Source organism: Quercus lobata, chromosome 6, assembly GCF_001633185.2.
Source record: "Quercus lobata isolate SW786 chromosome 6, ValleyOak3.0 Primary Assembly, whole genome shotgun sequence".
Classification (NCBI taxonomy): domain Eukaryota; kingdom Viridiplantae; phylum Streptophyta; class Magnoliopsida; order Fagales; family Fagaceae; genus Quercus; species Quercus lobata.
In genome coordinates this window covers 28294864-28366952 of record NC_044909.1, presented here as the reverse complement: position 1 = coordinate 28366952, position 72089 = coordinate 28294864, and the positions used below count along the sequence as shown (strand labels likewise).

At 36.1% G+C, this 72089-nt stretch overlaps 2 protein-coding genes across 2 annotated transcripts; both read left to right on the top strand.

The window, feature by feature from the left end:
* Window positions 1–20810: 20810 nt before the first annotated feature.
* LOC115950073 (zinc finger MYM-type protein 1-like) lies at window positions 20811–23157 on the top strand. Its single transcript, XM_031067321.1, has one exon. It carries the CDS (start codon window positions 20811–20813, stop codon window positions 23136–23138), a length of 2328 nt encoding a protein of 775 aa, XP_030923181.1. The 3' UTR covers window positions 23139–23157.
* Window positions 23158–38807: 15650 nt separating this feature from the next.
* LOC115949670 (15-cis-phytoene desaturase, chloroplastic/chromoplastic) lies at window positions 38808–62769 on the top strand. Its single transcript, XM_031066959.1, has 15 exons — window positions 38808–39007; window positions 39453–39765; window positions 39850–39982; window positions 40866–40954; window positions 44339–44396; window positions 44941–45096; window positions 45903–46051; window positions 47059–47178; window positions 55575–55788; window positions 55875–55977; window positions 59853–59900; window positions 60635–60680; window positions 61019–61206; window positions 61476–61638; window positions 62366–62769. The coding sequence occupies exons 2-15, from the start codon at window positions 39556–39558 to the stop codon at window positions 62423–62425; spliced, it is 1737 nt and encodes a 578-aa protein (XP_030922819.1). The 5' UTR covers window positions 38808–39007; window positions 39453–39555; the 3' UTR covers window positions 62426–62769.
* The last annotated feature ends 9320 nt before the right edge of the window (window positions 62770–72089 follow it).

Here is a 72089-nt window from a genome sequence, read left to right as displayed (position 1 = left end):
ACCTTTAAAATTTATGTATAATTTTATAAAAATTTGGGTTTTAAATTATTAGAAGTGAGCCTTTTTCCCTAAGGGGAAATTTTTTTTGGGTGGGGCCTTAGGCCTAGGCATAACTTGCCTAGGCCTTGGGCTGGCCCTGCATATGTGCCTATCTCATGCACCTATATGTGCCTATCTCATGCACCTATGTGAGATGATGAGACAAGCACAAGAAATACCTTCTTGTTGTGAAATTTTAAAATACTCGCAAGTACATGAACTGTACTGAAGTATAGTTTGACAAGAACGAAGTCGAACCCACAAGAATTTATATGAACATAGAAAAATTAATCAAACCATAACCAAATTACTCCTAATCTAATTTAATAAAAATAGATTGTTTTGAAATTAAAATAAACTAAGCAAATAATTAAAAGAAGCAAAAGATATAATATAAAAGCAATAAAGAGATTAAACAATCAAGAGAAAGGAATTAAGGTTTTGGAATCTGCTTTATTAATTCATATAAGCATATATTTATGATTATTAATTTTTCTTAATCATTACATGATAATCTAGAAATCAATCTTGCTATCATGGAAAATACTATCATTAAAACTTATGTTTAAAAATCTAAAGCATGCTCCTCTTCACTTCTTAAGTATAAAATCAAATTATCAATTGTATCCGTTGACAAAAAAAATCGCAAGAGATATCCAATTTTATAATCAAGCAATAATAAACCAAAGCATTCAATTAATTAATACAAATCCTAAATCATGAGAAAAACATGATTGAACTCATATCTAAAATTCTATCTTAGTTAATTGATATGAAGTAAGAACAATTTAAATCATTAAAGAATAACTATTGTGGGAAAAATTAAATCACATAAATACTATTGATAATCTTTAGCAAGGTTTCATCCTTAAACTCTAATTATAAATTAACTACTCATGGTAATTGAAATAAGACACAAAAAATAAAACACTAAGAGCATCTCCAACAGAAGATGTGTAGTTATTAAAAAAAGAATAAATAATGAATAAAGAAATAATATTTAAATGAGATAGAGAATGAGATAGAGAATCTGTTGGAAAGTGTATTTAAAAAAGTGGGTAGCTAAAAGGTAAAAGTCACTATTCATTTTCTAAACAGTACAAAAATTTGTCTAATCAGCTCAAGATGCTCTAAAATGTTCCAAATACAAGCTCCTTGTTTGTATCTTGATGAAGTAATTGCAAGGCGCACAACAAATGTTCTAGCAAGAGTTTAAGACCACAAGCGGACAAGCCACCTGTACATCACTCTTATCTTATTCTTTATTCTTTTCTTTTTCCTTTTACTTCATGCCTCTTCATGTTGGCTTAGCAAATGACATAGTCCCACTTTGCATGTAAAGCCATTATTACCAACAACAAAAAGATAATATATAACAAAAATAGCATAAAAATAAAGTTAAATATGTAGATATGAGAGTGCCTAATTGTATATATTTCACGCAAATCACTTCCCGTCCTGTGACTCTTACTTTTACTCTTAGATGAATTGAATCATAAATTCAGGTTTTATAATGCCTAATCTAACTTATCTTACATTTTTTTATGAACTGTCTTTGGGCCTTTTTAGGGCTCTTGCCAAGGGAGGCGGCCGGTGCCATGCATAGCTTCATGGTATTGGAAGATATGATGATTGATGCAAACAGGCATAGCAAGGAGTCTACTATCCAACCGTAAAAGAACATTTTCCCAACTATTGAGAATATACTTTACCAAGAAAATATCCAACGGAAATTCAAATTCATTTCCAAACCCAACCCAGAAACCATCCTTCTCACCTACCCATTTCACACAAGCCCCTTCATTTCCCACCGTTCTTGAGTCTCATGGTGCAAAGAACCCAAATGTTGAAACTTTTCCAAAGTATTCAAATGCAATTTCCTGGGCATGACCAAACAACTTGGTTTGTGCATTCAGGCTGCATTTGTTTTAGTGTAAAGTATTTTCCAGTTGTAAAATATTTTTAGGTGAAAATATTTTCGAAAAAGGAAAATATTTTCTTGTGTTTGGTTGCATTTTAAAAATTATATTAGAAAACAATTTTTAGTGTTTGTTAACATTCTGAAAATGCTATTTTTCTACAAATTTTTCACATTTTCTCAGCTTCCAAACAAATTTTATATCACAAAATCCACCACTATCCACACAAAACCCACCACCACACAACACAGAAACCACCAAAACGCCACCACCCACACCACCACAACAACAACAAAAAAAATTTGAGATCAAAGAGGGAAAGTAGATCGGCGACGAGATCAACCTAGAGGAGGAGATAGATCGGCAAGTTGCGGACGATGAGATCGACCCAGAGGAGGAGATGATCTGACCAAGAGGAGGAGGAGACCGGTCAAGCGGCGGTAGGCTTCTTATGGCGCGATCTCGGCGGGACGATCTCGACGACGCGAAGTCGACGGCGCGATCTTGCCAGCACGTCTGGGGTTGGGGCGCGATCTCGCTAGTGTGTTTGGTTGCGCGAAGTCAAAGGCTCTCTGTCTCTCTCTCTCTCTCTTTGCGCGTCTAAGTCCGGAAATGGTTTGAAGTGAAAATAGAAACATAAAACAATTTTCCAGTCAAAGCCTTTATTTTACGGTCAAATGAAATGTTTTTCCGAAAAATTCTATTTTCTATGCGCAACCAAACACACGGTGAGGTGTAAAATGATTTCCTGAAATGGTTTGAAGCCAAAACAAATGCAGCCTCAGTTGCAATTTCTGACAATCCCACCTAGTTTCAGCAAGACCCAGATGACCAACCAACTATAACTTCCTCAAGTTTAGAAGGGACAAACCGGGGGAGATATTGAGCAAGCTCTTGATCTATGCGGGCTTACATTGAACGAGGACTTGGTGCTGAATGTGGTTATGTATTTTTCAACTGGGTTTGTAGAAAGGGGAGAAAATGAAGTGGGTGTTTACAATGAGATTCTTCATATACTTTTGAAATAACAACGTATCGAGGAGGTGATCCAAGTGCTTGATGAAATGTCAAAGAGAAAGGGGCTTGTCAATGATAAGACGTATGGTATTTTGGTTAATAGATTTGCGGCTGCTCATATGGCATTTTACCAAATGCTATAACTCACGACTACTTGCCTAAGTCCTTGAAGAATCCAGAGGAAGTACCCGAGCTTTTGGAGAGGATATAGAAAAATGGGAGTAGGATGACTGCTGAGTGCTGACCCTTACAACTTGATCTTGAAGTTGTATATGGATTGGGATAATTAGGGAAGTGTAAGATATACATAGGAGGTGATGGAGAGAAATGAGTTGGGACAAGACCAACGATTTTATAGCATTATGATACATGGGCTTTATGGCAAGGGAAGAATACAAGGTGCTTTGTGCTTTTTCAATGCGATGGCGTTAAAGGGCATGGTGCCAGAACCAAGGAGAAAAATATTGGTATATGACATGAACATTAAGTTGAAGGAGAGCAGGCAAAAAGAGGAAACAGTGTTAAGGAATAAGGATGGATGATTGTTAGTGACTAGCATTGGTGGGTCTCATCCTTCCCTCCATTTGACAAAAGAGGTAGTGCTTCCTCTGACTTTGAACTTCATGTGATTTGGTAAATACTTTCATAAGAAAGGAAAAAAAAAATTAATTCCTTAAAACATTTTAGACATGCTAAAGTTAGGCATTTGGTGAAAACTATCTTTGGTGAAGCATTCTTAAGTAGTTACAAGATTATTATATTTTTTACATAGACAATTTTATTACATGGAGTTTAATTGTCAATTGATCATGAGTTTGCACTTGGAAGTAAATTTTACTCTCTGGACATCTTGCTAATTTTTGTCTAATATATATTTATTAGGATTCTAACTATAATTGAAAATATAACTGCAGTATGGAGTAAGTATTGAATATAAGTGCTATATGGAGAAAGGTGCCTGATGATTTCCATGTACATCTGTGTACATGTCATTGTCTCATTAAGCTTTTGAAAATGTAAAAGGGTGTAAATGGTTGAAATTTATATCAATATCATGGCATGGATTCAACTTGAATATCTCAGTATCAAGTAGAAATTCATTATAAATATATAAATATGAAAAAAGAGATGTGCTGAGTAGCAAAAGGGTATCATCTCAACGGCTTCTTCTTTCATAGGAAAGAAAGATTGAAAGGGAAATAAAACTCTAAGAGCACGTTTGGTAAACTATAATAGGCACTGTAATGTAATAGTTATTCATATGATTTAGCTATTCAATAGTTTGGTTATGTTTTTATTATAAGGAATAGTCATTCCTTATGAATAGCTATTCTTTAAAATGAGGAATAACTATTCCTTTCTAAAGGGGTTGTAATAGCTATCTCTTAGTAGATGTAATAATTTCTAACATTAATATATTTTCAAATAAATAAACTTTCCATATCCACCTAACAATTATGGAAATAAAAAATCATCAAAAAATAACTCATTTCTCTAAAATTTAAAATATATTATTTTTTAGGAAATATATTTGTATGAATGAGATATTTTCTAAAATAGATCATAAGTTTTATTCTAATGTTATAACTCATAACCAAAGTAATGAATAGGTTTAGTTATTCCATTACAACACCTTTTATTCCTGGTAATAAAGATTTCCATTCCTGTTGTAATCTTCATTCAGTGTATCGAACGTACCCTAAAATACACAAATAAATCATCATATACGCTTTTCTGTTTCTCCGCTATTGCCTCTTTTACCTTCAACTTGGAAGCATCCTTTTGGAACTAGAAGCGAAGCAACAAAACAAGTGATATTTTTACTAAATTACTATTATTGGTTTGGTAATAATTTTTTTTTCAAAAAAGTAAAAATTAATAAATATAGAAGTTAAAAATTTGTGTTAGACAGAGAAGGGTAATATTGCTTTGATCTCAGTCCTTGTTCACCTGCCGCACTCTACTTTAGTGCTTATTACAGTTTGACTATATTATAATGTCTTTGACGTGAAGGTCGAGGCGACGATGATTTTTTTTTTTTTTTTTAATTTTATAAAAGTCGATCCTTTTGATGAATTATTTATGGTCTTGCCTATGGTCCGTCAAGGCTTTTAAGGCACTAGGCCCTAACGGACTACATATTGGGTTTTTTCATCATTTTTGTGCGGATGTTTAAAATTTTTTCTGCTCTGAAATAAAGTAAGTCTTCGCTAAGGGAACTGTGCCAAAGTATCTCAATGAAACTTTGGCCACTTTAATCCCTAAATGCCAAAACCTAGAGTCATTGGGGAACTACAGACCTATCAGTTTGTGCAACTCTGTGTACAAGGTCATTTCAAAAATCATTGTAGTCTGTATTAGACCTCTACTCGATAAACTTATTTCCCCATTCCAAACAGCATTTGTACCAATGCAAAGAGGTTTAGATAATGCTCTTATTGCTCAAGAGCTGATCCACACACTTGACAATAAAAAGGGAAAAGTGGGTTACATGGCTGTGAAGTTGGACTTAGAGAAGGCTTACGACATATTAGAATGGAGTTTTATACATAAAGTGTTGCAAGCTTTTCATTTGCCTCCTATGCTAATAAAGATCATCATGAGTTGTGTGATATCATCAAATATAGCTATTTTGGTCAATGGGGGCGCTTTAGAATCTTTTGAACCATCTAGGGGCCTTAGACAGGGGGATCCCTTATCGCCATACATTTTTATTATGTGTATGGAATATCTAAGCCACCTTATTGAGCAGAAGTGTGTGGCTGGTTCTTTGACACCCTTGAAAGCTTCTCGTGGTAATCTGGACATTTCACACCTTTTTGCTGATGACACCATTTTGTTTAATAAAGTTGAAGTTGCAAAGTGTGAGGCCATGGTTGAGGTTCTAGGGAAGTTTTGTTCCGAGTCTGGTCAAAGAATCAGTATGGAGAAATCTCGCATCTACTTTTCAACTAATGTGAGTAATAGTGTAAAAGAGGAAGTTCGTGAGATATTGGGCATCCAAGCAACTCAAAACATTAGGAAATACCTTGGCTTCCCTTTAGTACATAGAGAAGCAAGCACACAGCAGTACAACTTTATTGCTAAAAAAGTCATGAATAAACTTGCGGGTTAGAAGTTGAAGTTCCTTTCCTTTGCAAGACGGGCTATCCTAATTAAATCTGTAATGTTTGCCATCCCCAACCATGTGATGCAAGGGGTGGCTCTCCCTATGCATGTATGTGATAAGTTGAATAAGATAAATAGAGATTTTTTGTGGGGTTCCACGAGTGAGAAGAGAAAAATGCACCTTGTTGGCTGGAATAAAATTGTCAGACCCAAAGAGGAAGGGGGTCTTGGAATACAAGAAGCTAGAGCTAAGAATATAGCTCTTCTTGCCAAACTGAATTGGAGAATGTATTAGGATCAAAAGGCACCATGTGCTAGATTAATCCTGAAAAAATATTGCTCCTCCTCAAGAGTAAGAGCTAGAGATCCGGATAAGCTTCCTTCATCCCCTAATTGGAAGGCAATCAAACTGGGATTTCCTGTTTTCCTTAAAGGAGTTTGTTGGGGAGTTGGTAATGGCTCAAGAATTCGGGTTTGGCTGGATAATTGGATAAAAGGTGAGTCTCTTAGAGAATTAATTGAAGGCCCACTGAAATAAGAAGATAATTTGCTGACTGTGGAAGATATCCATGGGATTATAGTTGGAAGTGGGAGCTATTGTCCTTTGATCTCCCTAAGTCCATTAAGGATAAAATTAAAGCTATCCCAATTCAAAACTATGGCATTGGGGAGGATACCATAATGTGGAAGCACACATTAGATGGTGAGTTCTCAAATAAATCAGCTTACCTTTTATCTTTGATGGGAGAAAATTCTAGCCCGGTCTTCAAGGAAGCATGGATATGGAAGCTTGATATTCTTCCAAAGATTACTACCTTTCTATGGCTATGCTTACACAATAGTATTCTTGTAAAAGAGGTTTTGGCCTCAAGGGGCATTATGTGTGATAAAATTTGCCCATTATGTAAATCTCAAGAAGAAACAATTCTTCATCTTCTCAGAGATTATGAGTTAGCCCGTGATTGTTGGAGGAAACTTGAGGTTCCACCCATGTTAGTCTCCTCCTTTTCCAGAAATCTAGAGGATTGGTTGCAAGCCAATTGTTTAAGCAACGTAGGGCATAAATCTGCCAACCCGTGGAGCACACTTTTCCTGTTCACAGTATGGTCCATCTGGAAGAACAGGAATAAGATAGTATTTGACAATGCCATTCCCAACTCCTCTCTCCATAAAATTTGCTTAAGCCAAGCCTATGAATACTCATTTTATGTGAGCAAATCTAAAATCATAGCGCAGAAAGTTGTTGTTCCAGTTAGATGGAGTAAACCTTTAGAGGGGTGGTACAAGCTTAATACCGATGGTGCTTCCTTTGGGAATCTAGGCAAAGCTAGTGGAGGAGGCATTATCAGAGACGGCCAAGGGAATTGGGTGAAGGGATATTCTAGAGCTATTGGCTTCACTACCAGCATCATTGCTGAACTGTGGGCTTTGAGGGATGGGTTGAACTTAGCCATTCAACTGGGGATACAGCAGTTAGAAGTTGAACTTGATGCCAAGGTGATTGTGGACTTGCTTAAGTCTAATAAAAAGCCTAACATAGCCTACTCCCCTCTCTTGCCTGACTGCAGGTTACTCCTCGCCATGGTTCCATAAGTCAGGGTAGCTCATGTGTTTAGGGAAGCTAACAAATGCGCTAATTTATTGGCTAAGAAGGGTTGCTCCTTGCGGGATGATTTTGTTCAGTTTGATTCTCCCCCCTCTTCTGATTTTGAGTCTATGCTAGCCATGGACTGTAATGGTCTGTATGCTGTAGAATTGTAAATGCCAATGTGGCTGCTGTACTAAACTAGCTTTAGCTACTTTTGTTTAATAATATTCCCTTTTAACCAAAAAAAATTTATGGATTTCAAATTTTCAATCTTATTTTTTTTAATGAATAATTGATTCAGAAAGAAAATAATAATAATTGTATTATTATTCTTTGAAGATTAGGTCCTATTTGGTAGACTATCTAAACAACATATTTTCAATTTTTAAACAACACTACCCACATTTTCACACAATTTTTTCACCCACACGTATTTCAAAAAACTACAAATAACATTATTCAAACTCCTCTACCAAACGGGCCCCTAAGTAAGCTTTACCTTTCTTTCTCTTTCCCTTACCTTTCTTTTTTCCTTTCTTTTCCCTTTCCATGACTACAACCAAACATAGTGTTAGTTCCATTTCCGCCCAAATTGGGTAGATGCTAATACAGTTGGGCCCACAGAAATATTATCATTCCAACTTATTCACTTTTCTTTTCTCTTGTACAACCAAACGGAGGAAATGATATCCCTTCCTTACTTTTCCATTTTTTTCTCTTTCCTTCCCTCATTTCTAGACACAGTGTAAGGGAGAGCATTAATTACGTAGGATCCACCACTTTATATTAAATAACAAATATGTCCTTAACATTTTTTTATAAATTATAAGTATTCTAATATATGAATTTTCTCATTATTAATAAGGGTACAAAGGTGAAAACACACATTTTTCCCTTTGCAAACCAAGCAAAAAAAAGATAAAACTCTAGCATTTTCTTCTTTTCTTTCTTTCCTTCATTCAAACACAACAAAAGGAAATATTTTCTCTTCTCTTTCCCTTCCCTTCCCCATTTCCTTTCTTTTCCCTTTGCATAGCTACAACCAAACATAGTGTAAATACTAAACACAATTAACTCAACCATAAAAAATCACAGTTTCTAAGCAATGCTTATATCTTTTTTTTTTTCTTTTTTAAATGTTTCCTACATCTTTCAAGAATTTTTTTTGTTTTTGTTTTGTTTTTTTTTTTTTTCCCAGCAACTTAACTAACTTTCCAATTAATGCTTTGAAATTGTAAACTAAATACTAAAAAGTAAAAACTGAAATTTGGAGAAGCAATAATTGTCTATTCCCTTAACACTTAAAAAGTTAAAATTCACAATTATTAAAAATTAAAGAAGAATCATGAAAATATTTCGTGAAGAAAAAAAAAAAAGAAGCAAAATATGAAAGATGCGTACCTCCATCTCTACTCATACAAGAACCATTGCAAGTTTTTTGGTTCTGGAAAAACTTTTCTTTTTATACTAAATTGTATTAGTTATACTTTCACTAACTATAGTCAAAGTTTGATATAAAGAATCTTTTTAAAGTTTAGAATATTCCATCATTGATATTAATGTTAAAGCAAGATTTAAGTATAGTACTTAGGTATTATTCCTTAAGTTCCCTTTTCAAGATTCTGCCATGTGGATTTTTTCTCATGGGATGGAAGTACATTTTTTAATTAAATAACCACATGGCTAAATCTTAAGAGGAGAACTTAAAGAAAAGCATCTAAGGTAATGTACCTAAATTTTGTCCTTAATGTTATATAGGGAAGTGTTATTTTCTTTAATTGTCAAGGGAGAGGAGTATTTTTTTTTCCTCCAAGTTTGGGATAAAGTGTCATTCCAGTGTGAACAAGGATTTAAGATCTGACTCAACACAATGAGATTATTGATTTAGTATTATTAATGTAGAGGTCACAATTACATAAGTACCTGCAATTTACAACCTCAAGAAGAGCTCTCTTCTCCCACACTAAGTATATCTCTTCCCATCCTCAATTTCTTCTCTTTTGTCTTTTTCTTCGCTCCTATAATAGACCCACCCCTTTCCTTCCTAACCTTGCTATTTACAAAGCAGGTGAGGGGCGAATTTCTAGGTACGAACAAATGTGGTAATGGGTCCTTGTTAAATCATTCGCCATGTTAGTTCTAGGGGTAGAGGGTAGGTTTGGCATTACTTCCCTACCTCTAGATATGCCATTTGGTTTGTAATGGCCCAAGGAAAAGAGCTAGTCACATCTACGCTATACCTCAAAAGGACTAGTCACAATTGAGGCTCCTTGTAGTTGTTAATAAATCTCAGATCTACCCAGTAAATGCCCGATGTGGGACTCATCACACACCCACACACATCACACAATCAATCAAATTGGGGCATCACAATCTTCCTCACTTAAATCCCTAACATCCTCGTTAGGGCCCACTTTGTGGAGTAGTGTCTCCGAGCCCACATAGGGTTACTGGGCCGGCTTTGATACCATATGTAACAACCCAAGAAAAAGAGTTAGCCACATCTACGCTATACCTCAAAAGGACTAATCACAATTGAGGCTCCTTGTAGTTGTTAATAAAGCCCAGATCTACCTAGTAAATACCCGATGTGGGACTCTTCACACACAACCACACACATCACACAATCAATCAAATTTGGGCATCACAATTTATCTAACGACCCAAGGAAAAGCGCTAGCCACATCTGCGCTTTACTTCAAAAGGACTAGTCACAATTGAGGCTCCTTATAGTTGTTAATAAAGTCCAGTTCAACCCAGTAAATACCCGATGTGGGACTCATCACACACCCACACACATCACACAATCAATCAAATTGGGGCATTACATGGTTGATGTCCGATGGGTAGGATCATTTAGTGTGGACGTGACATATGCCTTTTTTTTTTCTTCTTTATAGACGTCTTTCCCCATCCTTATCTCGCTTGGCTTGGTCATCGATTAACTAGAGCTATAAGATCCTCTTTATACCCTAAGAGCTTTCCCATCAAACATCTTAAAAATTTTAGCATTTAGCATCTAAAACACCAACTTTATAACATATAAGATATCACTTTACAATATCCCTTACATCAAAACTTCTATTTTTTTTACCACTTCATTTAATATATTCTTTTTTTTATCATTTTTTATTCTTCCTCTCTCTCTATCTCTTTCTCCTCTACCTCTCTCTTTCTCAACCCAACACTGCCAGTCACCACATCCATCCACCCATACCACATCCAACCACCATCGTCGCCACTAGCCACTAGCCAGATCCACCGCAACCACAAATAGTAGCAGAGAAAAAAAAAAAAAAAAAAAAAAAAAAACCCTCCACATCCAAAGCCACCGAATCAACCTAGACCTACAAATCAACTCAGCATGCAGACTTCTTGACCTTCAACCACGACCTCTCCCTCACGCACCTCACCAATGAGATCAACAGCCGCACCATCATAACTGTCTGCGCTGTCAACAATGCTGCCATGTCCGACCTCCTCTCCACCCACCTTTCCATCTACACCATCAAAAACATCCTCTCCCTCCATGTCCTCCTCGATGACTTTGGTGCCAAAAAGCTCCACCAAATCACCAACGGCACCGCCTTGGCCACCGACTCCACCCCTGGCTCCTTCGGCTTCATCAACATCACCGACCTCAAGGGCAAAAAGGTCGACTTTTTCCCTTAAGGATAACAACAACCAGATCAACACCACGAAATCAACCCAGCAATGGAGAGAGGCATAGAGAAGGAGAGAGAGAGAGAGAGGGAGAGAGAGAGAGAGAGGAAAGTAGTGGAAAGGCACGGCACACAAGAGAGTGAGAGAGAGAAAAAGAAAAAATAATAATAAAAAACTCTAGCATCTTGCTACAGTAGGGTGTCAAAGATGAGACTCCATTGTAGCTGAATGCTAAAATATTTAGTATTTAGCATCTTTATTGTGGGTGTGTTTTTATGATTTGAGGTGTTAAAAATGCTAAAAAAAATAGTATTTAGCATTTTTAGCACCTTTGATGAGAATGCTCTAACTGAGGGGACTTAAGATTGGACAAGGCATAGTGTTCATTAGCCTGCTGGGATATAACTACATGGTTGGCTTCCTCAATTAGACCTAGTGGACTGACTTCCCTTGGCCCATGATCCATGGGTGTGTTTAATAAGTAGTTTGTTTTCCCTTCACAAATTTCGACCTAAAATTTAACAAATTAAATTGTATTGCTTTTCATCATTAAAAAAAAAATACATTGCTTTTTAAATGTGGCAAACTAAATTTTAAGATTTTTAATTTTTTTTTTTAATCATATTTCAAGAATTTAAAAAGTATCAAATCAATAATTGAGGAAGAAGGAATTTGAACCTTGAATGTTTATGTTGAAAACATAAAAAAGTACCAACACTCTTAGGCATAATAATAATAAGAATAATAAGAGCCTGTTTGGTAAAAAATTTCTAATAACGTTGTTTAAGTACTATAGAAATACATGTGGATGAAAAAGTGTTGTGAAAATACATGTACTGTTGTTTAAATAACGAAAGCGATTGTTTACCGTACCAGCCCTAAAATACTTTGTTTCACTCTTTTCACCTTTTTGTCCTATATAACATATGATTCTACTTTCTACATAGCCACTGTTATGCCCATTTTATCAAAGGGCCATAAAAAGTTAAAAACCCATAAAGCAAGGCACAATCCTTGTAGGCCCATTATGTTATTTTCAATCTTTTTATTTTTGGAATTGGCCCAAGCCCAAGAAATTTTAATAGAGAAATTGAAGAAATGTGGTATGAAGGGTAAGAGAATGGACCTATTTTAAGCATACCCATGGAGCCAAGAGATGGATTTTACCAAATGAGATGGGAATACTTGCAAAGTCTATGGGCCCATGTGCACTTGATTGATTTGTTGTATTTACCCAAAATCGCATAATTGTTTTAAGCCATAAGAACCACGTTGGCTTCACTAAATAGTAAATACCCACTAACAAATTCCCACAAATTTAGCAAATTCTTCGGGGCTATTTTGCACCAAGAGGACACAACAATGATGTTTTAGTAAAAACATCCCCAAAATTGTTACAAAATGATTGTCCTAATGTCCACACAATAGCAAAACTCATTGTTGTCATTCATCTAAAAATCTAGCAACCAAAAGCTCTAATCCTTAGGAAATTAGGCATGCCCCTAACTTGTAATAAAACCTAGTCACCAATTCATGCATTAATAACACATTTTTACCTGCCTTACCAAGCTACACTTATTCTTCCAACTTAATTCTAAGCTTTTGATATACTAAAAATTAATATATCACTTTGGCTTTGTTTGGTTGGAATGATGGAAAATGGTGGAAAGAAAGAAAACAGTTTAGTTTTCCATCATGTTTATTTGGTTGGAATGATGGAAAACTAATATAAATTTCATTTGTTTGATTGAGAAAAAAAGTGAGGATAAAAAATGTAATTTATATAAATTTACTCATACATATATCCCTACTAGTACTACATAGTATATAATAAATAATTTGACACATTATAAAAGTGACACATCACTTATTATGTTAATATGTCTTTTAATTTTTATCTATCAGTTCCTTTATACATAAAAAAAATAATGCCATTAATTAAATTATTCAAAATGAAATATCAAAAAAAAAAAAAATCCTTTATACATAAAAAAATAATGCCATTAACTAAATTAGTTAAAATGAAATATTAAAAAAAGAAGGAAAAAAAAAAAAAAAAAGACTTGTTGATGGGTGGTTACCTGGCAGCTTTAGATAGGATGCAAAAAAAAAAAAAAAAAAAAAAAAAGTTTGAATAGGATAAAATTGAAAGAGGATTCACATTAAAATATGCTAAAATATTTTAGAACTTAAAACACTAAAAAAGCCCACTACATCAAAGATGCTAAACTTATAATTTTTTAACACCTAGCTACAATAAACTATTGAAAAAAAAATTATTTAAATGAAAGTTAGAGAGGGACTTCTTTTTTTTTCTTTTTTTTTTTTTGAGAAATTGAGAGAGACTTGAAGGGTAAAAGAAAGAATAAAATAAGAATATTTAAATGAACGGGCAAAAGAATAGAATATTTGATGTTAGGTGTATTAAAAAGTGTGGTGTTAAAATAAATAAAATAATTTTTTAAATTGCTAAAATCTAAAATTGCTATTTTAGAAAGAAAGGTGGCTACTTGTGCAATATTATATAATGAGGTAAAATGTCATTTTTGTTTGATGCCAATCTTGGGAGAGAAAATTTTGTAGGCTTAGGTGACAAACACCCTTGTGCCCAAGGTTTTCATTTGTAATCATTTCCTTGACATGTATGTGAAATGAGGATGTACTGGATTCCTAGAAAATGTGGGACAAAATGGGTGAAAGGAATTGTTGATCTTGGAACACAATGAAATTTGGCTATGCCAGCAGGGAAGCTTAAAGAGACTAGAAATTTGTTTGATGAAATACCCGAAAGAATAATTTTTCGTGGATGGCAACAATATTGTGGTGCCTAAATCATGACTAGCCTAAAGACATGAAAATTCAATATCGAATAAGGTCACCAAATCTAGTGTTGTTGCTATCTACAAGTCCAAACTTACATACGGGTAGGGATATACAATCTAGGCACATTTTTGACAAGATGGTGGATAGGGATGTTGTTTCTTGGTCAACATTGATTGATGGATTAGTAATGGGACACAGCTTGTGTCCTATGCGTTAGTGCATTAGACTTAGGATACAGACACATGTCTAAAATTGAACATGTATTTGCATCTTAATGTGTCCAATGCAACTGATGCATTGGACACAAGCTCTCCCCTCAGTAACGTATGTGAAAGACAAGAAGACAGATCTTCTTTGTTCTTGGCATTGAAGACATCAGGGATTAATTAGACATTAATCAACGTTTGCGAGGATTCCAAATGTTTTTTTTTTAAATATTCAAAATAAAGAAAAAGAGAATTGAAAAAAAAAAAAAAAGAACAAAAAAAAAGTGAGATTAGGTGTAAGGAAACCACAAATTCAAAAAAAAAAAAAAAAAAAAAAAACTGTTAAGACTTGATAAAGGTTACCAAAAAAATAAATGAAGATGTGGACTTAGTGATTGAAGGAAAATGGGGAGTTGGAATGGAGAATAGTCCTATTTTGTAGGAAATGTTTAGTGGGAGTAGGAGATGTATTTTTACCGGAGTGCCCTTTAGTTTTGTCTCTACTTAAGCTTAGGGTTGTAGAGGTATTTTTGAATCAAAGAAATGATCATCCCGAATTGGCGAATCCCCTTAAATAATAGTATAGATAACCAACACTTATCTCCAATAAAATCAGATAATTTTTGGGTTCTTTTCACTATGGAGGAGCATGAAGGCGAGAAACAAAAAGATGAGTTGTGGTTGGGGGAGACTAAAATATTGTTTTCATCCTTAAACTTTACATGAAAATCGGTTTTTTGTCTCTAAATTTTAAAAAAGTTTGTTCTTCATTCCTACACTTTTGCAAACATTCAAGTTTATGTCTTTCTTTTTTGCTTAGAACAGTTTGTCTTTCTGTCCACTCATGTTACTTTTTATCCTATGTGGCCTACCCAGAAGTTGAAGTGGTATAGTTTTTAGTGTTACTTAATCTAACTTTGACAATTCATTTATATATATATATATATAATAATAATAATAATAATAATAAAAAGAATACATTGCACCAAATGGTTGGTCACACGCACTATTGAACAATAGAGAGAGACAAAATTATCCTTAATGAAGTCTCCCCAAGGGTTCCCTCCCCAAAATTGAATCTCAAGTGGTGTCATTATAAGTTATATTAACTACTCAGGTGGAGTTTTTTCAAGATATTCTTTCCCCAACATTGTTTTAATTCCACATTTTCAATTAGTTAGTTAGTTTTAGTTAGTTAGAAAGCCATGTAAGCCAATGAGGTTAGAGTTAGTCTTCTATAAATACATGATTCTTCACAGTTAGATATTGAATGAAGAATAACGAATTTATTGCTAATGTATCCATACAATTTCCATTTATCCCTTTTAGGACCTATATATATACTACTCCTCGATGACATGGTGAGGTTTGAGCCACTTCATTGTTAGGTGACTTTAGTTGGTTTTGTCCAGCATATGTATTCAACTAATGTTTTATTTGACTTGACACTCTGTTTTGTATGATGTGGCTAGAGAATTACATGAATTTTTTTTTCCTTCTTTGTCTTGGTATGTGCTGACTGCTAGGTGACTTTGGCTTATTTGGAGTTTGGGTTATAAATTTAAGGCAAAAATTCAAAACTAACCCTCTAATTTTCAGCTTTTGTCATTTCAGCCCTTTAACTTTCAATTTTGTCATTTTAGTCCTTTAACTTTCAATTTTTGTCAATGTAGTATTTCGTTAGACATTAGTTAGTTGTCTCTATTAAGTGAGCCAAAATGATTTTGTTTTGGCTCTTTTTTTTTAAATAATAAATTTCATAATTAAAACAAAAATGAAATATGTGTTATAAAAAAAAAAACAAAAAAATTCAGGGAACGACGTCATTCCCCTTACTTGAAATCAAAACACAAAATAGAAACACGATCAGTAGCCCTAAATTGAGAAAATTGGGGGAAAATGAGAGGTTTGGGTCGGTAGTAGTCTGACGTGAGATTGATGAGAGAGAGAAATCGAGATTGAGAGAGAGAACCCGAGATTGAGAAACCAAGATTGAGAGAGAGAAACCGAGATTTGAGAGAAAGAGAATCCGAGATTGAGACCGAGATAGAGATATTTCACGGCAACGTGGGGTCTACTCCAGCAGGCTAAGGTGTACTCCGTCAACTCCAACTCCTCCAAGTATAGTTTTGGGTAAGTGATGATATAACTCTTTTGAACTTTGTGTGTTTTTGGGTATAGGTAGCAGCAAAATAATGAATTTTGTGCTAGATTTTGCTGTGTTATATAAAGCTGGTAACTTTTTCTATTAAAGAGTGTTTTTGTTTCATTTTGTTTGTTTATGTTGGACTTTGTTGACTGATAGGTGAGATTAAATGCTTTGGGATAATCTACATATTGTTGGACTTTGTTTTTTTGTTTTTCCTTTTTTTTGTGGATAATATACTTTATTTGTTTATTTGCTGAACATTTTCACATGCAATTTTATTGTTTTGAAATAACTTGGTCCCCATTAGTTGTTTGTTGTGTGGGATACTTAGAAGTTAGAATTTTATTTTTAGCCGATATTTTGGTGTGTGTGGGGATACTTAACACTATCTTTGTCAGTTAAAACACTTGTGTTGTTTGTTGACTTTTTAATTTAGTACTTTCACAGTAAAGATGCTTGGTCAAAATTTTACATTATCTTTTCACTACAACTAAGTATTGTACCACTCAGTTAAGAAGAGGAAGTATACAGGTGGTAAGATGAAAGTGTATGATAATGTAGATTCGGACTGCTTTTTTGTACTAGAGGTTAAGCATTACTATGCAGAGTTGGGGGTATTGGATCATGTCCAATTTTATTTTCTTGCGCATGGGTTGGATCTTCATAATGGTCTAAGATATTTGTTCATTGATGCTAATACTCGGGGACTATTTAAGTGTCTTGACCTCATTAATCATAAAATAGACATTCATGTAAAACATGCAACCTTTGTTCAGAAACAGTTGTTAGTCAGGGATGTTAGTGTTGTTAATGTTGCAAATTTGGTGGGTTGTGGTGTTGGTGTGGAGGATATGAATGTTAATGACATTGATGGTGATGGTGATGATAATGAAGTTAATGTGGAGGATGGGGATGAGGCTCTTGTTGATGATGAGTTTGAGGAGAATGGTAATTTGGTTGATGAAGGGAATGATGCTAGGGGCAATGATGGGAATGGTGCCGTGGAAGATGTGGATTATGAATGGTATGACTAACTGTGAGTGAGAGACCATGGATGGTGCTTTATTTTAGACCAACAGAAAGGTTTATATCCTGTTTTAGTTGATGTGATCCCAAACGCATACAATGGATTATGTGTAAGGCATTTGTTTGCTAACTTTAAGAAGAACCATCAAGGAAAGGAGTTAAAGGACTTGATGTGGGGGTGCAACTAAGTCATCGACAGTAGTAGCATTCGAAAGTTATATGAAGCAAATGGAAATAGTGAGCAAAGAAACTTGTGATGAGGTAAGGGGTAGGTCTCCGTTACAGTGGGTTAGGCATGCTTTTCCCTATTATCCAAAGTGTGATATGCTATTAAATAACATTTGTGAGACTTTTAATTTAAAGATCGTGGAAGCAAGAGAAAAGCCATTGGTCAATATGCTTAAAACCATTAGAAAATATCTCATGGTTAGAATCTATAAAAATAGGAATTCAATGGCTAATTATCAAAGCCCTATTTGTCACAAGATCCTACAAAAATTGGAGAAATGCAAAGAGGCTAGCATTGATTGCAAATCTGTTTGGTCAGGTGGGACAAGATGGGAGGTGAATAGTTATGGCAAGCAGTTTGTGGTTGATGTGGAGAAACGTTCATGTGCTTGAAATTGCTAGGATTTGATTGGGATCATTTGTAAGCATGCAGTGCACGTAATAACTTTCAAGAAAGAACAAGCTGAGGATTATGTGCATGAATTCTATAAGAAAGATACATATATTGCTTTATATTCACATCTCATTCAGCCATGCAATGGTCCTGATTTGTGGCCGGGCACAGATGGAGATGCAATACTTCCTCCAATCCATAAATTCAACTAGGGTGGCCTAAGATTGATAAAAGAAGAAAGGATAAAGATGAAGTTCATAACCCTTACAGGATGAAGAGGAATCAAATAAGTCTAAGATGTGCACGTTGTCATCAATTGGGGCATAACAGAAGGACCTACAGGAGCAATCAAAGACCACCAAGAGTAGCAATTGCCAAGGGTAAAGGCAAGGCTGCAACTACAAGGGCAAGGGCAAGGCAACAAGTAGTGGTAGAAAAAGGGTATTTGAATTCATTTAAATTCTTTCCTTAATGCAGCAAAATGTGTATAGTGCTAATATTTTTCACATGCAAGTCGCCAACTCTAAGGAGCACTTCATGAGATTTAGAGTGCAAGTAGACGATGCATTTAGCAGCCAACTAAGTAATGTATGTGTGAACAATGGCTTCTATCATTGCTAGTATCATCTTTATTACTTATGGAATTCATTACTTTATATCATCTTTATTATTTATATGTACAATGGCTTCCACCAAGAGTAGCAACTGCCAAGGGCAAAGGCAAGGCGACAACTGACAAGGGCAAGGGCAAGGGCAAGGGCAAGGTAACAAGTAGTGGCAAAAAGAGGTTATTTGAATTCTTTCCTTAATGCAGCAAATTGTGTACAGTGCTAATGTTTTTCACATGTAGGTAGCCAACTCTGAGGATCACTTCATGGGATTTAGAGTGCAAGTAGACGATGCATTTAGTAGCCAACAAAGCAATGTATGTGTGAACAATGGCTTCTATCATTGCTTGTATCGTCTTTATTATATTATATCATCTTTATTGCTTATATGTACATTGGCTTCCACTAGCATACAAGCTATCTAATTATCTCTTTGGTTTCTCTTCTTGTTCTAAATGATGTAGTTTGCTTGTTTCAAAAGATCTTTATAAAGACATGACATTGTCTGTCATATATAGAATCTAAACTCAAACAGTTTCATCCTCTTTATTACTTATATATATATATATATATATATATATATCATCTTTATTACTTGTTTTGTTGTCAACTTCTAATATCTATGTACTTTTCACATTCAGGTTGCCAATATTGAGGGGAACTTGAAGAGATTTAGAGCAGGAGTTTATGGTAGTCAACAAAGCCGCAAAAATTTTAATAGTCAACAAAGCAGCAGAACTTAGTTAAGCCTAGCAAGAGTACTTCATAACTTAGGCATGTAGTTTGTTATGTAATTGGCCAAACTCTTAACACGACTATTATTTTGTGATGTTATTGCCAAACTATTAAGGCAATTTAGTTTTTAAAGGAAGTAGACTCTTTTTGAATTTATTTTGTCATGTTAAAGTCAAAAGGCAAAGTAGGTTATGTATTGGAGTTGAAATTTCATGCCTTTGGTTTGTTTTTAAGGTTTCCTGAATATTTTATGTTTATAATACAGTGGTTGGCAAGGTAGGTTATATACAAGATATGAAATTTCATGCCTCTGGTTTGCTTTTAAGTTTTCCTTAATATTTTATGTTTATGATACAATGGTTGGCAAGGCAGCTTATATACTAGATATGAAATTTCATGCCTTTGGTTTGCTTTTAAGGTTTCTTGAATATTTTATGTTTATGACAGGGGCGGAGGGAGGGGGGGGCACCTGCCCCCCCTGAACTTTCAAATTTTTTTAACTAATATGACCTGAAATACCATCTTTGCCCCCCCTACACAAAAGACAAAAAAAAAAAAAAAATCTCAATTAAGTAAATTCACATTACCTTTCCAACTTTCCTAGTAGCAGCTGACTTCTACTCCTAATGGTGGTACAATTCTATATATAAAATTAATGGGCCCCACTTAGTAAACTTGATAGACTAGACCAAGTTGCCAGTAGAATTTTTTTTATGCTCTACCAAGCCGCCTGTAGAGATCTATTATTAAATGAATTCACCTTATTCAATAAAACTGTGGGTCCCACTTGGTATTGATTAAAAAAATAATAATAATAAAATAACAACTTTGCTACCTCTACACGGAATAGGAATCAGAACTAGCATAGAACTCTTAAAATAAAAAAAAAAAAAAAGTATATATAATGCAAAGTGCAAATAGAGCACGGCCTCCCATCAAAAAGAAAAAAATTTCTTTTCAAACCAGTCTCTTTCTTTGGATCTCAGAGTTTTTGTGCAGTTTTTAAAAGCATTCAAGTTGGGTTTTTAAGTCACATTCAAATATTCATAGGTATGTATATTCTTAATACTTTTGCTTTAATTAATTTGTTTATTTAATTTTTTAAAGAATTAAATTATATGTTTAAACTGTTTATATTTAGATGAATTGATTTGACTATTTTTAACCATTAATTTATAATTCAAATTATATATTTAAACTATTTGTATTTATAATGATCTCTTAATTTGATTATTCTTAATCATAAATTGTAATTTTTTTTCTTTATTTTAATGATATGACATATATATTTGTAGTTAATTGAGATTATGGAGAATCCTGATCATAATAATGAGTCTGGATCAAATCCTAAACGAACTCGTATCGAAGTGGATGTTGCAAATCTTCCCGCAGATCCTGGTTTAAGAATAAAAATTTCTAACTATCATCCTAATGAAAGAGATCAAATTAGAAGGCATTATCTACAAAACAAAGCTTGTCAACCAGTTAACCATGATTTTCCACAAAGTCAATTTGGCAAAACAAAGCGTCGATTTAATCCAGTGTGGTTCAAAGAATTTGAAGGTTGGTTGGAATATAGCATTACCAAAGATGCTGCATATTGTCTATATTGTTATCTATTTCGACCTGATACTGGTGATCAAGGAGGGGGAGACTCATTTGTTACTGAAGGATTCAGAAATTGGAAAAAAAAGGAAAAATTACAGAATCACGTTGGGGATCACAACAGTGCACATAATATAGCTCAAAGAAAATGTGAAGCTTTGTTAAACCAGAGACAAAGTATTCAAACAATTATAAACAAGCAATCAGATGTTGAGAAAAGGGAATATCGAACTCATTTGAATGCATCAGTGGATTGTATTTGTTTTCTACAACGACAAGGATTAGCATTTCGTGGCCATGATGAATCTAAAGACTCCAATAATCAAGGAAATTTTCTTGAATTATTACGGTTTCTTGCAAATCACAATGAAGAGATTGATAAGGTAGTTCTTGAAAACGCTCCTGAAAATCATCAAATGACCTCTCCTGATATCCAAAAAGAAATACCTAATGCTGCAGCTGTTGAGACAATAAATGCTATTATTAAAGATATTGGAGACTCATTATTTGCTATTATAGTTGATGAATCACGTGATATGTCTACTAAAGAGCAAATGGCAATTGCTTTGCGCTATGTGGACAAATTGGGACATGTGAATGAGCGCTTTTTAGGCATTACACATGTTAATAATACACCAGCAGTGACACTAAAGAGTGCAATTGAGGAAGTATTTAATAAACATAGCTTAAGCATTAGTAGATTGCGGGGACAAGGCTATGACGGGGCAAGCAACATGCGAGGTGAGTTAAATGGACTAAAAACTCTTATTTTGAAAGATAATCCTTCTGCCTATTATGTCCATTGCTTTGCACATCAGCTTCAACTAACATTAGTTGTAGTAGCAAAAAATCACATCCAAATTGCAACCTTTTTTAACTTGGTTGCAAAGGTATTCAATATTGTTGGAGCATCATGTAAACGTCGTGATATTCTTCGCGAAAAACGTAATGCTGAAGTTATAGAAGCACTAAAAATTAATGAAATTTCAACTGGTCGTGGCTTGAATCAAGAAATGAGTCTAAAAAGACCTGGAGATACACGTTGGAGCTCTCATTATGGTGCACTTGTAAATCTTATTCACATGTTTTCTTCTGTAATTGATGTGATTGAAACTATTATAGAAGATGGTTTAGATTCTGATCAGAGAGCAGAAGCAAATATCTTAATCGGTTTACTCCAGACATTTGAATTCGTGTTTGATTTACATTTGATGAAAGGTGTGTTTGGCATAAGTAATGAGTTGTCACAGGCATTACAACGAAAAGATCAAGATATTGTGAATGCTATGAAGTTGGTTGACATTTCAAAGCAACGTTTACAAGCCATGAGAGATGATGGGTGGAACACTTTGCTAGAGGAGGTTTCTACATTTTGTGCAAAAAATAATATTGATGTTCCTGATATGGATGATTTATATCAACCTCGGCCACGACGAAAAGCTCAAAACATGAAAAATTCACATCATTATCAAGTGGAGCTTTTTTATACTGTTATAGATATGCAACTTCAGGAACTTAATAGTCGTTTTGAAAATTCTGAATTATTACTTTGTGTTGCGTGTTTAAACCCAGATAACTTATTTTCAGCATTCAACAAGGAGAAATTGATTCGGCTTGCTCAGTTTTATCCAAGTGATTTTTCAACAGTTCAAGTTTCTTTCTTGGATAACCAACTTGAGACATACATCCATGACATGCGGTCCACTGAAGAGTTTTTAGCACTTAAAGGAATTGGACAGCTTGCTGAAAAGATGGTAGAAATGAAAAAGAATGTTTCATATCCATTGGTTTACTCATTAGTGACTTTAGCATTGATCTTACCAGTTGCAACAGCTACTGTTGAAAGAGCTTTTTCAGCAATGAACATAATTAAAAATCGATTACGCAATCGAATAGGAGATCAGTGGATGAATGATTGCTTAGTCACATATATTGAGAAAGATATATTCAAAACTATTGAATGTGAAGAAATCATGCAGCGGTTTCAAAATATGAAAAATCGTCGAGGGCAATTGAGTAAAATAAGCTAGGTGTGAAAAAATAAATTAAAGTTTACATTTTATGTTAGATTCTGTATGACAATTACATTATCATATAGTTGTTTATTTATTTTGTTATTAATATTGATTAATTTTTTACTTCCAATCTTGTCTTTTAATCTTGCCCCCCCTGATCTAAATTCCTGGCTCCGCCACTGGTTTATGATAAAGTGGTTGGCAAGGCAAGTTATGTATAGGAGTTGAAATTTCCAGCCTTTGGTTTGCTTTTAAGGTTTCTTGAATATTTTATGTTTATGATATAGTAATTGGCAAGGTAGGTTATGTCTAGAAGTTGAAATTTCAAGCCTGAATATGTTTATGAAATTTTATGTATATGAGTGGCAAGGCAGGTTATGTGTATGATATAGTGGTTTCCTGAACTTTTTGGTTTTTAAAGATATATATGGCCTCCATATTTAGCTTTACATGCTTAATTAGAACTTTTTGGTAGATATAGGAACTATGGAATAACAGGAATAAATGACTAATGATCATTTTAAATGATTCAAAAAATCATAATTGGTTTTGTGGCTCAAATTAATTCCAAGTTGTAACTAAAAATATGAGTGTACAAACTACTAATAACCAAATAAGAACATGCAGATGTAAATTTACATTTTAAATATGGATAAGATAGAGAAACAGATAAAATGAACTATATATATATATATATATATCATCTTTATATATCAACCACTCTAAAATCTCATCAATCAATAAGACCCTCAATTAAGTCATCGCTCCTATAAAAAAAAAAAAATAAATAAATAAATTTAAGTCATCATTGCAATAATTGCACATTGCCATAATTGTACACATTGAAATGGACTAGCAATATATATCATCTTTATTAATTGAACAAAGTAATAATTGTACAATAAATGGGGTCCTTGCTATACAAAATATTTCATTTAAAAGAATTAACATTGCATTATATAGGAAGAACTCACATTACATCATCACATGTCCATACACATTTCTTCATAACAAGATTATCTTGTTATGGCAAGTACATTCTTTTGTCAAACCTAATTTGTATGTCTGCACTAAATATGAAGATTGAAATAAAAAATAAGCACACATCGCATATATAGCACCATATGATAACTTTCTTCCGTTGTTGCATCTTTGACATATATCTTTTTCCTGCATTGTTTTCTTCTCCTAGTCTTTTGATTGTCCTCTCGATGTTTGCAATAATGGAATATTTCCTTTCGTTCATTTCTTCCTGTCGAACCGTGTGCCTTACCAATCCATCCAAACACCAATTGGTGAAGAATGAGAAGGCACAAATCTTTTATAGCATTTGATCGTAGACCAAGCCCATTGGTATTGGAATGAATTGTGAAATCCCTCACACTTCCAAATGTTGATTTTCCAGTTTCACATTCAGAATCTTTCTTACCAATCCATTCATAATATCTGGCCCTTTGTCACATAATTCAATTTTAAGTCATTCAAAGTAATCACATTTGTGCTCCTTCTGCCAATTACAGTTATGGTAACGTATTACTCAAAATACATTTAAAAAAAAAAAAAAAAAACCATTACAAGTTGGATACGAACTACTTGCCTTATAATTAGGACATCTCCAAAATTTTCTTCTTAGATTCTTAGTAGTCTTTGATGTGATCACAACTGTTGGAAGTTTGCATCTACACTTTCGTACCTCATTACTATAGCCATTGCATGATTGATTGCTAGACATTGTAACAAGATGTTATCTGTCACATTGTTTAATAGATGTAGTCATTATTGCAATTTAGGCAGTATGGGTCTTACAAATAATATAGGAAAATCAAACTTGTTGATGTTGCATAAAAACTGTGGGAAAGGTGCAAGGAGTATAAGTTAGACTTGTGGGTATATGTAGTTATTTCTTCCAAACCTATGGTCAATTTGTAAGAACTAGTTGAGGCATTAGTGCGCTTAGTGTGTAATGCTTTATGTTGATTGTCTATGACTGATTTTTTTTTCTTTTTCTTCTGTGTATGCTACATTCTCCCTGTAAATACTATCTTTTTAGTTAAAATATAGCTCTAATTGATTAGGCTCTAAATGTTGGGTTTAGAAATCCAAGCCTCTTGCAACCAAGAAGTCACTAGCAACAGGAAACATGGCTCCATCCAATCCAACAGGTAAAGTAGGAAATAAGAAAGCGGGGAACTTGAAAGATCTTAAGCAAGGCAACATTCTTTCATTCTTCAAGAGGGTGTAAGGAGACGTATTGGAAACTTAAGCAAAGTGCCAATATGAATAGAGAACTATATTCATGCCACTATTTTGAATAAGTTGGAGAAAAGGTTGTTACTAGAGCACTTTGTGAAAATGTTGTTACTATACTCATGCCACTGTTTTGGATAAGTTGTTAGCAAGGTAAAAGAAATGTTATGAAGATTTTGAAATAGTTTTATTCATACATAGATGTATTCATAAACTAGAAGCAAGCATTGACATAGATTTATATCAAAAATAGATGTATTCATAAACTAGATGCAAGCATTGACACAGGTTTATATCAAAAACAGATGTATTCATAAACTAGAAGCAAGCATTGACACAGATTTATATCAAAAGTCATATACCCAAAAAAACACAAATAAAAATTTGGGTTACATAAATTAAAAGTTATATCATCAAAATTCTGGGTTACATTCACAAAACACTAAAGTTCAAAAGTTATATCATCACTTACACAAAACTATACTTGGCCGGAGCTGGAGCTGAGAGAGTGGACCCTAGCCCGCCACGAAATATCTCCATCTCAGTTTCTCCCTCTCTTAGTCTTGGTTTCTTTCTCAATCTCAGTGTCTCTCTCTCAATCTCAGTTTCTCACTCAATCTTGATCTCACTTCTCTCAAACTCGGTCTCTCAAACACGAACTCATTGCTTGCAATCTCAGTTTCTCTCTCAATCTTGGTCTCACTTCATCACTGCTACTGACTTAGACTTCTCCTCTCCCTTCTTCCCCCAAATTTCTCAGTTTAGGGCTACTGAGAAATATTCTATTTTCTGTTTTGGTTTCAGCTAAGGTGAACAACGTCGTTCTTCTAATTTTTTTTTTTTTTTAAACAAATGTTTATTTTTTTTAATTACAAAATTTATTTATTTTAAAAAAAAAGAGAGCCAAAACGGCGTCGTTTTGGCTCACTTAACGGAGACTACTAATTGATGTCTACAAAATATTGAATTGACAACAATTGAAACTTAGAGGATTGAAATGACAAAATTGAAAGTTAGAGGACTGAAATGACAAAGGTTGAAAGTTAGAGGGTTAGTTTTGAATTTTTGCCTAAATTTAAATATTGTCCATTAAAGTCTTAAACTTTTTATTTTTTATTTTTTTATAAGAGAGTTTGAACTTATGGCATTTTGATGATAACTCTTCATTATCAGATTAAAATACCAATCAGTTTTTGATGTAGACGGAAATTGAACCTCAGATCTCTTATTCAACCATAAAAGACTTTATCAGTTGAACTAAAAAAAAAAAAGTCTCAAACTGTTTCAATTTGAAACCTTAGTCTATCTTAGTTTTATTTTTTTTGTTATTCTGTAGAGTGACGAAGCAAAGAAAATGACACAACTATTAACAAAACTCTGTGTTTTACTTAGAGAACTGACTTCTAATTTTTTGATAGAAGATTCATTAATATTTTTTTCACTCTAACCAAAGTTTTCTCTAGTAAACAAAGTTTTTTCCCTCTCCCCAATCTCTTCAATGACTGCTACATTGATTTATAAAATTATAAATCAGTCATACTTGAGAGTTGAGACCTTAATTTACGGTTCTCTATTTTTCTACTTCATCATTGCTCTGAATAGTGAAATTGAACACTGATTGGTTTGGGGGAAAAAAAAACAAATTGGTGTCTTAGCATAATGATATTGCATTATGGAGTGAACACCATAAGGGCACGTTTATTAGACTGTAACGGTAATTACATACGAATAAGAATAGGTATTATAAGGAATAAAAGGCGTTGTAATGTAAAACTTATTACTATTCATTTGTTTGGTGACAACATAATAATAGAACCTTGAAGATAATAGAATGAAAGCATTCTAAATCAAATATAAGACATATTTTAGGAAATATTTTACCCATATAATTATTTTTCCTAAAAAAAAAATATATATATATATATATATATATATTTTTAAATTTGAAAGATAGATTATGTAGGGATAAGGGCCCAAAATTATATATTGGGCCTTGGGCCCTGGCTGAGGACGTTGATTGGTCTGAGGGCAAATAAATAGTAGTAAGGGTGTCAAGCTTAAAGCCCCATAAGTATGTGGCAAATGGAAAGGTTAGGGGAGGTGGTCTGAGGGAGAGTATCTCCTCGGATCAGCAAAGCATAGATTGAATGTATATCCTACCATCCAAAGTGATCTTCCAAGAAATCCCACTGATAGAGACATGCATTGTGAACGTACAAAAGGAATGGAAGCCCGAAAATATCTAAGGAAAAGTTGCTGCTATCGCATTAAATACTCTGCAATTAACTTTCTAGCTGCATTAATGTGAAGAAAACCCCTGAATAGTGTTGCCTTGGCTACCCCAACTCACAGGAGGGCCTGAGGGGGTGTCCGATGGGATAAGTATTCAAGTAGTGGCTTAGATGATCAACAAGTGTAAGACCAAGATCATTCAATGAGAATTATATAACATAAGAGACTCTCCGTGGAGAAGGGGATCGAGAAATCAAAAGAGAATTGTTGTAGCAATGAAGAAACAAATTTGTGATCAAACTTAAGAGAAATACATAAGAATTGATGTCCTCGGATTGTGCCGAGAATGATTTTCTTTAGTTGAATCAATTTGTCTTTTTGATCTTGCCATTGGAACCCACTTTATTGGTCATCCAACTCGTTTAGGCCCAGTTTTCTAACCCACTCTCTACAAATTCATTGTCAATCTTAAGCGAAGAAGGGACCGGGAAGGGAGTGTGCATACTACCCATACTAGTAGAAGCCATTCTCGAGGTAGTAGCCACCTCTCTCATGAGAAAAATACCAAAGCCATGCAGCAGGAAATTGACAATTTGAAGAGGGAGTTACGCCACGAGTGGAGAAGGTGAACTCCCTCCATTTTTGATTTCTCATCTAGTGATGAAGAGGATGGTAGTTATAGACAGAGATCAAGGATTCCTCCCAGTGAGTCTTTCTCGTATGAGGAGGAATATCACCATGAGCATAGAAACAGAAACTCATTTTCCAAAGGCCTGGGGAATGATGCGATGAGCAGAGCACTCAAACAAATTTCCAGATCACCTTTCACGCGCAAAATTGAGAAAGGGAGACTTCCTCAAAGGTTCACTCAGCCCACATTCACCATGTACAACAATCGTACAAACCTCGTGGAGTACGTAAGTCATCTCAACCAGAGGATGGCTGTACACTCCAAGAATGAGACCTTGATGTACAAGGTATTTCCATCCTGCTTGGGGCTCGTGGCGATGAGGTGGTTTGATGGTTTGGATGCAGGCTCTATTGGCTCCTTCGAGGAGCTCACCTGTGCATTTAGATCCCGTTTTATTATGTGTAGTAGGGTTCCTCGACCCCTAGATTCTCTATTGTCCATGTCCATGCGAAAGGGTGAGACTCTGAAAACATACTCGGATAGGTACTAGGAGATGTTTAATGAGATTGATGGAGATTTTGATAACGTGGTCATAAGGACCTTCAAGGTCAAACTGCCCATCGAGCATGATTTAAGAAAATCCTTGACTAAAAAGCCAGTCAGGAGTGTTCGTCGGCTTATGGATCACATCGATGAGTAAAAGCGGGTCGAGGAAGACCAGCAGCAAGGTAAAGGGAAGATTATGGTTATCCCTCAGGAGAGGAGGGATTTCAGGTCAAACCGATACAATAACAATAGACTCCGAAGGGATTTTGCTGTACAATCTAGATCTACGACTTCTCAGGTGGTTAACACTGTATTCCGAGAATCAGTGCATCAAGTCTTGAAGAAAATCAAGAACGAGTCATACTTCAAATGGCCAAACAAAATGGGAGGAGACCCCTTAAGGCGCAACCAAAGCCTCCATTGCCAATATTACTAGGAGCGGGGACATACCACCGAGGACTGCAGAACTCTGTGGAACCACCTGAAGCAATTGGCTAGAGAGGGAAGATTACAGCAGTTTTTGTATCAGCCCAACGGACCAGGAGACCAATTAAGGTTAGGGGCTTAAGGGAACACTTCTTTGAGGCCCCCTTTGGGCACCATTAACGTCATCTTTGCAGCTCTTGGGAGAACCAGTTCGCAACCTTCCAGAGTGATGTCTGTGGCTTGATCGCTCACCGAGGACATTAATCCTATGCCCAAGAGGCCTAAAGGGGAGGTTTGACCAGTATTGAGCTTTTCGAATGAGGACGCTGGAACCATACAACCGCATGATGATGCTTTAGTGATCACACTTAAGATAGAAAGGTATAACATGAAAAGAGTGATGGTAGACCAGGGCAGTGGTGCAGAGATTATATACCCCGATTTGTACAAGGGGTTGAAACTGAAACCTGAAGATTTAACGGCATATGACTCACCTTTGGTAAGTTTTGACGGAAAAATAGTCATCCCGAAGGGTCAGATTAGACTACTCGTGCAAGCAAGTTCGGAAGTGGTGGAGGTAAACTTTATTGTGGTAAACGCCTACTCTCCCTACACGGCCATCGTGGGAAGACCTTAGCTTCATGCCCTCGGGGCCGTCTCCTCCACCGTACATTTAAAGTTGAAATATCCGTTCGAAGACCAAATCGAAGAGCTTGTTGGGAGTCAATCCAAGGCTAGGCAGTGTCTGGTGGCCGCCATTTTGCATCAGCTTGGGGCTGAGTCCTTAGCCTTTGTTGAGAGGGGCTCATAGCAATTAAAGACCCCAGTCTTATCTGTCAAAATGCCGGCTGAGGAGGCAAAGTGTGAGGATTTGGAAATGATTATTGTGGGGGATGACCCGAAGAAGTTTTTTCAGGTTGGAGCCCAGCTACCTCCTCAGGAGAAGGAAGAACTGATAGAATTTCTTAGAAAGAACGTCGATGTGTTCGCGTGGAGCACTTGCGAAGCTCTGAGGGTGGATCCAAGCTTCATCTGCCATCATTTGAATGTCAATTCATCTGTCACCCCCAAAAAGCAACCTCCTCAGCGTTCATCCAAGGACCATTTTGATGCTGTCAAGGATGAGGTGATAAGGCTTAAATGGGCCAAGACCATTAAGAAGGTTTTTTATCCTAAGTGGTTGACCAATACCGTGGTGGTAAAAAAGAAGAATGGAAAGTGGCTGGTGTGCGTAGATTTTACAGATCTGAACAAAACCTGTCCAAAGGACCCCTTTCCCATACCTCAGATTGGTCAGTTAGGGGACGCAACTGTAGGCCATCCTTGGATGAGCTTTTTGGACACCTTTCAAAGGTACCATCAAATACCTTTAGCCTTAGATGATCAAGAGAAGACAACTTTCGTCACTCGCACTGGGAATTACCACTACAAAGTGATGCCATTTGGTCTAAAGAATGTAGGATCCACTTATCAGAGGATGAAGACCAAGATGTTTAAACCACAGCTAGGGAAAAACATTGAGATTTATATAGACAACATGGTGGTCAAAAGCAAGCTAGAATCCAAGCACGTTAATGACCTCGGAAGTATCTTTAAGATCTTGAGAAAACACAAGCTCCGACTTAATGCTTCCAAATGTTCTTTTGGTGTCGGATCAAGGAAATTCTTGGGGTACATGGTTACACATTGTGGAATTAAGGTCAACCCCAATCAGATTAAGGCAATCAACAATTTACAGCCACCTCGGAATCCTAAGAGGTCCAAAAGTTGACAGGGTTGACCGTTGCTTTAAACCGATTCATATCTCAGTCAGCAAATAGGTGTAGGCCTTTCTTTCAGTTGTTGAACAAGTGGAAAGGATTTGAATGGACCGAGGAGTAAGCCCTGGCCTTCCAGCAGTTGAAGGAGTACCTTTCTTGTCCACCCATTATGTCCAGACCCGAGAGGGATGAGGTTTTGTTTGCCTACATTGCAGTGGCCCCACACGCGATGAGCTTGGTGTTGGTACGGGTTGATAGTGGCATATAGAGGCCAGTTTACTATATGAGCAAGTCACTACACGAGCCTAAGATCTGTTACCTACCCCTGGAGAAGGCCATTTTGGCAGTTGTGCACGCTATGCGCAAGCTCCTCCATTACTTCCAATCACACACAATCGTTATCCTGACCTAGCTTCCGCTTATATCTTTACTTTGGAGTGCCGATTACACAAGAAGGATTGCCAAGTAGGGGACGATCTTAGGGGCCTTTAACATCAAGTACATGCCTTGCACCTCTGTTAAGGGCCAAGTTCTCGCCGATTTGGTGGCCGAGTTTGCTGAAACCCCATTAAAAGAGAGAGTAGAAAAGCAAAGCATGAATGGAAGATTAGTTGGCACAGTCTCCCTACAAGAACCTTTGTCTTGGAAGGTGTATGTTGATGGTGCGGCGAATCACAGAGAATCTGGAGTTGGGCTAGTTTTGATATCCCTAGAAAATATCGTAATTGAGAAATCCTTGAGATTGGACTTCTCAGCCACAAACAATAAAGTTGAATATGAAGCTCTGATAATAGGAATTTCTATGGTTTAGAAAATGGGTGGAAAGACAGTAGAGGTATTCTCAGATTCAAGGTTGGTGGTGGGCTAGGTTCGGGGAGAACTTGAGGCTAAGGACACAAGAATGCAAGGGTACTTAAGTAAGGTTAGGAGGTTACAGTCTGGTTTTGAGTCTTTCAATTTATAGCACATTCATAGAAGTGGAAACACCTATGTCGATTCTCTTTCCACGCTTGCAACTTCCTCAGCACAGAGCCTACCTCGGGTTATCCTTGTTGAAGATCTGTGTAAACCTACTGAGATGACGAATGACGCGGTCCATATCCATCAAGTTAGGATAGGGCCTAACTGGATGGACCTTATACTGCTATTCCATGAGAAGGATATCTTGCCCAAGGACAAGTCAGAAGCTAATAAGTTGCGAAGGAAAGCTCCTTGATTTTAGCTGTCCGAGGACAAAAACTTGTACAAACGCTTTTTTTTTTTGGACCATACCTATTATGCATACACCCCTAGGCATAAGAACTACTCCTCGAGGAGTTGCATGAAGGGATTTATGGAAGCCACATTAGAGGTAGATCTTTATCTCATCGAGCCATCACTTAGGGCTACTGGTGGCCTAACATGCAGAAAGAAGCACAAGAGTATGTGAAGAAGTATGACCAATGTCAAAAATTTGCACCAAACATACACTAACCAAGGGGAGTCCTTAATCCCCTGTCTAGTCCATGGCCATTTGCCCAATGGGGCTTGGATATTTTTGGTCCTTTTCCTAAGGCCGCAGGGAATAAGAGGTACCTGTTGGTTGACACAAATTACTTCACAAAGTGGGTTGAAGCTGAACCATTCGCTAACATTAGGGACATGGATGCCAAGAGATCTGTTTGGAAGAATATTATAACGCGGTTTGGGGTCCCTCATACCCTTAACTTGGACAACGGCCTGTAGTTTGATAGCAAGGCCTTCCGGAGATACTATTGTGACTTGGGGATTACGAATAAATATTCCACCCCGGCTTACCCCCAAGAAAATGGACAAACCGAGGTTGTTAATAAAGTCATAATGAATGGATTTAAGAAGAGGTTGGATGATGCAAAGGGAAAATGGGTGGAAGAGTTGTCACACGTCCTCTGGACATATCGGACTATGCCTCATAGGTCAACGAGAGAGATGCCATTTTCAATGACGTATGGGGCCAATGCCGTCATTCCTTTGGAGACTGGATTCCTAACACTGAGGACGAGGTCTTTCACTCAAAGCAACAATGATGAGTTGTTAGGAAAGAGCCTAGACTTAATTGAGGAACGAAGAGAAAATGCAATGGTCTGATTGGCCTATTATCAACACAAGCTCAAGTAAGGGTATGATACCAATATGAAGTTAAGACCACTAGCACCAGGAGATTTGGTATTAAGAAATGTTTGGGTACTGCTAAGAACCTAACCTGGGGAAAGTTGGGGCCTAACTAGGAAGGACCATATCACATTACTTCGGTGGCAGGATAGACGCGTATTATTTAGAGGATCTGGAGGAAAATACTGTACTCCGTCCCTGGAATGTAAACAACCTAAGAAGGTATTATTATTAATGAAAGTAGTTTTTACCATATTTCTAGTTTATCATATTATATGTCATCTGTTCTACTACTTGTTAAGTATTAAACAGAACCTTGGTTATGTCTGATCTCTCGGACCACATACTTTGGGTAAATTAATGCTTCAGTTCATTTCACTAAGTATTAAATAGAACCTTAGTCATGCCTAGTCTCTCGGACCACATACTTTGGGTAAATTAATACTTTAGTTCATTTCACTAAGTATTAAACAGAACCTTAATCATGCCTGGTCTCTCAGATCACATACTTTGGGTAGATTAATACTTCAGTTCATTTTACTAAGTATTAAACAAAACTTTAGGCATGTTTGGTTCCTTGGACCATATGCTTTGGGTAAATTAATACTCAATGACACCTTTCTAAGTGTTAGATAGAATCTCGAGTATGTTTGGCTTCTCAGACCACATGTCTTGGGTAAATCAACACGACCTACTTATTTTCCAAAGTGTCAGAATAGATCCCGGATTATGCCCAACTCGTCGGATTAGTGGCTTTAAGTAAACGTTTTTGGATATTTATATAAGTGTTGAGCTGAATAAGGGCTGTCTGCCCTGTTTATTTTTTACAAAATATATTATTCATCTCGGTATAAATATGTGATAATTCTCTTTATTGCTGGCACTTGTTCAATTTATTTGAATGAGTAGTAATGTACTATTATTAGCTTTTGTTAAAAGGAAAAAGAAAGATTCATAAAACAAAAGGCAAAGTCTTTTCATTGATCAAAAGGTAATGTATATTACAAACAAGTGGTGAAATACCACAACAAAAGAAATACAGAAAGATAATAAAAAAAAAGTATAATAAAGAAAAATCCTATAACTAGGGCTTTGCTTAATGGGGGTCCTCCTCGGAGTCAGTTGCTTTGAGTTTGGTATCCCCAGCCTTGGACTTGGACTCAGCATCCTTAGCCTTGGAAACCACATCACTGATTATGAGAGTGTCCTCGGATTGAGTGGCCTTGGCAGGTGGCTGAACCTCCTTACCCTTACTAGCTCCTATGGAGACTTCAGCAACAGGAGGAAGGGGAGGATTAGCAACAGGAGGAAGGAGCATGGTTGGGGCTTCTCGGATGTCCTCCGAGAAGAAAATGCTACCAGCACTCCTCAGCTCAAAGTCAGCAAGAACTTCTGCCCGATTGAGCGCTTCTACCCATACTTCAGTGCAATAGTCCCTGCATACTCCCGCCACCTCCTCCGCCAGTTGCATCTCGGTCTCCAGCACCCCACGTTCATAAGATGCAATCTCTATGGCTTCTGAAGCTTCCCTGGCCACTTGAGCTGCATCCTTAACTTTTTGCAACTCAGCCTTAAGATCCAAGACCAACTGTCTCTAGGTGGCCAGCTCTATCTCAGTCATATGAAGTTGCTTACATTGGTCCTCGACTTGGGTCTCTGCGCTTTTCAAGAAAGCCCCAGCACCCTTTCTTGCCCTTTCCTCGGCGATCAACTTGTTTTCTAGCTCCATATGCTCTTGCTTGAGGGCTCCTAGGGCCTTCTCAATCTCGACGCAAGAGTGGGTCTCAGCCCTAACCTCATTACGGGCATCCCAGACCTACTCCTCAGCCATAAAAACTTGCTGAGTAACTTGTATAAAAATAACGAGGGAATCCTATATGTAAAAAAAAAAAAAAAAAAAAAAAAGGGATGAACGAAAGCGCAACTTATCATTTAATTCAGAGATGTGTTGGATAACTTACCATAGCAAGGTCCCTCTTCAAGGACAGGAAGAGATCGAGCTGCTTCATGTGCCTGAGAGCGTCCATGTCTCTAGGAGGAGAAGAGGCTGCTCTAGGGCTTCAGCAATGTAGGCTGAATGCCCTCTCTAGAAGTCCCGGACAGAAGCATCTCATGGGATGGCAGCGCCATCCAACTCTAGCCTTGGAGCCCAACTACGCTACTGTTGGCACACCTCAGCCCCAATAGGGTCCTCCCTGTTGTCTGCGGAGGATGCCCATCTATCTTTGACGTTTTTGGGCTATTTTTCCCCCTTCGAAGGAACCACCTCGCCCTTCTCTACTTCTTGCACTTTCCTCTTCTTCTTTAAGTCAGGACAAGGAAGCAGTCTGACTGTAGTAATAAGGGGAGGAGGAGGAGGGGGGAGATTGGCAAGAAGTTGAGTCTTTGGGGCCTCTTTGAATGATGACCCTTTATTTCTCTCAGCTACTAGATCTTTAAGGCCTCTCCTCTTATTCAAGGCCATTTCTTCCTCTTCCTCAGAGCTGGGATCAACCCAGGTGACTACAAGTCTCGGAGATTGGGCCGCGGAAAGTCTGTCCAATTCAACTTCAAAATCCGAGAGCTCCACAGGCCTCTCTGGCACCCGGTGGAAGATCTCTTTAGGCTAAGAAACCAGACATAGAAACGTCTATCCGAGCTAGTTTGGGATCACTAGCTCTTATTGCATGGTCCGCATCCTGGAATGAGTTTGACAGGGGCTCAAAATTGAGTATCAAGTGTATGGCTCGGAGCTGCCGGTCTTCACTTATGAATATCTCTGATCTCAGCAACTTATTGAGACTCGAAACGTTGACCAAATTGAGTCTTGGAGCAATGTGTCCTTTATCTGTTAAAACATTTGAGGAGGAAATCATGGTTAGACCAACAAAACTTGCCATCAAAAGAAGACAAAAGGTTAAGGAGGAAAGGTAGTGAAACTAAAAGGGCTAAATCCCATGCCAAGGGACCTAATCCTAAGGTACCCCACCTAGTTCTCCCTCCCAAGTATGGTAGTGAAGACCGTCATACCACTCCCCAGACGCGATCAAGTAATCATCCTTCATGCCTTCATTGGACTTAGGAAGACACGATACCATTTTTACGATGTTGGACTGAGACTTGAGGTAATATCCCACGTTGGCAAGTTTGTGGCACTCGTACATGTGGACGGCATCATGCCACCTGAGTCCCAAGCCCATCTGCTCGTTGAGAGCATCTACGTTACCCAAGACCTTAAATAGGTTAGGGGCGCACTAGTGGGGACACTACCTATGGTTGATTAAATAGTCTCGAGTCACCCTACCCACAGGAAGAGTCATTCCTCCTTCTATGAAAACGATCATAGGAATGACAACCTCCCCTTCCTTTCTATCTATGACTATTCTGGAGCACAATACCGCAGGGCTACTCCCTGTGGAATGTGGTACTTGGCCCTAAAGCCCTCAATACCAGCGGGAGTGTCTACGAGGTGTTTAAACCTACCCATTGGGTTCAGTTAAAGAGAAGTGAGTGAAGTTTGTAAGGAAAGGAAATAAAGAATGGAAGGCCAAGAAGACTAGCCGAGGAGAAAAGAACTTAGAAAGGAAGAAACTTACAAGAATAAGCACATGTACTGCTTCTGATACTTCTTAAAAGTTTCAATTTCTTAAAGAAAAAGACTTGGAGATTTCAGAAATTTGGGAAGCCTTGAAGGTTTGAGAGCTAAGAAGTTCTTGAGAGTTTAAAGACTTGTGAAATAAGGAAAAATGATTTCCCCGGGTGCCTTATATAGGAGGAGGAATTGAGTGGGAGTTATCCCGCTCAAAATTCTAGGAGAACTGTCAACCATAGGATCTGCGTCTCACCGTTGGATGCGGGGAACAATGCACCACCTGGAGCAATTAATGACGCATCACGGGCTCTGAAGCATCAGTAACAGTTATGGGGCACGCAAAACGGTACTCCCACATGTGTAAGCCAGAGAAATGAGTGGTCTTAATTCGTAAAAATCAAAACCCCATTTTTTCTCCACGGATAAGAAGGAAAAACTGGAGTTTTGAGAGGCTATTGTAGGGATAAAGGCCCAAAATTATATATTGGCCTTAGGCTCTGGTCGAGGACGTTGATTGGTCCGAGGGCGAATAAAAAGTAGTAAGGGTGTCAAGCTTAGAGCCTTATGAGTATGTGGCAAATGGAAAGGTTGGGGGAGATGGTCCGAGGAGGAGTATCTCCTCAGATCAGCAAAGCACAGACCGAATGTATATCCTACCGTCCAAAGTGATCTTCTAGGAAATCTCACTGATAGGGACGTGCATTATGAATGTACAAAAAGAATGGAAGCCCAAAAATATCTAAGGAAAAGTTGCTACCACCGCATTAAATGCTCTGCAGCTAACTTTCTGGATGCATTAATGTGGAGAAGACCTCTGAACAGTGCTGCCTTGGCTACCCCAACTCATAGAGGGCTTGAGAGGGTGTCCAATGGGACAAGCACTCAAGTAGTGGCTTAGATGATCAATAAGTGTAAGACCAAAATCATTCAATGGAAACTATATAACATAAGAGATCCTCTGTGGATAAGGAAATCGAGAAATCAAGAGAGAAACATTGTAGCAATTAAGAAACAAATTTGTAATCAACTTAAGAGAAATACATAAAAATTGATCTCCTCAGATTGTGCCGATGACGATTTTCTTTAGTTGAATCAATTTGTCTTTCTGATCTTGCCATTGGAACCCACTCTATTGGTCATTCAACTCGTTTAGGCCCAGTTTTTTAACCAACTCTCTATAAATTCATTGTTTTGGACTTTTTGGGCTTGAGTCTATCTATCCTTTGAGTCAAGATCCAAAACTGGTCCTTACAGATTAGTTATTTTTTTATGATTTTTTTTTTTTCATAATTTTTATATGCATATGGAAAGTTTGTTTATTTGGAAATATATTAATTTTAGAAATCAATATGCATACTAAGTAATAGCTATTACAACCCTTGTAGAGATTAATAGTTATTCCTTATTTTAATGAATAACTATTTATAAGGAATGACTATTTTATGTAATAAAAATATAACTAAATTATTAAATAGTTAAACCATAGGAATAATTATTACATTACTGTACGCCTATTACAGTTTACCAAACGTACCCTAAGTTTAAATTTTAGTGTGTATATATATATATATTTTTTTTTCTTTTTTTATAAAAGGAATACCAACTGGGTAGAGGTTGTAAATGAAAACAATTTCATAAATTTAACACTTTAATTGGCAAAAATAAAAATAAAAATAAAAATTTTAAGACATAATTTTCTTTGGACAAGGTTTGGCTATAATTCCATATGAATCTTGAAAAATCAACCATTGGATTTCATTTTTTTTTTTTTTTATATCCTTTTACAAAATTTTCAGAAGATTAATAGTAAATAATTATATTATCAATTAAATATTAAAATTTCACGTTTTTATAGCCTAAAATTATGCATAAAAAATAAGTATATGAATTGAATTGTAAATAATATTTGATTGATACAAAATTTAACATGCATGTTAGGAATATAAAAAATATGAAATACACCGGTTAGATTTTCAAAATAGATGTATTTACTCATTTTTATAATAAAAAGTTATAGTAGTAATTGATTATTCCATTTTCTCAGAAAGATTATTACCGTCGGACAAGGAGCAAGAGCGGGCGCTGAGTGCTTGACACATGGACTGATGCATCTATAATTTGTCCATTGAAGAATATTCTTAATGGTGACCAAACCCAAATGAAAATGAAAACAGCCAAACCGATACAAAAGTAGTGCAAATTCCACTTACGTATGTCCTAACGCACTCTCACTTATCAGTTATCACTATTTATCACCACAAACTAAACTAACTACTCTCTCTCTCTCTCCTCTGGAATTGAATTGGACTACCAGACACCAGTACTATCCCTTTTGCTCAAGGTAACTGAAGCTCACTTTATTTAATCTTCATTTCCATTCTTCTTTCAATACTTGAAGTTTCTTTCATTATCTTTAATTGTTTGAACTTGTCAAATCAAGAAAAAATAAATAAAGTACTTTTTCAAACTCTAGCCAATCAGAAAGAGCCTGAGCATAACTTCTGGAATTTTGATTGTGGTTTTTTATTTATCTAGTACTTGAATTTTTTTTTTGGGTTTTCTTCGTATGCAATACTTGTTTGTTTGTTTGTTTCTCTTTTTGGGTATTTGGTTTGCTGAGAAATGATGCTTAATTAGTTTTAAGCGTCTTTGAAAATTCTGTCCAAACAGTACTTGATATATACTAAACATTGAAAATGATTATGGGTTGCCTTCATCGCTTTTACTAGATTATTTGAATATTTTATTTGCGTGAAATTCAATTCCTTGGTATGGTTATTTTGCAGGGTCTTCACAGTTGAAGTTGGAAACTATTTGTTTGTTGAATTTTGTGTCAAATACATTATTTAAAAAAAAAAAAACCCTAATTTGGAAATTGCGTTTGGTGAAATGACCATTGGTGGGTTTGTTTCGGCTGCAAACTTGAGCTGCCAAAGTACTTTGACAGGAAATCAAACTCTGAGATGTGGGTTTCTTAATAATTCAGTGAAAACCAATGCATTAGCATTTGGAGGTTGTGAATCCATGGGCCATAGTTTGAGAATTCCACATACAAAGGCTATTAGATTGAGGCCGAGGAAGGGTGTCTCTCCTTTGCAGGTTCGTTTTGTGATTTGGAGGTTTGGTTTCAAAATACTTCTCACTAAGTTGCCAGAGAAAATTAGTTATTTGTTAATAATGCAGGTAGTATGTATGGACTTTCCAAGACCAGAGCTTGAGAATACTGTTAATTTCTTAGAGGCTGCTTATTTGTCTTCTTCCTTTCGTGCATCTGCTCGTCCATCTAAACCCCTAACAGTTGTAATTGCTGGTGCAGGTGAGGAATATATATATATATCTGGATATATTCTTTTTGACTCTTTAGTTTAGAATATCAAACTTGTATCTGTTAAATTGGAATAACTCTTTGAGTCTTTGTGCTTATTCTAGTTGAATTTACCTAATTTTTTCTTTTATTGATCTAGGTTTTCCAATATCTTATATTATTGGTGTTCAATCATCATAACACGTTCTTGTCTTTTTGGTAGTGAATGGATTTTGTTTTTATTTTCATCTTTCAGATTTTGGTTGTTTGTTGTCATCCTGAATTGATGCTCTCTCCTTCTCTTACTCAGGCTCATGAACATGTATGTGCTAAAGGGGGTTGTTGGGCTTATGTTGTTACTTGCTATCTTGATGTAAATCCAAAGTACATGGATATAAAAATTTTCGTGTTATCAAGTGATTAATTTTATGCCTGTGATGTCATTTGTGTGTTTGTGTTTTTTTTTTTTTAATTTATTATTATTTTTTTAAGAGTAGCCTCTAGAACACCTCACAAAATATTCATAGAAATGGATTCTGCTTGTTTCGAGCTTGATATCTGAAATATTTTGTAGTAAAAGCTGTCAGGTGTGGAAATACCTTTTGGGTTGACATAAGTGTGAGTCTTTGCATGCTTAATTTCTGGTTGGTTGGGATCTATTATTTCGACCTTATTTGATTAGGGTTGAGTTTTGTCTAAAGTTATAAAAGTTTTCCTCTTTTTCTGAATGTTTTCCTCCTTTTTTGACATTTTTCTGTGATTGGTAGGCTTTCATAAATATAGTTACATTACTCTTGGGAGATCAAATAATGCTAGCTTAATGGATGATTAGAATTCTTTTTTTAATTTCCCTTAATTGGTGCACTGTAGACTATAATTTTACAAATTATTGCAGGTTTGGCTGGTTTGTCTACTGCAAAGTATTTGGCAGATGCTGGTCACAAACCTATACTATTGGAGTCAAGAGATGTACTAGGAGGAAAGGTTTTTATGCTGCTCTGTTTTTGTCCCACTTTTTCAATCAGCTGACAACAAACTGGTGCTTGTTCTTCATTTTTGCCTTGATTGTCACTTTCAAAAACTAGAATATTTTTTGATAGGTAATAAAAATTTCATTAAATAATGAGAGAAATATTGATGGAATCATTGGTAAAGGATGCATACCCAAAGTTTCCATGCTAAAAATTACAAATGCAATGTATCAAAAAAATCATAAACAGTTGGTCTACTTGCATCCAAGAATGGCCAATACAATAAAGATCCTACAAACTGAGATTGAAATCTCTTTATATGGTTCTTACTCTTCAAATTTATTCCCATTCCTGTCCCTCCATGCATTTCATATTAAGCACCAGGTGTAGTGTTCCAAACTCTTTTCTTGAAAGTCTTGGAATTTCAACGCCGATGCTGAAGCAATATTTCTGCCACCGTTGGTATCACCCAAAGCTACAAATATAAAATTCCATAACTCCAATGCTACTGGACAATGTGATAGCAAATGATCCACATTTTTCACTAGTGTTACACATAATACACATGTTTTCCAACACCATACCTCTTCTAATAAGATTATCCATTGTAAAAAATTTCCCGCGTGTTGCACTCCACTCAAAAGAAGCTACCTTCTCTTTACCCTCCAAAAACCCTTTTAAGGAATATTTGTACAGGCAGCACCTCTTAACACCTGTGGCCTCTTGGATCCGGGTTGTATAAAGCAATTAAAAAAAATTGCAAATGCTTCCAGCTCCCAATCTTGGGCTAACCTCAAAAAAAGAGGATTCAGTGACTTCCCCATCATGTGTCTCCATGTAATCCGAGACCATATCATCTTTTATTAATAGCTAACTGAAATAGCTATGGAAATAAAGTTGCTAGGTCCCTATCTGCACACCAAGAATCACACCAGAACCTTACCCTTTTACTATTGACAACAACATATCCAACTAATCTAAGGAATGAGTCTCATCCAGCTTTAATTGCCTTGCAAAAATTCAAACCCATATGAGTGTTGAATAGGCTATGATGAACATCTCTTTACACATTTCCCATATTTCGCTCCCATCAATTTCCTCCAAAAATGCTTCTTCTCTTGAGTGAATCTCTATAACCACTTTCCTAATGATGCTTGATTGAAAGTAGACAACTTGATACCCAACCCCCCTGCACATAATGGGGTAGTAGAAATTTTCCAATTCTACAGGATGTTTTTTTTTTTTTTTTCCTCCTTCCCTTTCCCCCCCTAGAGAAACTCCACTGTAATTTCAACCGGTCTACTAGCAACAATTATTGGCATAGTGAAAAGAGACTTAAAAATAAATAGGCAACTTGGACGAAGCACTTTTTGCTAGAGTAATTTGCCCCCTTTTGAGAGGTATAATCTTTTCCACCCTGCTAAACACCTCTCCATTTTCTCACTAATGCCATTCCACACAAACTGTGGCCTTAATGTGAGATCCTAGAAGCCCAAATAAGTCTTAGGTAATGAGTTTGAATCCCATAGCCAATGTTAACCTTCCATTGTAGATATTATCTCTGTCAATACTAACTCACTCTTAGTCAAATTCATCCTTAACCCTGTCACTGCTTAAAAAAAGTAACAGGATGCCCTCACATTCTAATTTCTCCATATCTTCACCACAGAATATAATCCTATCATTTATAAATAATAAATAATATATCGTTAAAGTATCTCCATTGCTCCTATCTTTGGTAAACCCCAACAAATGCCCTCTTGTAACTATTCTTTTTATCATTCTGTTAAGCACCTCCACAACAAAATTGAACAAACGTGGTCATCATGAATCTCCTTGCCGTAAACTGCCCCTGCTGAAGAATTCCGAGGCTCCCATTTATGAGAATGAAGAGTTTGACTGAAGAAATACATGATTCTATCCATGTCCAACATTTTTCTAACAAGTGAAGATTGCTAACTCAATTGAGCATATTTGAGCACATCCTCTTTAACCATGTTCCAACATCTTTGATAGAAAGCTTGGTGATGCTATCTGGTACCTGTGCCTTAGCCTTGTTCATATTCTTTATAGCAAAAAGAACTTCTGCTTAGTCAAACTATGACTTAAGTCTTGTGCCACTCTCTATCTTCCCCTCAAATGTAGCTAACTCAACACCATCCACACAATCTCCAATCAGCAGATTTCTCATACTAAAATGGTAGACTATGATGATGCCATCTTTAATCTCATTATCCTCCCTTAGCATCTTCCATCCAGTTTAACATTCCCATTAAAGTTTGAATGCCTAGTGCCCAGTGAAAACTTTGTATTCTTCCCCCCCTCTTTTAAGCCATATTGCCCTAGATTTTTGTCTCTAGCTAGTTTCTCCAAAAGTGCAATTTTTATTATTTATTTATTTTTCTCTATCTGGCTCTCTAACTTGTCTCTCCTCCTATCCTTCGTACTTAAGCTACTTTCCTCCTCCTTCATATCTAGTTTCAATAAGTCAGTTGAGGCTCTACTTTTTTGTATCCTTATGTCACCAAAACTCTCATTGATCCATTTCTTCCATTCTTCCTTCAACTGATGTGATCCTTGGCCATTATGAAGCTGGTTGGTTCCATCATACTATAACTGCTCCACCAATCCCTCACCCTATCAATGAAGGCTGGACCCTGTTGCCAAATATTTTCAAATTGGAATGGGGCTTTTCCTTTTGTAATCTCCCATGGTCCAGAAAAATATGATGGTGGTCCACTTTGCGGTAGTACCCTTTGGATTATGTGAGGTTAATGCACTTCCCACTGCGTTGAGGCCAAAAAGTGATCAACATGCAAGAGAGCCGGCTGATCCTGACTATTGCCCATGTATAAGAGCATCTTTGCAATGGAAAATCTAATGCTTAAGTTCATTTATGAAATATGAAAAAATTAGCATTGCTTTTGACATCTGGCAATTCTGTGTCTCATTTATGAAATCTGAAAAATTATGCATTGCTTGCCATATATTCTGTATAAAGGCTTGCACCAAATCTTGGCTTCATTATCTTTGGTTGGCATGTAACATAGACTATCAATTAAGTAAAGGTTATATAATGATATGAACCAACTATTTTGACCTCTTCTCTCCTCTTCGTCCTCTCCCTACTCTCTCTCTCTCTCTCTCTCTCTCTCTCTCTCTCCCTCTCTCTCTCTTAAGTTTAAAATTTCATTGGGCTTTAACAAGTTATTTGTTATGTCTAAATTTAGTAATAAAACTCTTACCGAAGTAGATTGTTGTTATTAATTCTTAGGTATAAGCAATCAGAACTAATTTGCAGGGTTACTATAAAATAATTTTAGCTTCCAACTTGACTGTTCCATCTCTAGTTTAGGGATATGCTTTAGCGTATTAAAGTTTGACCTTTTTCCTATAGGTGGCTGCATGGAAAGATAACGATGGAGACTGGTATGAGACTGGATTACATATATTCTGTAAGTTCTAATACTTTTTAGTTTGCAATTTGTGACTCTAAATCTATTTTTGTTTCAATACTTTTTAACTAGGAGGAAACCACCAAGTTTGAGTGCTTTCATGAGTGTTTTTGCATTTTTACTTTATGGTTCTTACTTTGGATAAAATAAAATTGAGGAAAAGAATACATGGGGCCAACCCTAACTAATTTGTTGAGGATCCATAGCTAACCCCAAAAGTTTGGGATTAAGGCTTGTTGTGTTGTTGTTGGTTCTTACTTCAATATCAATTTTTTTATAGGTAGTAAAAATATCATTTATAACAACAATCATAATTAATGATGTGAAATAGTAATAAGTTATTACTTCAGTATCATCATTATGATTTTTTTAGATGTTTGCCTTTATGATAAATTTTCAATTATTTAACTCATTTTGTACTTATCAAAAAAAAATTATTTAACTCATTTTGTCCATCTTCCACTTAGATGTTCTAAAATTAACCTTATATATCATTACAAAATTAGGTTTTTTATTTTTATTTTTATTTTTCCTTGTGGGCTAGTTGGGGCTTACCCAAATGTGCAGAATCTGTTCGGAGAACTTGGTATTGATGATCGGTTGCAATGGAAGGAGCATTCTATGATTTTTGCAATGCCAAATAAGCCGGGAGAGTTCAGCCGATTTGATTTTCCTGAAGTTCTTCCTGCACCATTAAATGGTAAGCATTTTATTTCCACTTATAAGGGTTAAGGTGCATATATTTGTTAAAACAACTATCAAAATTTGTCCCCATGGAAAAATTGTTGTTTTCATTATATGATGATTACCCCGTGGTTTTGAATTAATCAAAAAGCTTGTATTCCCATTTATGTAACTAAATCTGCCCTCACTCTCGCTGCACTTTTTATGCAAATGTCAGTTAGTTTGGTAAACTCATAATTGGAAACATAGCACATATTGCTTGCATTGAGGCGCCTTACCTGATGCATAAAACTGGTAGTTAGAATTTCTGTGCCAAAAATATGACCCAATTGAGAATGCTTTTCCAACCTTTTCTCGTGATGATGATATTTCAGCTGTTATTATATTAATCCTTGATATATCGTTAACTTACAACTTGAGTGTAATGAAGTTCAGAACTGATGAACAACTATAAGGATATTCATGCAATGCATTATACTTTGTATATGAGGATTAAAAAATTATGAAGTCTAATTAATATTTGGAGTTTATAAATTAAAACGATGCCCCGATGCAGCCGTTGGACTCAATGCTTTTTTCACATAAGAGGACTTAAAATATTGTGCAATAATTATTACATATTTTGGTGGCGAATATATGCAATAATGATCGCTCATTGGATGGTGAATATCATTTCTTGATTTTGTTGCATGGGACCCACATTGTTGTGAGACGACCCCAAATATTTAGATAGTATTTATTCTCTTGATTAGTTGCTAAAAGTATTTTATGTAATAATCAACCATAAGTTTGTTGAATATTTATTCTGAATGTAATGGCCAGGAATATGGGCTATCTTGAAGAACAATGAGATGCTGACTTGGCCAGATAAAGTCAAGTTTGCGATTGGACTCTTGCCAGCAATGCTTGGTGGACAGGCTTATGTTGAAGCTCAAGATGGTTTAACTGTTAAAGAGTGGATGAGAAAGCAGGTATACAAATCTTACACTGTTTTGGGGTTAATAACTGTAGTCCACATTTTTCTGGACTCTCTCCTGTAACTATGCTGGACTTCCTTTCATCTCCTCATTCCTCAACACAATTTCACGTGTCAATGCTGATGTTGTTTCGTTTATCTCTTATCAGCTTCCTTAGACCAAACATAGTCTTTGGTCCTTTAATTGCAAAGGTTTGAACTGAGACAAGTGGATTAATCTCAATGCTATTATGAATATGTGTTTGGGACTAGCTTATAAGCTAGCTTTTTGCTTTTTAGCTTTTATATACAGCTTTTTAAAATCTCACTTTTTGAAAGTACAAGTACACTTTAGCACCCTTTAAGCAGAAAATTTTCCGCAAAAAGATAAATAAACTGTTCGAAAATGGACAATTAAATATATACTACTGAGAAGAATAATTGTAGGCAGTGTTGTTTTTGGGTCTGCAAACAATGCTGAGGCTATTATAGGCGGGACTTTTACTACCTGTTGTCTTTTATTTATTTATTATTTTTAACACACACACACACATATAGGTTTAAAAGTTAAAACTTCCATTACTTTGTAAAGTAACATGTATATGAACCATTTTGATGCCAGTAAATGTTATGCTAGACATTTTTGGAGCTGCTGTGTTCAATACCCCATATCTGTATTTACATGTATGTTATATGTCTGTCTGCAAATTTTAGCTTGATGTTCCATTTGTTTATACTGAAATGAAATCTTAGGATAGGAGATACTGGTTGGTGTCAGAAGAGGCATGTGTGGGTAATGTTGTGTCACTGTAGTGGACAAAATAATGGGAGTGCCCTAAGCTTCTAGAAATTTCAAACCCAAAGAAAATCATATAAATATTTCTTTAAAATGGGGAATAAGAAAAATTAGAATCATTGTTTTGAATCTTTTTTTTCTCTCCATGGGGCAAGAACTTCTTAAAAAAGAAGCCTATGATGTTGGTATATACTTTGCAATATGTAATGGTTTTTTCCTAATTTCAGGGAGTACCTGATCGTGTAACTGATGAGGTATTTGTAGCCATGTCAAAGGCGCTAAACTTCATTAACCCCGATGAACTTTCAATGCAATGCATATTGATTGCTTTGAATAGGTTTCTTCAGGTATTCACATTTTTTTTTACTCTTAATAAGGTACTGCAAAACCATAACATCTTATTAGATGCAAGATAGGTTTGCACATGCATTCATGCGTTAATACTCTTGACGTACTCATACATCCTTTGCCAGACCCAAATTTGAATATAAATTTTCCCTGATTGAAGTGATAGTGGTATCACTTAGGTGCATACATATAAATGTATATGTTAGCTCTTTCTAATGAAACATTTTCTTTTCTCCAAGCATGCTAGAACTGTTGTTTTCTGTTTCATTCATGTTATGAGAATACGCAAAACAATAAAATGTAAACATTGCAAGACATTAAATTTAATATAGTTTGGCAAACTTTATGTCTAAATCCACATACAATGCCAACCAAATTCTACTATTTATGATAGAGATTACAATTATGCTTACAAACTCTCATAAACATGAATTAACTCAAATCCCCACTACATCTAAGGTGCTATCACATTAACATACTAGACAAAACTATCTTCTATCTCTTACATTTACAACAAAATTTGCAACAACATTCTATATACTAGCACACCTTCATCTTTCTTTAGTGTCCACTTTTTGTACTTCCAGAAATAACCCTATTACCTAATTGAAAATGATTTAAGAATAAGCTAATTAAGTGATGATGCAAAAAGATTATTATTATTTGGTCTTTCTTTTGGTCTGGTGTTGACTCCAAGTCTACCCTAGGTGCTAACTTTTAGTGGTTTCCTCACTAGGTGCTGACTCCTTGGTCATATCCATTTATTTTTTCTGTTGTTTAGTTTTGTTTTGGTTGTCCTGCGTCAATTTTGGTATCAGAGCAAACATCGATCTGTTTGAAGCATCACCGCAGTCAACCTAGAACCAGAAAAATCACACCAAAAAAAAAAAAAAAAATCCAGTGCAGTCATTATTTTCTAACCATCGGAATACCAGCCACTACAGTGAACTAGATTTCCTAGCCAAGCAAAAAATAACTACAGTTGCCATCCTTCAAAACCACTGCTGGATACGTTGCTAGCAGTGGATCCCTATCGCACCAGCGACCTCTAGTTTCATAGTCAGTGACACCAGACCGACATCCCAATATTTTGTCTGCTAATGACTTTGCTGGTTCTGAAGCTCTCCATCTCACCCGACGCAGCTATCGAACCATTGCACTTATTGGGACTGAAGCTTCGTTTTGTTGTTACCAATCCACACCACGGTGTATTTGGCTTTTTAGTCGTTAAAAAAAACAAAAAGGGGGTCAAGTCCTCCAGCCTGTGAACAACCAACTCCATGTAAGGCCTGGTATGCTTAGCCGCCATCACAAGGGCCAGGTTCTCTTACTATCTTTAGTGGACTCAACTTTTCATTTAAGATTCTTCTTTAGTTTCTTTACGTGCATACCAAAAAAAAAAAAAAACCAAATCTGGGCCTTCAGTCCAGTCCACATGGATGCATTGGTTTTTCTATTAGTGTTCAAACTTCAAACAGTGAAGCTTTATTTGGTTAATGCCATGACAATCCCTTCTTTAGTGGGCCATACTTAGCAAGTCAAGTTCGCAAAATCTTTTTGCCCAATGAGCTATGGTAATATTCGAAGCACCTTATTTTGATGGTTATAAAACTAATCCACGGGATTTTGTCAATTGGAAGAATGGTAGGGGTAACCACGGGTTGGTTCGGTTCAGGTTTGTGCCCAACCCGCAACTGACCCGACCAAGTTGGGTTACCAACTTTCAAACCCACCGCCAACCGGTCAGAGAGTCGGGTTGGATCAGATGGTTCTTTGCTGGAAGTGGTCGAGTCTTAGTCGGGGTCGGATCTGGCCGGAAATTGGGCAGATCTGGCTGAAATTAGGCGAATCTGGCCGAAAATTGGCCTTGTATGGTGAGATCTCGCCGGATCTCGAAGAGATCTCACTTGATCTCTACAAGATCATGCCGGATATGGCAAGATCGGACTGAGAAATCGCATATATGGTGGGGATCGACGGCCTTTTTGGTGGTAGAATCAGTCGGGTCCGTTGAAATCAGGTTTAGATGCAAGGACCTGCCAACCAACCCGCCGGAATCGGGTTGGATACCTCAGAAACCATTGCTGACCCATCATGGGAGTCGGATCGGGCGGTTTCCGAATCGGGTTGGTCGGAAAATTCGGGTGGGTCAAGTACACGGTTGAACTTGGATAGGCCTAATGAATGGGATGGAACAATTCTTTGAGCAAGCAAATTTTGCGGGTAGCATAAAGGTTAGGTATGCAAAGTTGAAGTTAAGAGGTGAAGCACAAATGTTTTGTGAGGATCTTGAATATTTCCGCTATATAAAGTATGAACCTGCCATTAGTGTGTGGGAAGATATGAAAGAAAAGTTTTGTGATGAGTATTTGTCACCATACTTTCAAGCTAAGTATCTACCCCAATCTCAGTTTGGTACTTTTCAAGTTGAAGCAAATACAATAAATCCTCATCCCATTTCATGTCCTCAGTGCACTTTTAAACAATCTACCGAATTAAAGGAATTATCTGAAAAGCTCATGGAAGATTTTTTTTTGATAGGTAAGAAAAAGTATATTAGAAAAAAACCACTAGATGCAAAATAGCAGCAGCAGAACAGAATTACAAAAAAGAAGAAAAAGCAAAAACATAAAAAGTCAATAAATACAAAGAAGAAGAGAGCTAAGGAATAAAGGAATAGAGTCACTAGATGTGAGTCCCCAAACCCTAGCCCAATCAAAAAGAGAACCAGAGAAGAGAGCAAGCAGTTGGTCCTCAGATTTATCCAAATCCTCAAACGTCCACCGATTGTGTTCCCTCCAAGCACACCACATCAAACACAGTAGAACTAGGTTCCAGATGTAAGATGAATGCTTTCCCAACCAATTCCACCAAATAAATAGAAAATCTCTCACCGTACATGAGGTAACCCAAGAGATCCCAAAAATCCTAAAAACAAAACACCATAGCCGATAAGCCTTCCCACAATGTAACAACAAATGATCCACTGTCTCACCACAGCAACGACACATAATGCACCAGTCAACAAAATCAAAACCCCTAAGTCTCAAGATATCTCCCGGGAGGATCCTATCCCATGCGGCTGTTCAAACAAAGAAAGAGACACGTCGGGGTGCCTTAACTTTCCAAATACCTTTCCAAGGAAAAGCAACAGAAGGAGCCATGTAACTTATGGTAAAAAGAGCGGATAGTAAAATCCCCATTATTTGTCAACCTCCATTTCAAACGATCACCATCAGTCACGGAAGGTAAATTGGAAGCCAAGAAACGAAAGAAATCATCCACCACATCTGCCTCCCAATCATTAGGACCCGGAATGAAATGAACTTCCCAAGTTCTCCTATCCCCTGCTCCTTGACAAATCAGAGATGATTCTACGGATGCCTCTCTATTTGCAGCAAAATTGTACAAGGTTGGAAATGCCAAATGGAGAGGAAGATCTCCGCACCATCTGTCTATCCAAAATTTCACTCTATCCCCCACCCCAACCTTATACTGGACATTTTTTAAAAAAACTTCCCAACCCATTCGGATACTTCTCCACAAACCACACCCATGACCCCCCCTTCCCAACTTAGAGGTCCACCCATGACCTCCCCTCATGGAAGATGTTCAAGACATAATTACTTAGATGAAGCAAATGAAGACTCAAACCGATTCAATTGGGAAACTAAGGATAATTGATCACAATGAAATTATTGCTGCCCCCATAGAAGACAACAATAATGATGATATCTTGGTCGTGGAGAATTCTCAAGCAACACTAAAGTCTAATGTTGACAAAGACGTAAATGCCTCGACAAGTGTTGCTTTAACATGCGTGCAAGGAAACGAATCTATTGAAGAGCAGCAAGGAGAAGAGATGATTTCTAAAGAGAGCATTATGTTAGAGGATGCACATGATGTGATATTGAAAGCTAATGAATCTGCTTTTGATCAGCCTTCCATGGTGCATGAAGACTAACAATTTGCTAAAGTGGAGAAAGTGGATAACATGGTGCTTCCAATGGTTCAAGATAAGATGATGTTGATTCCACACATTGATTTTGTTATTCTAGAAGAGTTTGACAAGGTGGAATTCAAGGTTTTTCTTTTCCTTATGCTCCCTAAGGTGATTCCAGACTTGAAGTAAGTATTACTTGTCAACATCCTAATCCTTCAACGCTTTAGAACTCGAGGTCGAGTTTTCTCCAACCAGAGGAGAATGATGCGGGAGACGTAAAAAGATTATTATTTAGTATTATTAATGTTTGCAAGTCAATTGTATTTTTATGTTTTAGGTTCTAGTAGTTTATTAGGCTATTAGTATTTTACTTTGGAAGCAAGGTTATTTTTGTAATAAGGTAATTAGGGTTTTCTAACCAATTAGAATTAGGGTTTAGCAATTCTTTATAAGTAACCTATTGTACTCCTTGAGAGATAATTGATATTTTGATGAATGAAAAAAATGGTCATTTGGTATTTCTTTTGGTCTAGTGCTGACTCTAGATCTACCTTAAGTGCTGACTCCTAGTGGTTTCCTCGCTTGGTGCTGGCTCCAAACCAGGCCTAAGTGTTGACTCCTAGGTCATATCCATTTATTTTTCCTGTTGTTTAGTTTTGTTCTGATTGTCCTGTATCATTAAGGGTACAAAGGTAAATTAAGAAATTTAAAAGTACCCATCAAATTCTACTCCAACTAACAATGCCACACACGACTACATAACTACTTGTGATTACCAGTGGTTTCAAGAATTGCTTTTTATTTTTATTTTTTAATCATTCTTTTTCATTTTTCAAGAGGGAAACAATGTCTCTCTTAAAAAATGAAAAGGAAAGCCTCTCTGAGGAAGCTAGTAGGAATTCTCGTAACTCATTATCCTTTCTAGTTAATGTGGGATTCCAAAACCAACATGGAAGCTCCAAACATAAATCTCCACATCCAACTCCTGAGATGTCTTCACTAGTACCTTTTTGGCTACTTCCTTTGCAGGAGGCCTTTTATGGGTAGGGGTGCTTCACCATGTAAACGAGTGATGCAATCAATTGAATTCAAGCAATTTGTGAACTTCTTGTTCGAACTTGGATTCATTAATATATCTGTTATACTATCTACTTATCAAATATATATATATATATATATATATCTCTGTTATACTATCCATAAACTTCAATTTCTTCCATCCATGCTTATCTTTCTCTCTATGGTGTTTTGACCAAAGACTCCTCTTTGTCTTTTGCTTCACCATGTGCTCCATCTTTGAACATGTCACCAATAACCTTGTACAAATTCTTGGAGTTTTTCTCTCCCTTCTTTACCATCAAAGAAATTTTGCTAACTTTCATAACTCTGCCTCTTGTAAAAGTCCAAAGAATCCAACCGACCTAAAGACATGATAAATTACCGATTGTCCCAAATGCTTTAGCCGACTAGAAAGGGTGAATTTGATAATTTATACTCTAACACTCCCTTTCACGTGTGCGCCAAAAATCTCTCTTAATAAATGAGGCCCCACACATAGGATTTTAACTTTTAAATGGGAATTAAAGTGAAGACAAGGTTCGAACTCAACCACCTACTATGATACCATGATAGATTGCCAATTGTCCCAAAAGTGTAAGTTAGGAAACGGTGGATTTAATCATTTAACCATAATTCTAATACCCATCAAACATCTAAACTTTTAGCATGTGTCAAACCAATCTTTATTCCTAAAATCCATGAACTTTTAATTGAATATGTGACTTTTCTAACCTTAAAAAAACATCAGCACTATCTTGCTCCACTTTTTGTTGTAACAAATTAACAATCATTGCATTTGCATATCTTTGGCAATCAGTTCATGTCATAAACTCTTTCAACATAGGTCTCAACTTCTTGCATTAGTACAGATAACATCCTATCTCATGGCACTAATAATACTCTATGTCATTAATATTTTTCCTTGGTCTAGACTTTGTTATGGACTTCTCCCTTTCAAATTCTTCCTACTAGCCTTTTGCATGTGCTATGTGCTTGCTCATAGGCTCTTATTTGTTTATTATATATATATATATATATATATATACTAGTCGCTAACCTGTGTGATGCACGGAAGAGTTGAACAAAAATTTTAAATGATGACTAAATACAATGATTCTAAAAATTGAAAATATCACTAAAACTTCCATCAAACGAAAAGATACAACCGTTTAGGTTTTTTTATTTTTTATTTTTTTTTAATGTACCCGTGGCATTAATCTATGTAGCCATGTGGCGCAATGAGAAATGGTCAATAAAAAGTCAAACGTTTCGGCTATTAGTTATATATATATATATATATATATATAGAGAGAGAGAGAGAGAGAGAGAGAGAGAGAGGACAATTTTAAGTTATATTGGCAATTAGTTATTTAGTTATCGTTTAAGTGTAAAATGTGTCATAGTTTTATGGAATTTGAATTTTAAATGTCTCAATTTATCATTATATCCTTAATTTGCCTTATTATGAAATCATTTTTAATTTGATTATAGGTTTTATTTTTGGAAGTATATGAAAGTGGACAGTCAAGAGTTCAATTCCAATTATATAGAGATTTGACGTATTCCTATCGTGACTTGATTCATACTTCACCACAAATATCTCAACTTTAGAATTTTCGTTGTCTTCTTGAACTTCTCTGGTTCCAACATAATTGTTGTGCCTCTTCTAACTTGAGTGTCTCCTTTCCAACTAACACTGTAATCACCATGGTATCATACGAAGGTGGAAGTGAGGTTACAAAAAAAGGAGTTGATTCTCCTCAATCTTGGCTTCCATGCTTGATAACTAAGAAGTGATCATTAAGATGATTCTTAACATCAGTACTTTCTTCCATATACAAGTGATATAGCTCTTTATTCAAGTACAATCAATTTCGTATGACTTTGACATATATGCATTTTCTATCTTTTTCCATGATTCTTAGGGAGAAATCTCAATCAAGAAGTCATACTTCACCTCTGGGAAGAGACTCAAAATATGTTACGCACTGCTTTCATTTAATTTCTTCTCATTCATTATCTGACATGGTATAGTAGCTTCTTTGACTTTTCATATAACTCCTTAATCAATCCTTGCTGCACACAGGCATCATGGACACTGCTTTGCCAGACTAAATTAATTCTCCCCATTAAAGAGCTCCACCACAAACTTTGTGCTTTTCATCTCTAGGATCCTTAAACAATAGTTCTAATACCAATATGTTGTGAAAAAAAAAATCAAAAACAATAAAAGGTAAACACCATGAGGCACATAATTTAATGTAGTTTGGAAAATTTTATACTTGCATCTATGGACAAAACCAATCAAAGTCCACTATCAACAATATGCATTACAGTTACACACACAAACTCTCTCAAATGCAAACAAACCCAAATCCCTAATACACCCATAGGCACTCTCACAACATACAGTAGACAGAAACTTTTTCTTCTTACTCACACACCCTCACATTAAATACAGTAGACAAAAAAATTTTCTTCTTACTCCCACACTCACAACAAAAGCTATATCATCACTATTTATGGCAGGGGCGGAGCTACAGCCACCCTTTGGGGGGCCATTAAATTTTTTTATTAACTTTGCTAGACAATTTTGTAATTTTTATTGAAAATGAAAATTTTAAAAATTTAACTATGAAAATAGTATAATAATTTTATTCCATGGAAGATCTACAATGAGAATAATTTTTATTGGAGATACTATGTTCTTTTTGTTTGGTTTTTTTCAGACTAATATCAAACTAAACAACTTTTGTATACTCATTAAAGTTTAGAAGATAAGTTTGTATACAGTGTATTTATAAATCATGACATACTCTAGTATTAAAATATTAAGGTTTATTTGTATTTGTGCTTACGCATGTGTGTGGGAGTTTGTTTTGACTAATATTACTAGCACAATTTGGCCCCCCCAAAACAAAAAATCCTAGCTCCGTCCCTGATTTATAGGGACTAATTACACCTGTCTACTTCTTTTCTTATCAATGTGGGATTACCACTCGTAATGGGAATTATGACACCTTTTTATTATTCTTCAAATCAAAATAGGATTCCAAAACCATTATGGAAACCTCTAACTTATCTTCTCATGGGCTGGATGGAGTTAACAATTCATTTTCATTTCCTTTTCAATTTTAGAAAGATCAATCCAATGGCTTTTCAAGTGAACATACACTAAATGCTTTGGGACATAAATCTTAGACTTTATTGGGAAATGCTAATTCTGATATATTAGAGTCAATATTTAGTAGCATTTTATAGATGAATCATAATCATTTTGGTGAGTACTATCAATATATATAATGTTGAAAATACAAGTAGTAGATATTGAAATAAACAACTTCTTACAGCTTGACACTAGCTGCTTTATGAATTATAAAAATGCATGTATAGGAGAAGAATGGTTCCAAGATGGCTTTCTTGGATGGTAATCCCCCAGAGAGACTCTGTATGCCAATTGTTGATCATATTCAATCACTAGGTGGTGAAGTAAGACTAAATTCAAGAATACAAAAAATCGAGCTAAATAATGATGGAACAGTGAAAAGCTTTTTACTGAATAATGGGAACATGATTGAAGGAGATGCTTATGTATTTGCTACTCCGGGTATACTACTAACTTCATATGGAGTCATATAATTTTTGTCATGCTTTAATACCAGCTTCCCTAATATTGTTATTTGTCCCAATCAGTTGATATCCTGAAGCTTCTTTTGCCGGAAAACTGGAAAGAGATTCCATATTTCCAGAGATTAAAGAAATTAGTTGGAGTTCCAGTTATTAATGTCCACATATGGTTAGTGACTGATTCTACCATTGTTAATTAAAAGAAAAAGGTTGCTCTCTCCAATTCCATTTTATTCACTTAAAAAGTGTTGAGTCCCTATAATGCATGATTAGAGTTAGAAGGTCCCAGTTGAAAATATAGTGTATATTTGGTTTTATATAAAACTGATTTGGCAAACAAATTCCTGAAATGGGATTTATTTCTCAATTTTTGAAGATGTTATTTACTGCAGCTGGGGAAGGAAATCTTGTATTATATTTATCTATTTTACTGCAATAATGAAATTATTTGAATTGGATATTGTAGGGACACGATTTTTAACGGCCCGGGAATGACCTTGGGCTCGTATATAAAGGGCCCAAACAATATGATTTGTAGAGAATGGGTTTGGAAAGGCATGCCATTGGGCTCTGGGCAGGGGTTTGGTCCCGGTTTGATGAGAAATCATACAAAGGTATGCTTGGACTGAATAGCTGAGCCTTACCTTGGTTTGGTTTAAGAGGTTTGGCTCCTCGGACTTAGTCCGAGGAACATTACCTTCTCACCAGCCTTCCTCTTTTCTTCCCCCCTTTTCTCTCTAGCCCTCTTTTCCCTTTTATACTAGTATTCATTTCCCTTTCCTCATCTACGTGTCAGTTTCTCCTTCTTTGGGGTGGTTACTCGTCTTATCAATCCTCACGTCAGAGTGGTTGGAAAAAGCTGGATAGCATGGTATGGGATACGGGTTTGTCAGGTGCTGGGCTCCACGTTAGGGTTTTGGCAGCTTTCTTGCTTGTACTGCTCTTGTACTGATTTTGTCCTTTCCTTCAGGCGTTTCGTGAGGCGTTGAGCGTGAGGTTATCCTCGGCTACATTCTTGGGCCATTAAGGGGTTCTCATCATACCTCCTCGGCAATAAGGTTCCTCGGCTTGGGCTTTGGGCCCTTAGTGTGAAGTGGGCCGAGATTCCAAACCTCAGGCCCCACAATAGCCCCTCAAAATCCTGCTTCCTGACTCTTTAGTTGGGAAAGAGGGTTTTGGTCATGCTGAGCCCACCTCGTGACTTGCTCAATTCCTGTACTCTATTATTATTTGTGCTTCTTCATTTACATGGGAGTCGTGTCAAAACAAGGGACACTCCTTTATTTTTCATTCACGCGGAGTCCTTTGATATTTCGGTACTCGAGGCGCGCCTTCACGAGGATCTTTAGATCCTACGGCTGAGGATGAGGTTGGAAATTGAGCCAAGTCTGCCTTGTCCATAGCGTTCCTTGGAAATTTACATAAATTAAATGCCACCGGTTTGCTCTGTGTATAAATAGGGTAGGGGTTCACTTCCACCTACACATGAACTCTCCTGTTCCCTTCAGAATCATACTTCTTATTCCATATTCACGATCTCCATTTCTAGTGCCATTCTGCCTCAAAGTAAGATGTTTGAGGCGTGGATGGGGATGAAAGGTCTTCGCACGCTTCAGAGGCACCGAATCCTCAAGGTGATATGGTACGAACAGAGATGGCACAGATTCAAGCCAGTCCCCCGTTTTGACAGGGAGAAGATGGTATTTCTCCCTCTTTCAGTCAAAATCCGAAGTAGGTTCTGGTCATGCCAGATTTTTGGTATGTCAGAAGAAGGAATTTCCGCCATCAGCACCGTCTGCCTTGTCGCAGGCAAATTTTCGCGGGGGCTCCTCAACTTCCGGTTCCCGGCACCTTTTCTTCAACGGTGCGGGCCTCAAGTTGGGTTCCCTGCACCTTTTCTTCAGCGGCGCTAGCCCGAAGCCAGGTGCTCTCTGCACCTTTTCTTCAACGGTGCGGGCCCCACGTTGGGTTCTTTGGCTGCCTGAGTTATGGGCATGTAAAAGTATTGAGGAATGGTTCCCTTAATCAGCATCTTGGAACAGCAGCCAACCTCTCCTCTGTGCTTCTTTTTCGGCTTTATCTTCATTCTTTTGTATTTTTTCTTTTCACTTATGTAATTAGCTTTAGTATGAACTTATTCCAGCTTTTCATTGTACACTGTACTATTTCTTTGTCTTAATAAAAGAGGAGTTTATTTCTTTCTAAATACTTTTCTTTTCTGCAACAACTACTTTATGCATGAATATTAAATATACGCTTGCCTTTAATGATATTTGGAGCAGAAAAATGCCTTAAAACAAATTCCTACTAGTTTAAACTTACTGACATTATCAAGTATAGTAATGGTAATTCTCAATAAATTAAACTTTTGAAACTAACCGGGATGACGGCCGAGTGCTATGCGATGCCTGCAAAACAAATGTCCGAGAACGATGAACTCTAAGTAATTCGTCCGAGAGGGTAGCCGAGTAGTGAGGGACTTCGATTGTGTTTTTGGTAACATATTGCTCTATATTGCATCAATCCCTTTGGTATTGAGGATCCGAGGGTAGACTAGGGGATCCGTGCAGTTTAGGGATTAACCCAACTGTTAACGGGGAGTTCTCCTCGGATGGATTCTAAGGTTCATGTAACATAGTTTTTCTTTTAAGTAGTTGGTTTCCCCATAGGCTTGAGTCCGAGGACCATGCAAGGCCTTGGTTCTGTCCAAAAGTCCAAAACTTTTGATCTTTCTTTTGTACTTGGTTTCCCCATAAGCTTGAGTCCGAGGACCATGCAAGACCTTGATTCTGTCCAAAACTTTTGATCTTTCTCTTGTACTTGGTTTCCCCATAGGCTTGAGTCCGAGGACCATGCAAGGCCTTGGTTCTGTCCAAAACTTGTAAGTTTTTCTTTTGAGTACTTGGTTTCCCCATAGGCTTGAGTCCGAGGACCATGCAAGGCCTTGGTTCTGTCCAAAACTTTTGATCTTTCTTTTGTACTTGTTTATTTTTCAAACGTAAACCCCTAGACCAGGGCGGGGAGAGTTGGCTTGAGGCCAGAAGCTCCTAGAGATGCCCGCGCCCTTGGCACTGCAAGGCGTAGCCCCTAGCAGAAGTTTATGTCGGAGCAACAACTGTATGTCGTCGGAAATGGAGGGAACCCCACGAACTTCTGCTTGCTAGAAAGTTGACTCCACCGCTACCTGCGCCAACGCGCAAGCCTTTCCCACAGACGGCGCCAATTGTAGGGACACGATTTTTAACGACCCGGGAATGACCTTGGGCTCGTATATAAAGGGCCCAAACAATATGATTTGTAGAGAATGGGTTTGGAAAGGCATGCCCTTGGGCGCTGGGCAGGGGTTTGGTCTCGGTTTGATGAGAAATCATACAAAGGTATGCTTGGACTGCATAGCTGAGCCTTACCTTGGTTTGGTTTAAGAGGTTTGGCTCCTCGGACTAAGTCCGAGGAACATTACCTTCTCACCAGCCTTCCTCTTTTCTTCCCCCCTTTTCTCTCTAGCCCTCTTTTCTCTTTTATACTAGTATTCATTTTCCTTTCCTCATCTACGTGTCAGTTTCTCCTTCTTTGGGATGGTTACTCGTCTTATCAATCCTCACGTCAGAGTGGTTGGGAAAAGCTGGATAGCATGGTATGAGATACGGGCTTGTCAGGTGCTGGGCTCCACGTTAGGGTTTTGGCAGCTTTCTTGCTTGTACTGCTCTTGTACTGATTTTGTCCTTTCCTTCAAGCATTTCATGAGGCGTTGAGCGTGAGGTTATCCTCGGCTACATTCTTGGGCCATTAAGGGGTTTTCATCATACCTCCTCGGCAATAAGGCTCCTCGGCTTGGGCTTTGGGCCCTTAGTGTGAAGTGGGTCGGGATTCCAAACCTCAGGCCCCACAGATATTTTTATACTTTCTTTTAATAAGTTTAACAAATGTATTAATCCTTGTTATGCTATGAATCTGTTGCTTTTTGGGTTGGAGACAATTTATATCCTCTTTATGTCACAGCCAGTGATAATTAATATGTTATCTCAATGGTTTCACCAATTGCAGGTTTGACAGAAAACTGAAGAACACCTATGATCACCTACTGTTTAGCAGGTCCTGCTCATACTTGTTACATCAATTTTGTTGTCTAGTGGAGAGAATACTTTCTTTTCTGCTTAATTTTTTCTCTCACTGATTTTGCCAGCCTTGCTACTGAACAACTTAGTCTTGCAATGATATGTGCAATCTTCTTGAATCATTCTTTTGAGGTTTTAGAATATTGCTAATGTTCTCAAGCTCAAATCACACCTTCCCATATACACAAACTGTGAATGATAAGGCCATGGCTTCAAGAACTATTGATTGCATGTTCCTGATCAAAATTGAGAAAAAGAAAAAATAAAGGAATTCAGAATATTTAATATAGGTTGCATAATGAAAAGTTTCTTTTTCCTCATAGAAATGTGGAATCAGTATTACTGTCATTCTTGACTACTAGAGCTAAAATATCTTTGTCATTTAATTATTTAATTTTTTTTTGGGTATGGTGGACATTTATCATTGGGTAATTTAAAATTTGGTAGGATTGCTTAGTTATGATAGGACTTGCAAAATATTCTGTAAACTGTTTATAATAATTTAGATCTAGATATCTTGTTTTCCCTCTTTTACCCTGTTGCCTGAGTTGGGAGAGGAGGGTCCCGCCCCCCCCCCCCCCCCCCCCCCCCTCTTTTGGGCGGCGCTCTTCCCCTCCAAAACATACACACACTTCCATTAGGCTAATTATTCTGTTATTGTTTCTTCTGCATCTCATTTCTGGCTATGTTCTTTTCTTTTTCCCCTTGCAGAAGTCCACTTCTCAGTGTGTATGCTGACATGTCAGTAACATGTAAGGTAAAAGCTGGTACTTTTGTTCTCCCCTGCCCCCCTCTTATTTCTCTGATTTTTATGTCCTTGAATATTTGGTAAATTATTGGACTGTTGGTTACCTTGTGTCAAGTGTTGGGTTGGTTTGTACCAAATAAATGAAGTACATGAGCATGCCTACATGGCATAGTGGCCATTAAAACACTTAAATATGTCGCTATATGCATCTTAAAATTTTCAAAATTCACCAGTATCCTTCACTGAATTGATCAGACAGAGACATAATTATAAGCTTTGTGATTAATTTGATTCTCCTCCATTACTATGTGGAAACTCTGTAATTCATGATTTTTTGTTGTATGTAGGAATATTACAACCCAAACCAATCTATGCTGGAGTTGGTTTTTGCGCCTGCAGAAGAATGGATTTCACGCAGTGACTCAGACATTATTGACGCTACAATGAATGAACTTGCAAGACTCTTTCCCGATGAAATTTCCACGGATCAAAGCAAAGCAAAGATTGTGAAGTACCATGTTGTTAAAACACCAAGGTTTGAATACATGGCCTGACACTTGGAATCTTTTGGTTCTCTTAAATAAATAATGGAAAATTATAGAAGTGAGAATTCAGTACCTTTTATGTGGTTAAAGCAATGCACCTAGTAATATTATTAAACTTGTGACATGTTGTATAAAGACTATTTTATTTGAATTTTTGACATGTTTTCTAAAGACTATTTATTTGAATTTTTTAGTAGGATATTCATTATTACCTATAAGTCCATTCACCTTCTGTAACCTTAAATAATAATTGTCTCAGGTCTGTTTACAAAACTGTCCCAGACTGTGAACCTTGCCGTCCCTTACAAAGATCTCCTATTGAGGGGTTTTACTTAGCTGGTGACTACACAAAACAAAAATATTTGGCTTCAATGGAAGGTGCTGTTCTGTCAGGAAAGCTTTGTGCTCAGGCTATTGTACAGGTAATTTCTTATATGTATGATCTAAGGTAATGTGTTCTAGTTATCCTTCATGGAGAAATGGTGATTTTAGCTTATTATGATAGTAGTTAAAAAAAAAAAAAAAAGAAGAAAGAGGGGGGGGGGGGGGGGTTCATGAACCATGTTTTCCTAACAAGACCCAGCTGTATAGCTAGACTTTATTATAACTAGTTTGGAGAGAAACCTTTCAAACTTCTATATCTTTTTATTGGATGTAAATTTTGAAAACTATTGGATTGCATGTTCTTATCATATCCTTCATGCTTGCAAAATTTTGAAGAAGATCAAAGATTAATAACTATGTCATCAATCAAATGTTTAGATTTCAAGTTTTTGTGGTTTAAAATTAACATAAAAAATAAATTTATTGATCAAATAGTAAATGATATCCGATTTGAACAAAATTTGACATGCGTGTTAAGAACATAAAGAACATGCAATCTAACAGTTAAATTTTCAAAATTCACATCTAATTAAAAAATATATAAAGAGTTTGAAGAGTTTCTCTCAAACCTTGTCCAAAATGCTAAAACTTTATTTTCACATTGGTCCCTCGGCAAACCCCCACCCTGCACGCAAAAAAGTAGAAAATAAAAACCAGGAAAATGCATTTACAATTAAAACAAAAGGAAGGATAAATACAATTATTATTATTATTATTTTAAATGTTCTTATATGAACTACTTTGTCCTCATATTGAAATACTCAGGATTATGAGTTGCTTATAGCTCGGGGGCAAACAAGGTTGGCTCAAGCAAGTGTTTATTGACAAAAATCTTTGCAAATGGAGGTAAATTTTTCCTTGGTTCAAGAGGATCATTTAAGTAATAGTTATGGCTCGTGGATCAATGATATATCAACACTAAAGATATATTTTCAGCCCTTGGGGTACTATACATGATGATAGCATATTGAGCTGTCTATTTCTGTAGCTTTTCTGGATATAGGATCTTCTTTTTGTTCCTCATATGATGCTCATCTTGCTATAAGTGTACATAATTTTCTCCACTATCTATCTAAAAGACAATGAAATTAAGGAGAGTAAATAAATTCGATTCAGTTTGTGTACTTAAACTGGTGTACCTTATGTGCAATGTAATGCACTGTATACGAGTCAATATGAAAAAAAGACATTTTTTGATGGAAAAGAAAAAGAAACTGTGACTGAACTGAGAACCTTCAGTAAAAAGAGGTGGAATATTGGAACATGTTTTGCGATAGATGCAAAATTTTTGGCTGTGACCATTTTCAGGCCAGTTGATAATGGTAAACTAAAAAAATGAAGTAAATCTTCTTAAGCTAGTTTGTTGTATAAGGGTTAATGGATCCAATTGAACCATCTTTATAGTGGCCAAGGCTTGGAACAGTTGAAACATTGGTAGCTAGATTTTCATCTGTCCTGGTTCCATTGGATATTAATATATTATGATCTCCCTGGAAATTATGGGAGTACTTGTGTTTATTATAAATCAGGAATTCTTCATTTCATGAAACCATCAAGAATTCTTCATTGATGAAACCATGATTGTATTACAACCCTCAATTGTCATTGAAAGATATCTTTTAGGTCTCTTGGCAGTACGGGGGAACCTGCCATATCCCATGGTTCTTCTTTCAGCCACACTGCCATGGAGACCATCCCATTCTACAGTAGATTAATCAGATTTACAAACTTGCAGCAGTATAAATCATAGATATCATGGTATACATTTTTTTTTTCCAAAACTTAATGCATGCTGTAGAGAATCTCTCTTGGGAAAAAATTTCATTGATTTTGCTTCTATTACTGAGTGCATACATTAAAATTTTGATCAGTAAGGTCATCAAAATAATATAAGAGTTAGCAAGAATTGGGTAGGTGAAGATCCGTACCAAATGATCCCTAAAAAATCTCTCATTCCAAGAGCACCATTAAATAATTACCCATGTGGATGTGGTGCCCCCACAAAATGAAAAGATTTTCCCAACCACAATATTTCCGTTTTACCGGGGACTGTATATTAGATGTATTGGAGGACTAACACATTCTACATCCAAAATGATCAACTTAAACATTTGTGGTTTTTCCTTAAAATGTGTTTTTTTAACCTCAAATGAAGAGGTTGGTTACGGAAGCCTAATAGAGTAGAATTTGGGTGGGTAAAATGTTAAATTTGAAACAACAGGTAAACAACTTAAATTCAAGCCAAACTATAGGTGGGTAAGTTGTAATTTGCCCTTCTATTTTTTAATTTATCATTGTACATATATTAAGAGTTTATGCATTATTTATTAAATCAGTCAAGAAGTTTTACTTTACCATGATGTATTGGTTAGACGGTGAACACATCCATCGTGCAGCAGATTCTTATTGATTGATTTTGAAATGTTATTCCCAGTTAAAAAATAAATAAAAATTTTGTTGATTCACTTAGTAGTTGACCATATTTGGTATACAAAATGTCTAAATTTTTTTAACAAGTTCGGTAATTTAATTTGTTTTATAAATGAATTCAAAGCGTAATATATCAATCTACTGTTATGCTCATTTAGCCTATGTGATGTAAGACATCCATGATGTTATGAACATTCTAAATAAGTATTGAAATTGTTAACTGGATTAAAAATAATAATTTTCACTTTTACATAGATTTGTGGGATAATAAGAAAGTTAACCAACAATAGGCTATTAGAGGGCAAAGAGCTATCACTTCATATGTAATATATTGAATTCGAACCATAATCAGAATCCGAATTAGCTTCTTATTGTTGTCTATTTTTGTACTAAGTGTCTATTTTAATTTTCGATTCATATTAGTTAACGCAAAAGCTAAGATGACCAATTCACTAACCAAAGTAAAACCACCTTATCATCACTACCAAATGTTCTCTTACGTAAACAATCTACTTCTAAATGGTTTTGTTACATGCAAGTAGGTTGTTACATGAAGTAGGTTAATGTGAAAGGCATAGTATTCTATTAAATTCATTAACAAGTTTGTTCTTTTTTCCGCAAGACCCTTAAAATATAAATAAAAATAAAATATAAAAACGCACAAATCACAACATGCTCAAGTAAGTACAAGCACTATGAGGAACCATAAAAGCACAAGATTTGAGTGTCTAGCTCATGAAAGAACCTAAAATATTATAACATCTTGCCCTATTACAGGTGGAATTGATTGAGTTTACTTGGACGGAACTTCAGTTTCGGTGTCAATAATAGAGGGATACAAAAAAACATCTACCTCACGAATTTGTACCTAGTGTAAGGTGTTTGTCAAAAAAAAAAAAAAATTTATGTCAAATTTTTTGCTTCAACTCTATATAGGATGTTAGCTAGTAAAGGACTTAAAAGGTTATGAAGTCAATTTTTTGAGTTGTATTTATTATTTCAATAATATTTATAGTACCTTTCAATTCCATCAATTCATGCCCTTTTTTTATGAGCAGGAACTTATAATAATTCATCCTTAAAAATTAACATTTCAAAAAAAAAAAAAAAAAAAAAATTCATGTCATGTCTCATCAAAGCTACCAACTACCGTTATTGTGTTATATGGACAGTGGACACTTTTCAGCCTCTTTGTGTATAGGGTCGTTTAGTCAGTAGCGTAATCCATGATTCTTCTGCCTTTTTCTTTTTAAAATTGCCATCCATGGTTAATGGTATTGGTTTAGCTTTAGTACTTGGATACTTTTCTTTTCTTTTGTTTTCTTTTTTTTATTTTTTATTTTTAATTTTTAATTTTAATTTTTATGGTCAGTTTGTTTTCACATTATTATTTTTTTTAAAAAAATTTATCGATTTTTTAAAGTATATTTAAAAAAAAATTATCTCATTTTCCATATTTAGTAGTAGGCTCAAAGTGAGAGAGTACAGTTGTTATTATTATTATTATTATTATTATTATTATATACAAGATAGAAATTTTACTTTAACCTAATCTAAGTGCATATATGTGTGAAAACTCCCTCTTGGAGACTTGAACCCCAGCCCTGTTAAGAGTAGTTGTTATTAATAATTTACATATTTCTTCTTAACTTTCTTTATATAACGTGGCATTAAATAGAGTTGTTTTTCGAAAAAAATTAGTGGAAAATAATCTCTAAAAATAAGTTACATTTTTTGGATAATTACACTTTACCCATCTGTGGTTTGCTTCTAATTTGATTTGCCTACCGTGGTTTAAATTTTGACACTTTATCCACCTGTGATTCCCACCGTTATTGTGCCGTAACCCACCTCTTCCTCAACCGTTACTCTAACATAGAATATTTAAAAAACAAAAGTCCAAACAGATCAAAACACTCTCACTCCCAAAACTCACTCACTCCCATCCAACCAAACTTGCTCACCAAACGAAGATCCTACACAATGCAATGCGCTTTGCTTGAGACTCTAGACCGAGAACCATTTGGGCTTTGATCGTGCAAGTAACCCGAGGAAGAAGGAGCTTTGATTCTAGGTTCATCTATTGCTTGGGTGAGTTCGGGTGAGTTCATTGTGCCATAATTATATTTTTGATTTTTTGTATTTGATCCGTTTGTTTTCTCTTGATTTTGGGTTCATCTGTTGCTTGGATGAGCTTCAAGTTTTGGTTTTTTACTTTCATATGCTCAGTTCATCTGATTTTTTGAAACCTAGGGTTTTTATTTTTATTTTTTTTTTGAAATTGGGTTGTTGCAAGGACGATTTAAATGCAAATCTATGTTTTGTTTTGTTTTTTTTTTTTTTTTTGGATTCATCAATGTGGGGCTGCTGGACCCTTCCTTCATCAATGTGGGGCTGCATGAACCTAGGTCTCTTTATCTTGTACTTGTACTTGTACTGTGAGGAAACTTGTTTTAGTTAAAGTTAATACCTTTGCTATTTTAGTTGGGATTATCCTTCCTTCTAAGAGGTAATGATGCAGGTTACATACCACTTACATAAATAGTGACTGGAAGATCCTTTTGAGCTTGATTAATTAAGGGATTGAGAAGAACATAAACAGGACTTTCATTGATATCCATCAACTGTTACAAAAGAAAGTTTGTCACAATTAACTAACATTTGAAACAGCTTCTTAATTAGTTAATAGTAGTCTATAATAGCATTGTATTAAAAGCAAAAATTCTATATGTTACAGGTTTGACTTCAAGTAGCTTTGCTTTGATGTACTATCATAAATTGATCTTAGGGGTTATTAGAGATGGTGATTTGGTACTCTTGCAGACTAGCTATCACACTCTTTTGGTTGAGTTTTAATTGTACTGATGGTACTTAAAAAGTCTCTTTTTTATTTGGCTAATCATGGTACTTGGGTTTTTATTCATTTAGCTTCCCTTGTCATATACAACTATGTTCTTCTGTTACCTGGTAAGATTCCAACCATCAATACTTTGAACACAACCATTTTCATGCTCAATTTCACAATTATGAGTGATTGACAAAAAGTAGGGGGTCAAGTTAATAGGTGGGCAAAAAGTGTCCACTAGCACAAGTTAACAAACTGCGAAATTTGACATAGATTCAGTCACTTTATGTTAAAATGATAATGGAGCCAATAACTTTTAGGTTAACTGACACTTTTTGGTATTTTTAACATAGATATCTAGAACTCAAATTATGTTTATAGTTGATTAATATAAAAATCAATAATAACTTGTCACTTTAGCAAACTGGGAAAAAAAAAATTTGTGTTTATAATATTATCATTAAAACATAGGCAAAGATCTAAATGAATAATATAGTTTTATGAGACACTTTACATTGGCAGAAATGCTTTTTTCCACCAGGGATTTCTTCAAGCTAATGCACTTGGAACCTTTAGAGGAGTAAATAGGCCTGTCAGTTCCTGTGGCTTTCCAAAACCCAAGTCTAGTTACCCGATTAGGCCTTGCACTATTTCTGTATTTCCTATCCCTAGGGCAGTAGAAATACCACTCTTTTTCTCCAGTTGTGGCAAACTCTACATGAACAAAGTTTGCAGCAAAAACTGTTAGCCCCACTACTAAAAAGTCACACTTTTAACTGTTTGGATTTACTTATTTTCATCATAAACAGGAGTATACAGTTTTTTTTTTTTTTTAGATCAAATCTTTTAAGCTACAGTTTGGTTTATGCTATCACACATTCTGAAAAATTGAACTATGCCACTTGTAACAAATTTGTTGGTCTATAAGTTTGTAACAAATTTTTGCTATGTCTTCATCAACTGGCAATGGCTCTACAACTAGTGGTTTCTACCGTGCCGGAGATGGTCATTTATGTACCCTTGAGAATTGTGCCCTACGAACAAATCGAAAAGCTGGTAACTATGGAAGAAGATTCCTTAGTTGTAAGAGTGACCGTGAAAGGATAAGTATGCTTGGGAATGAACTGTAGCTTGCAAATTAAAAAGAAATGACAACTAGGGAAATGGAAGAAAGATCTAACCGGAGGGAAAGAGAAACTCATGAGCTTTATGTAGAAGTTAGGGAGAAACTTAAGAGGGTTAGAGAGAGTGAGAGATTGTACAAGATGGCACTAGTTTTGTCATGGTTATTTTTCATTTTTGTAATGTTGTTGTTGTGTTTTACCTCAGTGAACAACAATGTAAGAGTAAGGAACCTTAATCTACCATGATGCTTGGGGGGATGTTGAAATGTTATTGGATAATTAAAATACAAAGTCCCTGATTATTGTATCTATCTCCTGAAATGGAAAGTGTTGTTTTTGTGTAAATATTCTTTAGTATAATATTTTTTTTTCCTTAATTCTATGATTGATATATATTGGCACAAAGTGTTATATGGAAATGTTAATAACATGAATGGAACATGTTGATTCAATACATACACCTATGTCAATGCAAGATTAATATATGGAATATGGAACATGTTTGCTGTGTCAATGCACACCTACCCTACCCATAAATGGAATATATATGGAACATGGAACATGGAACAAGATTTGCTGTGTCAATGCACACATGCCCATAAATGGAACATGTTTTACACATACACATGATTTGTTGTGTGAATACATATACCTATGTAAATCCACCAAAAGCACAAGACAAGCAAACTCATAGTCCTGTGTAAATCCACCAAAAGCAAAGAGAAGCACAACAAAACAAAATACTTTATCCTATGTCAATGCATATTAACATTAATAAAAGTGAAGACAGTCATTGTGACTTTATGTCACATGCATACAAAATTGTCAATATTGTTTTTGGCACATCCTGTGACTTTACACATCTTTCAACCAAAACTCAACTACTAGTCCACCACACATCAGACATACACATCTTCCAACCAAAATTGTCAATATTGTTTTTGACACTTGACCATGCTTAAGCAAATACATTAAGCATAGGAACTATAACAAAAAGTGGTTGAAACTTTAACATCTTCCATCTTCATTTACTGCTTTTGGTGCCCTTGCCAACTGCCTTCTTTCCTTTTTCACTAACTTGTTGAAACTTTGTTGGCCTTGATACACCAAAATTTTTTCCTTTAAACCCCCTAGCAACACCACGACCACTTCCTTGACTTGGTACACCACTAGCGCTCACAGATGCATTTGGCTGCATAACCAAAATCCAACAGTTAGCAAGATGGTCCAATAATAGCAAGTAAGAGGGGAAAAAAATAGAAGAAAGTAGAGATGCCTGAAATGGTAAAGAATCCCATGTCTCTCTAGGGGTATAGAAGTTCGGTTGTGAGGATGAAGAGAACCAGTTGGCCCTAAATCTAGTTGAAGGTTGAGTTGCTGCCTCAGATCTATTGTTTGGTGCAGGTTGAGATGCAGTTTGACCAAAAGCTCTGTATGTAGGCTAAGATCTAGTACTTGGTGGTTAAGATGCAGTTTGAGGTGTTGCAGTCTGCTTTGTTTTTGTAGATTTACTGCCCTGTGCCTACAAAGAGGGTTGTACAAGTTATATACACATGAAATACTTAAGGAAATGAATATAGTTCAAAGCATGGAAATACTTACAGCTTTTGATTTAGCAAGTCTATCTTTTCTCTGCCATGGAGTTTCACCAGTGATATCTGCCTTGCACCCTCTTGCATTATGTCTTTCTTTCTAGCACTTCCCACACTTGATTGTCTTGTTCATCCTAGAAACTCTATAAGGCTTACTTGGCTCTTCAAGATCTCTTTTTCTTTACTTTGGTGGTTTGCTAGGTGGTTTATACACATGAGGAGCAATAAGAGCAAGTTGGTTAGTCTCAACCCATTCAGACTGGCCAGACATTGGCTGTATTATCTCTTTGTAAGTTTCAACAAATGTCTCTTTTAAGTAACAATGATGCACATAGTCCTCCACTTTCTCCAGGTTCTTAACAATAGTAGAGATCCCATGTTTATAAGGAAGTCCTGTCAAATCCCAAATCCTACAACTGTATGCTTTCCTAGCCAAGTCAACCACATGTCTCTTACGACCATTATCAACCTCATACATGAAGCTGCCTACTGGAGTAGCACTGAAAGGTATAGATTCATATTTTAACTTCTCTAATTTGTCTTGAATATTAGGACACACATTTCCAGTGTATTTTGCTATACCTTTCATCTTTTTGTATTGTTTGGTCATGAGCCTAACTCTAATCCACTCCAACATGCTAAAATTGGCTTATCCCTAGCTTCTAAGATCATGGCATTAAAAGATTCACTCAAGTTATTAGCTAAACAGTCACACACAACTCTACTACTAAAGTAAGACTTAGACCATTGTGCAGGATTGATGTTAGCAAGATACTTTCATGCCTTGACATCCAAATCCTTTGGTTCCTGCATTCTTCTCTCAAACTCTCTAATTGTTGTGGCTCCAGCACATCTCCACAATGCATCCTTCAACTCCAAGCCCTTATGATCCACTTTAAAATTATTATAGATATGCTTCACATAATACTTATGCTCACAAGTTGGGAACAACATCTCAATTGTAGGTATAAGGCCCTAATTCATCTACAAAACAGATCAAGTAAATATGTTAGTTAAACATGTTGAAATGAACTGAGGTATGTATTATTGAACTTTAAATATGTGGGTTAAATATGTTAGTATAATTGTAGGTCATACCTTTTGTCTATCAGTGATGAAGACCAGATTAAGTTGCTCTGGATTCCTAATGTCATCTGAAAACTGTTGTAGAAACCATACTCATGAATCTTTGTTCTCTTGCTCAACAACGGCAAATGCAACTGGGAAAATGTTATCATTTGCATCTTTAGCTATGGCATAAAGTATTTGCCCTTCAATTCTCCCTTTCAGGTGGCACCCATCTAAACCAATGATTGGTTTACAATCTCCTAAAAAACCAACTTTTTGTGCATTATACCTGATATACATTCTCTTAAATTTAGGCTGTGCATTTTCACCTTCCATTTCACTTTGCAAAATAACCCTACTTCCTTTATCATTCAATCTTATCATCTCTGCATAATCCCTAAGCTTCCCATATTGCAGCTGTTCATCCCCAGTAATCAAGTAGGTAGCTTTCCTTTTTGCCCTATACACCTTACTGTAACTTATGTCAATTTCAAGTGTTTGCTTAACATGATGTTGAACACCAGCCACTTTCTAATTGGGATTTTTGTCAAACTCCTGCATTGCAACATAACTTGAAGTCACTTGGCTGTGTTTGAAGGATTTAAGGCAGATGCACTCTAGATTGAATGTTTTTATTTGGAATGTCAACTCCCCAAATAGTTGATATGCATAACACCTCCATCCACATTCATTTATGCAATAAACTGATATCTTCTTTTTCTCATTCAGCTTGAACTTGATATCTACTGGCTTCTTTATAGCATATTCCCTCAATGTCTCCCTAAATACCTTGGAGTTTGGAAACTTCATTCCTTTCTTTAACTCTGGTTTTCTCATGTTAGTTTGGACATTAAACTCAGGTTCTTTTGTAGCAATTGGTGCTGGCTGATCATCATCAGACCCTACTAGACTTTCCATGTTATCTTCAAGAGGTGGGTCAATCCATTCACCCTCTTCAGGAGGTGGGTCATTGTCAACTGTAGTAGTCCTATGTGGGGCTACATACACAGGTAGATCCTCATGTGTAGATGGCTCATCATCTCCCTCAGAGGGCCGATATGGGGCTGCTGCATTGACACTAACTCCATCATGTGTAGATGGCCCATCATCTACATTTCCAAATACATCATCATCAAAATCTGGCCCCTCAAACCCTTCCTCCAACCAATCAAAATCTTGTCCACCACCTTCTTCAGCATCCACATTACCTCCCTCATGCATCTCATGCACATCATCATCATTCTGACCCACCTCATGCACATCATCACCATTCTGAGGTGCCTCATGCACATCATCATCATTTGCTACTTCCTCATTACCAAATGGTTGTTCAACTGCAAGTGGCTCCTCACCACCCTCAACATATAGTGTTATCTTATTTGTAGGCCATGCAGCATGAATCTCACACATATAAACTACATTATCATCTC

Bases quoted from the DNA above. Each gene is read 5' to 3' on its own strand.
- LOC115950073 (XM_031067321.1), top strand. From the start codon at position 20,811: ATGGAGAATCCTGATCATAATAATGAGTCTGGATCAAATCCTAAACGA.
- LOC115949670 (XM_031066959.1), top strand. From the start codon at position 39,556: ATGACCATTGGTGGGTTTGTTTCGGCTGCAAACTTGAGCTGCCAAAGT. The intron at 46,052-47,058 runs GTATACAAATCT...TCCTAATTTCAG, and splicing joins AAGAGTGGATGAGAAAGCAG to GGAGTACCTGATCGTGTAAC. The intron at 59,901-60,634 runs GTCCTGCTCATA...TTCCCCTTGCAG, and splicing joins GATCACCTACTGTTTAGCAG to AAGTCCACTTCTCAGTGTGT.